The sequence below is a fragment of the Arvicola amphibius genome, chromosome 4 (genome assembly GCF_903992535.2).
Source record: "Arvicola amphibius chromosome 4, mArvAmp1.2, whole genome shotgun sequence".
In the NCBI taxonomy this organism is placed as follows: Eukaryota; Metazoa; Chordata; class Mammalia; order Rodentia; family Cricetidae; genus Arvicola; species Arvicola amphibius.
In genome coordinates this window covers 37481420-37553023 of record NC_052050.1, presented here as the reverse complement: position 1 = coordinate 37553023, position 71604 = coordinate 37481420, and the positions used below count along the sequence as shown (strand labels likewise).

General features: G+C 44.6%; 2 protein-coding genes across 2 annotated transcripts; both read left to right on the top strand.

Annotated features, from left to right (window-relative positions):
* The first annotated feature begins 22797 nt into the window (after nucleotides 1-22797).
* On the top strand, nucleotides 22798-27151 carry LOC119811099 (protein Wfdc21-like). Its single transcript, XM_038324673.1, has 3 exons — nucleotides 22798-22907; nucleotides 25293-25393; nucleotides 27042-27151. Exons 1-2 carry the CDS (start codon nucleotides 22811-22813, stop codon nucleotides 25385-25387), a joined length of 192 nt encoding a protein of 63 aa, XP_038180601.1. The 5' UTR covers nucleotides 22798-22810; the 3' UTR covers nucleotides 25388-25393; nucleotides 27042-27151.
* Nucleotides 27152-28346: 1195 nt separating this feature from the next.
* Heatr6 (HEAT repeat containing 6) lies at nucleotides 28347-59010 on the top strand. Its single transcript, XM_038327591.1, has 20 exons — nucleotides 28347-28589; nucleotides 30449-30556; nucleotides 32412-32552; nucleotides 33329-33444; nucleotides 34556-34670; nucleotides 36456-36557; nucleotides 38027-38164; nucleotides 40085-40380; nucleotides 41039-41216; nucleotides 42925-43131; nucleotides 43512-43611; nucleotides 46231-46586; nucleotides 48408-48530; nucleotides 48957-49043; nucleotides 52519-52653; nucleotides 53438-53560; nucleotides 54131-54255; nucleotides 55556-55652; nucleotides 56120-56324; nucleotides 58063-59010. The coding sequence occupies exons 1-20, from the start codon at nucleotides 28371-28373 to the stop codon at nucleotides 58632-58634; spliced, it is 3543 nt and encodes a 1180-aa protein (XP_038183519.1). The 5' UTR covers nucleotides 28347-28370; the 3' UTR covers nucleotides 58635-59010.
* The last annotated feature ends 12594 nt before the right edge of the window (nucleotides 59011-71604 follow it).

Genomic DNA, 71604 nt, shown 5'->3' with positions numbered 1-71604 from the left:
TCGACAAAAGCATAAAGGCCAAATAAATGATCTAATAAGGACAGTAAAGTAACTCAAATAAAATAGGCCCAGGCGGTGGTGGCCTTTAATCCCAGCACTCGGGAGGCGGAGGAGAACAAAACTCTGAGTTCAAGGCCAGCCTGGTCTACAGAGTGAGCTCCAGGACAGCCAGGGCTACACAGAGAAACCCTGTCTCGAAAAACAAACAAACAACAAAACAAAACAAAAAACCAGTATCTAATACTACAAAAAAATACTTTTCTGAAACTAAATGCAGACATTTTGTTTGATGATTGAAGTTTGCTTGTGGGACTGGAGAGATGAAGAAATGACTCAGTGGTTAGGAGTACTGACTGCTCTCCTAGAGGACCCTGGTTCAATTCCCAGCACCCACATGATAGCTCATAACTGCCTGTAACTCTCATTTTAGGGGATCCAACACATTCACACAGACATACATGCAGGAAAAAAATGAAAATCTGGGGCCTGTGAGACGGTTCACAGGTTAAGATGCGTGCCACCAGCCATGATGACCGTTCAGTCCCTGAAGTACACATGATAGAACAGGAAAACTAACTCCTGCAGGTCGTCCTCAACCCCCACATACACACCCTAAAACACCCACATCCAAACACGCATGCCTCACAATCACCTGTAACTCCAGCCGTGAGGTGTCTAACACTCTGTTCTGGTTTCTAGGAAGCACCAACACCTGTCATATGTGCACACAGTCACACACATATACACATAAATAAATAAATCGTCAATAAAAAAATCAGCTCAATCAAAGGCAGCATCTCCAAATTCAACATAAAAAAAAAGAGAGAGAGAAGCCGGGCAGTGGTGGCGCACGCCTTTAATCCCAGCACTCGGGAGGCAGAGGCAGGCGGATCTCTGAGTTCGAGGCCAGCCTGGTCTACAAGAGCTAGCTCCAGGACAGGCTCTAGAAACTACAGGGAAACCCTGTCTCAAAAAAAAAAAAGAGAGAGAGAGAGAGAAAAGACCCTCAGGATGATGAGCCTTCTGCGGTAAAGCCACTGTCAGCCATCCGTCAGTGAACCTTCAGAATTCATGTTCCCAAGTTTCAGAAAGTTGCACTGTGTTAACTCCCAAAACGTGCGTAAGGACATACTCTGGGCAGGCTCCTGTACATTAGCGTGTTCATGCCGATGAGTGTCTTAGTTCTCGGTCCTCCCATCGTCCAGTTGGTGAAACCCAGGGGACCCCCCCCCCCACGATCATGCTCACATTGAACAATTTGCTAGAAGAACTCACAGAACTCAGAAAAGTCACTATATCCATGCTCATGGCTTTTATCCTTAACTGCAACCAGCTACACATAAAATCTGGCAAAGAGAAGAGGCGCCTCGGCAAAGCGTCAAAAGGCTCCCGGCAGAGAGAGCCGAGCCATCGATCACAAGGACATCTTCTGCTTCTGCCAGTGATAAGGTATGGTGATATCCGTGGAGTGCCAGCCTGGGAGGCTCACCCTAGCGGATTCCATTCTCAGCAGGAGGCCATCTCTGCCTGTTCCTTAGAATCACCTGGAAGTTTTTAAAGAACACCCATACCCATGTCCTTGAGTCCCATTCATTAAATTAGCCCCCTGGATGTTTCCAGCTGTGTAGCATGCTTAATGGCATAAAATTCACATCCTTACAAAGTGCACAGGTTTGTGTGCATCCACGGCGTGGGCCAGCCAGCAGCACTCTCTTACAGTTTGACAACTCCAACATCTATAACGGTTTAGGGAGACATCTGCTATGACGGTTTAGGGAGACATCCTCCACGACGGTTTAGGGAGACACCCTCCACGACGGTTTAGGGAGACACCCTCCACGACGGTTTAGGGAGACACCCTCCACTCTTTCCTTCTTTGTTCCCGGCATGAACCTGATTTTCATCCTGAAGCATTTTCCTACTCTGGACATTTCACATAAGTGGAATCTGTTCTTTTAAGTCTGGCATCTCCCAGAGTTTTCACAGTTCGTCTGCGACACCACTTCCACCAGACTCGACTCTTTATGGGAATGAATAATGGTCCATTGTCTGCTTTTGCCATACGGTGTCTGGGCCTTCATCAGTCAGCGGGTACTCAGAGGGTTTCTACTCTGTGACCTCTACAAGCGACTCTCACCAACACTCATGCAGCAAAGTTTGTCTGCATGTGCTTTTGATTCAACTGCTCCATGTGTAACAGCGCTGCCTGACTTCCTGAAGGATTTCCAGTGTTTTACAGAATCTACTCCGTTACCTGCCCACTAGCAGTGGATGAGGCTTCTAGGTTCTCCACAGTTTAAATCTGTATGTGTTGGTTACCAAGCTACTAATTAACTGTGTGACACATGAAAGGAGCTCAGAAGACAACTTTCAGGAGCCAGGGACAAACTCAGGTTGTCAGGTTTGGTGACAAGCACCTTTGCTTTTCACAATGATGGTACCTGGCCCCATGACATCATGCAAGCTAGGAAGCCACTCTATCAGTGAGCTGAGCCCCCGCCTTTTGTCTTTTTTTTTAAACTTTTTATTTTGAGACAAAGTCTCACTGAATTGCATTCCTGCCTCAGTCTCCCTGAGTGCTGGGATCATAGGAATGTACCACACACCTGGGGAAGCCAAGCACCTTTTTGTGTGATTATGTGACTATTAGCCGTTTAAAGAAATATCTTCTGTGGAGAAACATCTTTCATATCCCTTGCCCTTTTGAAACTGGGTTGTTTTCTTTTTGTTGCTGAATCACAAGAATTCTTTACCTATTCAGAATCTGTTCTTTTTTTTTCTTTTTTTCTTTTTTGAGAGCCACCTGTCTTTGCCTCGCAAGTGTTGGGATTAAAGATGTGTGTTACCACACCCGGCCTAATCCATTTTTAAATATATAATTTATAAAGATTTTCTTCCGTTGCGTGAACATCTCATTTTCTTGTTAGTGCCCTTTGATGCATGAAAGTCTTTAATTTTGATGTAATCATTTAACTTATTTATTTTTTATTTTATCTGGTTTTTACACGTGAGGCTCAAAGGCTACTTCAAATGCAGCAGCAGGTCAGAGCTGAAGTTTTTCGGAAAAAAATTTCTGGACCATATTGGGCTTAATAAGGCTTTGGATGATAGAGTTCATCTGTTTGTTCTGTTATATAGGTTTTCAGTTACCTAGATCTTCAGCCATCTAACATGGTGATATAGTAAACCTACCACATAGAACCAGATAGAACCTTCCAGTCCAACGAAACGGAAAAAGCCTCTGAAAGGACAGTGAGAAGGACTAAGTAGAAACAAAAGACCATTGCTTCAGATCAGCTCTTCAGGGACAGAGTGGGAAATAAGGGGCGGAAGAAACTAGCCTTAGTTTATTTTATTGGTATTACATTAAAATACAAGAAGTGAATACAGTTCCATGTTAGGGTACTTTCCTAGCCTGCATAAGATCTTGTGTTTGATATCCATCATTGGAAAAAGAAATAGCAACAATGAGGGGTTACACACAGGAAACAGATGACCTAAACTAGGCATAGTGGAATTCACCTCCCTCCCAGCTCTCAGGAGACTGAGGGAAGAGAATCTGGAAGATGCTTAGTGATGTTTCTCCGGGCAGCAAGGCTGGTGAGAGCAAGTGCTAGCCATTCATTCAGCCTGAGATATTTTGGGTTGTGGTCTTACTTCTCAACCATAAATGTGTATTTGGAGATGAAAACAGGAAAGGTTATTTTAAAAAAGAAGTTCCCACACTGAAAACTGTCAAGAACGGTTACATGCAATAGAAATAGTAATAAAGGACGAGAAAGACCTTTGATGGTAAACAACCTCGTATTGTCTAAGAGCTATGATTTAAAGTGCTGTTTATGACGGAGCAAGGTGAAGGGGTGCCAGCCTGGAAGCTCAGTACTTGGGAGACCCGGGAGAGAGCACTGCCCCAAGCTCAAGGCCGGTTAACCTGGACGTCTGTGAGTTCTGCAGTGAGGCCTTATCTTAAAAGAGTTCCTCCCTGACCTGGGTGTGGTGAAGCATCTGTACACTTAGCACTTTTAGAGGACGAGGCAGGAAGAATGAGAGTTTGGGCCTAGCCTGGTTTACATAGCAAGACTGTGTCTTAGAAAAATTAAAAGAAAAAGAGAGCTCATTACTGAATTACCCACAAGTGACTCCAGTGTGTCCTAGTTTGAGCTTTTGTGCTTCACCCAACTGCTCCCCAGTCCCGCCTCTCAGCCCCGCCCCCAAACATGTACTGTTGAGCAGAAGAACGTTCTTGTGAAGCTGTACCTGTGGCTTTAAGAGGTCCATTGCTTTACAACATAAAACAAATTGTTTTAATCAACTGACTGAAAATTTAGAAACGCCTTCCTTCTGACCTGCCTCCAGTATGATAACTCAGCTGATCATGGTGGCTCACACCTTTAATCCTAGCTCTTGTAAGGAAGAGGCAGGCGGATCTCTGTGGAGTTCAAGACCAGCGTAGTCTACAGAGTGAGTTCCAGAGAAACCCTGTGTCGAAAAATAGATAGATAGATAGATAGATAGATAGATAGATAGATAGATAGATGATAGATAGATGATAGATGATAGATAGATAGATTGATTGATAGATTGATAGGTGAATAGATAACTCTTCTAATCCATGAACATGGTGTATACCTCCATTTTTAAGATCACTTAAAGTTTTATAATGTATTTATTTGTATTTTATGTGCATTGGTGTTCTGCCTGCCTATAATATGTCTGTGTAAGGGTCTCGGACCCCTGGAACAGGCGTTAAACATAGTTTCGAGCTGCCATGTGGGTGCTGGGAATTGAGCCCAGGTGCTCTGGAAGAACAGTCGGTGCTCTTAACCACTGAGCTATCTCTCCAGCCTCCACCTAATATTTTTGTAATATGTAATTTTCAGCACATAGTTAGCTAGATTTATCCTTAAGTAGTTAATGTGTTTCAATCCAGAATAAGTATATTTAATTTTTAATTTAATGAGTTATAAGGCGTAGACACTTTTAACTCAATCCTCTCCTTTTTCCAGGCACCTGTTGAGGCAGTGCTAAGAACATAGGGATGTAGGAAGGAAAAGGACCCATCAGGATGGACTATGACTGCCCATTCCCTAGCCGTGTACTATTTCCATAGTTCCACCCCTCCCCTAAAGACCTCGCTTCATGGTGCCCAACGCTATGCCCACTTTGCTTACTAATTCTAGACCAATAGACATTTATGCTTCACGGATAATTAGCCACCAAATGATTCCCACAAACTAAATGTTTCCAAGCACCCATGACTGACTCCTTGGAAATGTTTCTTCTAGTGCCTTTGTTCAAATGCTTGTACACCCAAAAATATGCCAGAAATTTTGATGAAACCCCCAAATAAGGGATATAGTTTAATGTATCAATACTTGGCAATAATGGTAAATACACACACACACACACACACACACACACACACACACACACACACTGGTTTTTCTTTTTTCGTTTGTTTTTTGTTTTGGTTTTTCAAGACAGAGATTCTCTGTGTAACAGTCCTAGCTGTTCTGGAGCTCGTTTTGTAGACCACGCTAGCCTAGAACTCACTGAGATCCACCTGCCTCTGCCTCCCAAATGCTGAGATTAAATGTGTGCACCACTACTGCCTGGCTATATTTACTGTTTTAGATTACATGCTTTTTAAAACTTCAGCTGTGTTTATGAAGTATGCACTTCTTTTTAGGAGTGTTTCAAATTGTTTCTTCATGGTAAGGAACCACTTCCAAAGAAGAAAAAGAATGAAAACATATTTGGTGGCCTCTTTGTGCTAGGCCTTTCAAAAGCATTATTTTGTTCCATCTTAAAGACTTTTTATGACGTAAATATTCATAACACCCCAATTTACAGGGGGGAAACAAGAAACGGACCATCTGCCACTTCGCTGGGGTTGCTCTCAACTGCTTTCTTGAGTCTGATACCGGGAGGACACTGTCAGTACAAAAACAATCTTAAACTAATTCATTCAGAGTTTGAGCAACTATAAACTAAACAAATCAACGAAAAAAGAAAACAATTAACAAATCTCCTCAACCAAAGCAGGCCCCGAGAACACCAGCCAATAATACTATACGGCAGTATTTCTAAGACGGGGAAGAGCCGGATAGAAACAACGCCTAAACTACAATTGCAATGGTTAATCGGTTACAGTCTCCAGCAAGTGCTGAAGTTAAACCACACACCAGTAAACTGCAGTTTCCAATAGGCTAAGTATAGGCGCTTGATCCGAATAAAGGGCTTCATTCAAATTGTACCTAGCGGCCCAGGTCTCTCAACTGATCCTGAAGATTAGTGTAATGGCCCCTCCTCCTGAGGAAACAGAATCTGGCGTTTGGCTCAAGAGCAAAGGTAGGCATGGTGGTGGTGGTGGTGGTGGTGGTGGTGGTGGTGGTGGTGGTGGTGGTGGTGGTGGTGGTGGTGGTGGTGGTGGTGGTGGTGGTGGTGGTGGTGGGGTCCATTGCGCCATCTGCTGGCTGTTACTGGGCATAACGAGGGACTACCTGTAAACCTCACCTTTCTTCCCTTAATCTTCACACCTTTTCTAAATAAATACTACCCTTATTTCAAACGCAGAGAAATTGGGCCTCAGAGACATGGCACATGTGTCCTAAATCAAAAAGTTTATGAATGCCTAGCTGATGTCTTTGCTTCCTGAACCAAAACTCTTTCCTGCAAACCATGCTACCTCCCCAAATGCAGCAGCCATGAGAAGTCAGTGTCTTCCTCTTTCTACACTTCCCTCTAAGCTGTACAGAACAAAGCAAAAGACCCAGCTTCTCCGAGCAGCGACCACAAATGGGAGTGGCCGTGGCTGCCCCTACGGATTCTTTCACAGCAAAGCTCCGCTTTGGGGCCCATTTTTCCGCTCACATTCACTGTTGCTCTTCCCTGTCTAGAGCCTTCTAATTGAAGTTACTAGAAGCTGTGCCTAGCCTAGAGGATCAGAGGATGAGATTTTCACCTGTTGGCCATTGACTGCAGGGTATTTAAGCCTCCATGGTGCTATTAAAGAGGGGCTTTTGTACGAGCGATTGGAGGTCCGTGTGTTGGTCTGTCTCTGCGTGTGTTTCCTCAACCTCCAGCCCCTTGCCCGAAGCTCGCGAACTGGATTCTAGAGCATAGAGCGCAGACCGGGGGGGGGGGGGGGGGGGGGGGGGGGGGGAGCGCAGTGCGCAGCAATTCACTTTTTCCAGCTCTGAGCAAAGACAGAGAAATTCTTCTCAGTGTATTATCTTCCTGGATGGCTGGGTATTCTCCCCCCTCTTCCCTAGCCAGGGCCCTAAAGCTACTATACCCATGAGCCTCCTGACATGGGCAGTGGGGACAGCTATTCCTGGGCTGTCGTCATTGTTCTAGTGTGTGGGTAAACATGGCCGCTGGCCCCACACACTTAGCAGGTGTGAGGAGGTTTCCTTTTAAATCTCCCTTTGGAATTTTGGCTCGAAAGTTCTGCCCATTCTTTCTTAGCTCTTTGCTTTCATGTAAGTGGTTTATGCCCTCAGGGCCTAGTTCTATACTTTTTGGGTCAACAATACCTATTTGCGGGCTGGAGCAAGGAGCCCTCTCTCCAGAGCAGAAACTGAACATTTGGAGAACCCGGAATTCAGTTCCCAGCACCCACCTAGAGCAGTTCACAATCACTTGTAACTCCAGGTCCAGGGGATCTGCTGCCCCCTACTGGTCTCCGTGAGAGCCTGCATTCACAAGCACAGACCTGGACACAGAGGCATGCGCAATTAAAAGTTTTGAAAAACAATAAATCTCTTTTTATAGGCTACTCATTTTATAGGGAATCTCATGACAAATGGGTGAACCTCGATGTGAACCATTCATCGGGAAATGGCACAATACTGTTTTGGAAAATGGTAGGGAACCCCCACGGGGAAATGAAAGTGAGAGTTGCCTCTATCAGCAGACACCCTTCCTTAAGAGGGAGCATAACTCATATGTGGAGAGAACCCACCATGTTTAGTGTGCTGTGAAGCTCAAATGAAATCCCAGCAAGCCAGCAGTTTTCTCCTCTTGCTACAGGTTTGGATAGCATCTGTTCCAAAGATTCACGTCCCCAGTGTGACGGTATTGGCATGGGAAAGGGAACCCATGGACTTGAGGTAGGCCATTGGAGTACCACCCTCATAATATCTGCCTCATGGGCAGGCTGAATCTTGCAAGGGTGGGTTAGAATTATCTAGAATGGGTTCTTATAAATGCCTCAATTCCCCCTTCCTGAATTCCCAGGTGATCGCTCCCTCCTACACAGCACCAGGATGCCATCCACTGGTTGATGTAGTGAGGTGTTCACCAGTAGCTGATTAGATCACACCTAATCCTAGAACATTTGCTTCAGAAACTATAAGCCAAATAAATCTTTTTTTAAAAGAGAGCCATTCAGATTCAGGTATTCTGTTATAGCAACAGAAAACAGACTAAGACAAGGCTCACTGACAGTCCTCCATGCAAACCAACAGCACCGACCCTGGACACAGTTATGAGTTTTAATACCTTTTAAAACTGCCTCATAGAACCTTTTATAATGTAAGAACTGTTGGGAAACCCGCACGGTACACTATCCCAATGACCCCTTGACATTGTTAAAAGGCAGGTGATTTTACTGTCTACAGAGGTTTGAGAAACAGTGTGAAGTTGCTCTGTCCTATTCGTTGTTTATAAGGGATACACAGCCTCATGTAATAAACAACTTTCCCAGAAAGACAGGAGTCATCGTAGGAAGACTCTGCAAGATTGTTTGTTTGAGACAGGCTCTCATTCTGTAGCCCAGGCTGGCCCAGAACTCACTAAGCAGCCCAAGCTAGTCTCAAAGTTGAAACAATCCTTCTTCCTCCACTTCCCAGGACGATTGGCATGCGCCACCACACTTGCTCACCACCGCGTTCTAAGATTATACTTCTACTAAGCATTTTCTGAATTTTTTTCTTTTGGGAGGTGGGGAGGGTGAGGCAAGATTTCATGCAGCCCAAGCTAGCCTCAAACTTATTAACTTTACTATGTAGCTGAGGATGACCTTGAACTTTTGATCCTCCAGCTTCCACCTCCCACGTGACCTGTCATATGCCACACCTACCTATATGATCTATCTAAATTCAGGCCTTAAGGAAGGATTCCGATTACTGTAACCCATCGACAACTGCCTCCTTCTCATACCTTTTGTTTTTCCCACAAGAATAATTCAATCATAATACAGTATCTGTATACTATAATGTATAATTATATTGTGACATATGTAAAAGTTTTATCTAGGACAAAGACATTATAATGCCAAGTACAATTCTGCTAAGCTACAGACATTGGATACAGTGAAGCAAATGATGTCCCATGTAAACATTACAGAACTACTAGTTGCAGGTTGGCCAAGACTGTGGTTCCCCTTTCATGTGGTTACTAAAAATGCAACAGAAATCTAGCTGAGTCCGGGTGAATCCCCTTGCCCTTCCCAAAGGAAAGAGCTAACTCAGAGCCACCATTCTCAAATATGAGAGCCTCTAGGGGTGGTTAACATTGTAATTTCTCAATGAATACATATTTATCCATACTCACCAGAGGTAAGTCAGAATCTACAGAAAAACAAGATCTTAAAGCTGTAATGCCACCAGCAGCAGAGAGCCATCCTTAACTTACTGGGCCATGTGATTCTTATGTTCTTTCCGGTTGCACAGAACAATCATGTGTGGTTGCAGGTTATGATTTTCTTAGGTTTTTTTACTAGTATGTATTGAACTATTTTCTCATACCTGCAGCATACATTGGCATTATTTACAAACTATTTTTAAACGTAGGTGTAAGCACACATTCGCAGACACACACACACAAGCTTATATTAGTGTGTTTTAATTTTCCACCACAGATAAGTTTTTCTGATATTTTCTCTTTATTTACACCAGGAACTCAGTGAACGTTTCCATGAAGAGTCAGAGAGCTAAGACGTTAAGTTGTGTAAACCATAGGTTTCCTTTGCTACCCCGGAGGATTTATAAATGAACCACTTTGCTCCAGTAGCTCCACCCTCTTCCTTGCTAGCTGGAAGCACTTCCTCTTTCCTGGGGACAAAGGCTTGCTCATATCCTGCATCTTCTCTGTGCCTTGACTCTTGCTCAAACTTTTGTGCTTCCCAAGTTTTAAAAACCCTTTCTTTCTCAATAAGGAAATTATTGAAGTCTAATTCAACCAAGGCTAATCTGAAATTTCCTGTTGAGCCCTGGCCCTTTATTCCAGACTATGGCACCCCCCCCACTAAGCAGCTGCCACTGACTAGGGGAACAGCTAGAAGTATGGAAGAATAAGAACAAAAAACCCAGGGCTGGAGAAATGGCTTAGTGGTTAAGAGTGGTTCAAACCAGAGGTCATGAATTCAATTCCCAGCAACCACATGGTGGCTCACAACCATCTGTCATGAGATCTGGTGCCCTCTTCTGGTGTATAGGCATACATGCAGGCAGAACACACTATGTAATAAATAAATAAAATTTTTTTTTTAAAGTCTCCCTGGACTCGCACTGTGAATGCTACCAAACGAGGCTCACTTTGTCCCCACTACACAAACCACTGAAATGAAGGGATCTACAAAAGAGAAATGATGAGATTGCCCAAGGATGACGACAGGTGAGAGATCTCATTTCCTTGAAGATAAGAGTTTTGAAATGGTTGAGGAGAGATGGGGGAGAGATGCTTAGCGCTTAGGATGTAATCAAAGCTTCCAGTGTGTAGAAGGGAACGGCGGGCTGTATCCCGCCACCAGGCTAGCTTTACCCAAAATAATTACACAGAAACTGTATTCATTTAAATACTGCCCGGCCCCTGGCCCATTATCTGTAGCTTCTTATTGGTTGATTCTCATATCTCCCTTTAACCCATATTTAGTAATCCGTGTAGCACCACGAGGTGTGGCTTACCAGGAGAGATCTTAACCTGCGTCCATCTCAGAGAGGAGAAGCATGGCGACTCACTATGGCAACTGCCTGAAGCGTCTCCCCACTCCTGCTACCCAGAATTCTGTTCTGTCTACTCCACCTACCTAATTTTCTGTCTCTTAAAGGGCCTAGGCAGTTTTCTTTATTAATTAACCAATGAAAGTAACATAGACAGATAACTCTCCTCCATCACCAGTGTGTGTCATTAACCTCCACCATGACCCCACATCAGGTGACCTCTATCGCTTTGAAATAGCAGCTGGCCCCATAGGAGCTGGGGTGCGAGGAAAGCCATGGTCCACCACTACCCCACCTCCTCTTTAGACATATTCCTGTCACCCAGAAGGAGGAGACTAACCTGAAGTTGAAAAGCAGGGATGATGTATGTTTGACATGCTCTGGCTTCTACTTCCACGTCTCTTTAACTGTGTAAAGGACTCCCCATTTCCAACCAGGAAACGGGAAATCACAGACACAGTAGAAGGGCGGCATCTGAGCACTGCAGAGCCGCAGCAGAGAGCTCGTCTCTTCTGCCTCAAACTTTCTTTCTCCATGGTCTGGAAAGCTCTAGAATCGTAGACGACAAGTCTATTCCCTGAATGTCTTATCAGTCTAGAGAATAAGTGTGTGCAGGGCGCAGACACCATTTTAGCCTGAATTCAGAAAACTTGGGTCTCATCCCTTTAGACCTAGGAGTCCCGGAGCCAGGCCACTGGGTGAGGTGGGGGACTTGAGGTTGGCCTGGTTTCCCAACACCATGACGATACCCATCTCTCTACTGATAGACAAAGTGCCCACTTCTCCTGCAGGCCACCAGGATAAACTTCTTTTTTTTTTCTGCCATGTGGGTGCTGGAAAAGATAAACTTATTGTGTTTGCTCTCTGATGCTGGGCATGAAGCATTGTCCTAGCCTGCACCCCCAAAAGACTGGTTGGCACATCCTTTAACTTGGCTTTCTCTCTCCTGGATAATGAAAAGGCTCAGTCCTAACATTTGACCCTCTAAGTATAAGCAACAGGATCAGGCAAATACTAAAGCAAGGGAAGCCGTTTCTTCAAGAGGACACATTGTGGCACAAGGGCCACTCCTTGGCCCCCTGCCCCTGTTTCTCACGTGCAGCCCTTGGCACCCACTGTCAGGAAGGGAATCAGGCACTTCTACTGTTGAGATGGCACAGGGACAGTGGCCTTGACCCCTCGACTCCAGTGTCTTCACCTGCCTCAAGTTCACAGCTGTAGTGACATAAAGCAGCTTTAGCCTTTGTAAATAATTGACAGGGACAAGAAAAAGCAATGTCAACAGTCATCAAAGAAATGCAAACCAAAACTGAGAGACATCACGTCATCTACTCCAGTTAGAATGACTAGCATACAAAACCCAAAACAGCAAAGACTAGTAAGACTGTAGAGACAGGGGAACTCCCATAGGGGAAATCGTGGCAGGAATGTAAATTAGTACAGCTATTACAGAAAACAGCATGAGGGTTCCTCAAAAACATGAAACGAGACAGCCATCTGATTCAGCGATCCCCACTGCTGGGTAGATACATGAAGGAAATGAAATCATTATATTAAAGGCATACCTACATTCCCTGTTACAGCATTTCCACAATGGATAAGATGTGGAATCCACCAAGGTGTCCACGGGTGGACGGACAGATAAATGGAATGGCGTATATATTGGTGAGCGGTAGAATAGTATTTAGTCATGAAAAGAATGAGGTACTATCATTTGCAACAACGTGGAGAAAGCCAAAAGACACTGTGTTAAGTGAAGTAAGCCAGGCTTAGAAAGACAAACACTGTGTGTCCTCACTCATTTATAGCAAGGAAAATGCTAACGGAAGCAGAGTTTTTCCTTTGTCCTGGCAGCTCAGTCCCAAGTAAACACACAAAAGCTTATATTAATTACAAAATGTTGGACCTATTGTTCAGGTTTATTATTAACTAGCTCTTTTAACTTATGTTAACCCGTTTCTATTACTCTACCTTTTGCCACATGGCCCGTGGCTTTGCCTGTCCTCTAGCACATCTTGTTCCTCTGACGCTGGCTCACAGGTCTCAGCTCCACCTTCTTTCTCCCTGTGTCTCCATTGGTTTTCCTGCCCAGTCTCATTCTGTCTGGCTATAGGCCAAGTCGGCTTTATTATCAACCAGGGAGAGGAATGCATATTCATACAGACAGAAGGATTGTAACGTTGATAGCATGGAAGTGGTTGTCAGAGACCACATAGGAAACATTACACAAGAGAAGGAGTTTGGATAATGGTTACCAAAAGACAGTGGAGGAAATGAGCCCTTGGTTCCCTAGCACACTAGCTCATTCTGCAGTCTACATCAATTTCTTATCTATCTCAAATAACTATAAAAGATTGAAGGCCCCCAAAACAGAGAATAATCAATTTTTGAGGTGACACGAATGGTGGTTACCCTGATTTGATCACTACATGTTGTATATGCAAACTGAATTATCACACAATACTCATAGGTATTAATACACCATACGTGTTAATCTACAACTTTATTTTTTATTTTTTTTTTATTTTTTTGGTTTTTCGAGACAGGGTTTCTCTAATCTACAACTTTAAATTTGATGCAAAAGTTAAAAAAAATGGAAGTCAAAAGACTAGATCTGTCTATAATTTCATATCTTTGAAATAATCACCATTCATAGTTTGGTAGACATTATACACATTTTTTCTACAGTACACCAGCAATTATGTACCTCTCTATATATCCTATTTCATATTCCATTATAATATATGATGCATACTGTTTATGAGGAGGCCCATTGCCTAATTGCTACCATGCTTCCAGAGACATGTCTCTGAGATTTATCTGTGTTCATGGAGGCTTTTCTGTCTTGAGGAATCTATGCAGGCTGCTGCCAAGGGACCTGGGACTGGAATCATATATCAAGAAGGAACACAGTCCTGTCTGCTGTGCAGCCTGAGAATCAGGTAGAAGCATTAATCCCCGCTCTTGTTATATAAGACAGATGTGTTCACTGTAGAAAATTCAGAAAAGGTATTATCCACAGTCTTCTCACATAGAAAGCCACATTGGCATCCTAATAGAAAGCTTGCACACACACACACACACACACACACACACACACACACACACCCTATCCTGTGTATCCATGGCTGGACACAGCCCCACCTGCTTGATGTCAAAACCAACATCATAGCATGATGTCAGAACACCCATGAAGACACAGATGGATAGTACCTTGCTTAGACGTCTTTATACATTTAAAAAGCTGGGAATATTCTTAGTAGAAAAAGTTTAGATAGCATTAGTTATCAGCTTATTCTCAACAACAGCGGGGAAGAAGAGGGTCGTAAGAAAGTTAGCCCAAACCTTGCTCCCTGACTGATGTGAAACGCTACGGCCTTTCATTCATTCCACTACCATCCCACCATTCATACTGCCACCTGGTGGATACACTGTGTCTCTGTACCTCTCCACCCCTCGCTTTTTCTTGAAAGCCTAGGATGGGTTGCTGCCCCTGTAAATCTTGAAGGTGCATCAGAATGACCTGGGAATTGAGACTGAATGTGCAATCCAAGAACAGTTTGCAAACACTGTTATCTCAGGCTTACAGGTCAAGCATAGATCTGTGGGTGGCGGGGACAGAATGCAAGGGAATCCTACTGATGAAGGGGGCACCTACTTGATCCACCCAAAGCAGTCACTTAATTCTGTGAGTGTAATACCCAGCTTGCATCTTCCACGCTGCTATCCTGATAGAGTATGAAGGTCTTGAAGGGGTCACCGTGCAGCAAGGGCATGCATAAGGTTCCCAGCTGAGGGGAGTCTCATTAAACCCCTAGACCAGTGCACCCCAAACCCAGGGTTCCTGCTTCAGTAGGTCTGATGTGGAATCCAAGAATCTTCATTTCTTCCAATGGGTCTGTGCAACAGATAGATATTGGTGGCCCATGAGTCTTACCGCTGGCTAACTGCAAAGCGTTTGTCAGCCCTGCCCTTCCCTCTGAACTTTGCTGCTTCATTCTTTGCTGAAATCCTAGAGGGTCACAAATATTCCCTCTCTTGTGTGGCAAAACAGTTATAATGACATAAGCCCCATTCCCACCTACCCATCCACCCCTGCCTCCCTAGCCTGAAAGTGCTATGGTTTTTGACAAATGTCCATCCAAAGACCCACGTGATAAAGGCATGGCCCTTAGCCTCTAGCATATTCAGAGATGGGGGAGCCTTTTGGAGGTGCCATACAATTAGAGAAAGTTAGGGCATTGAAGACATGAGCTTGAAGCAGATATTGGGGCCACTCAGGGCAACTCCCTTTCTTTCCACCTACTGCCTGCCCTGAGGTAGACAGTTTCCTCTCCACAGGGTCTAATTGTGATGCACAGTTTTGCTCCAGGCGCCATAAGAAATGGAGCTGTCTAACTAAGCATGGAAACTTGCAAAACCACGAGCCAGAATAAACCTTGCCTCTTCGTAAGTTTACCTTAGATACGTGCCATCACAATCACAGAAAATGGTCTAACAGACAGGCACAAAGTTACAACAGAATTACAGCACAGGATAGTGCTATTTAAACGTAATAAGAATGTGGTGTTCCTCAATGGCTGCCCCACCATGGTTACTCAGAAATGAAATCTCTAAACCACCTGTGCCCCTAGGAGTGCAGTGTGGAGGCACTGTTAGCATCTCATGTAGTTCAACCACGTGAGCAATTCTAGGCATACTGGACATTGAAACAAAGAGGACTCCAGTCCTTATTCCTAGGCTAAGCCCTGTGCTCTGCCGTACTGAGATTTGGATCTAATGCCAGGTGAATGGATGAGGAGCTATTCAAGTTACACAGAGGTAAAGTGTCGATATGCAGGTTCACAGAGGAGAGGTGTGGAGGAGAAAGCTTACAGATGGAAAGACAGGTGATTAAGAAGCTGGATCGGGGCTAGGGAAACGACTCAGTGGGAAAGTTCTTGCTGCACAAATGTGATGGCGTGAGTTCAAATCCCTCATCTACACTAAAAGGCAGGTGTGACCATCCTTGTGCCTATAAATTGAGAGCACTATATGGGGTGGAGACAGGAGGATCATGGGGTTTGTTGGCTGCAAGCATAGCTCTACTTCAGTGAGAGACCCTGTCTCAAGGGAGTAGGGCAGAGAGTGACAGAGTGGGCCATCTGCTGTCCTCTTTGGCCTGTTTACATGAGCACACGGGTGTGTGTACCTGCACACACACATGCACACACCGATGCACATATAGCCCGCAAACATGACGAGGAGGAGGAGGAGGGAGAGGAGGGGGCAACAGCTGTGTAAAACCAGACTAGGCAAGGCCATGTGTGAAATGGAACTAGCCCTTGAGAATTTTTAATAACAGGGATGATAATAACATATTTAACATTAATAGCATACTAACATTAACAACAAGGATAGAGCTGGGAGATACACACACGCACAATGTGTGTGTGTGTAAAATACAGCACGTACCAAGTGCCCAGTGTGTGCCAATTCCCTTTCTCCCCACTCCACTTCTCTCTGTCACTCAGAGTAGTTTCCATTCTTTGATAGTTTTAATTATGAGGCAGTGACTATTTTCCTCCACTTGGCATGCTGGTATGAAAGTATGGCATTACTCAATGCTAAGAAAGATCTTTCATTCAGAAACATCAGATACATATCAGGGTTAGGCCTCAAATGCCTGTCTTGACCTAGGTGGCAGATGCCAGCCTGGCTCAGTAGGAGGGAATGTGTCATCCTCTCTCTGTCTCAGACCATCTGTGACGTATCAAAGGAGACTTCACACAGCAACATGATGCTGGAGTTAAAGAATGTGTCCTCAGTTGCACGAGTGTCTGCTAGGCTGGAGCTGGGGTCAAGTGCAGACAGTCTAGTCTGGTCTGGCCTGGCAGACCCTTATACTGTCTAGATCTGGTTCAGATGAGAAGGTGTAGGCGAGAGAAAACATGTCTCTCATTCTCCCAGGGGGCGGACCTTACACTGTGGTCCCTGCCAGGTCTCACGCTCTAGTTTCAGAGTCTAAGGGGGCAGGAGAGCTGGTATTTGGAACAGTTTGGTTCTCACTAATCATTAGTTGGCAACAATCCCTTTCTCTTGCAAGCATTCTCATCAAGAACAAAGGCACTTTGGGTGGTAGGTGGTGACAGTCCCCTCTAGTCAATGTTGTGCTCTTTATTGCCTGTGACATTGTTTTATCTTGTCCCAAGGAATGACTCTTTATCAGAAATTGTTCACATGCTATACTTCTTGACCTTCGTATAGGAACCATGAACCCATGCGTGATCACAGAGTTAATAGCAATGCTAGATTAAACCCTGAGTCTCTTCATGGCTTAATTATAATGTCAAGTGGAATAAGACACGAACAGGTTCTGGCTCATTTTTATTCATTCACTCTGTAGTCTTTCCTTAGTCCCTCACACAGCGTTGCACAAGTTGCCCAAAGTGGCCTGCTCCAGAGACGAGAAAGACAAAACAACAATCCCTCTTGTAGATGTTCATAGTACTGACGGCTGACAGTTCAAAGGATGCGGTGCCAAGAATACGAATACATACATACTACACAAACACGTGTGTGTGTGTGTGTGTGTGTGTGTGTGTGTTTCTCATATGCCCAATAAAAAATGGCCTCTGACTGGGGCAGCAGGGAAAGCAGCCCAGAAATGCCATCAGCAACCTGAGGAGTTCCCTTCCCACTCAGAGACTTTCACCCAAATAGAGCCAGATCTCTGGCTCTACAGGAAAGAACTTCAGGATGAGGCAGAAGAGGGCAAGGTTAGTGAGTTTAAGTACTTAGACAGGAAGATGGACAGGGAAAGGGTGGTACAGGACAAAGACGTGAGTGTGGGCTTCTCAAGGCAAGAGTCACACTTAGCTGTCTTGGCAACACCTATTTATATGGTTTGTGATTTCTAAACTACATTAGTCAAAGAATGTCATTTATAAAAAGGTTAAGTATTGTTTTTAACCAAGTAAATTTTTAAAAAGTATTTTATGTGTATGGATGTTTGGCCTGTACGTATGTGTGAGTACTATGTGTGTGCCTGGTAGTCGCAGAGGCCAAAAGGAGACAATAGATTCCTTGGGAACTGGGGTTACAGACAGTTGTGATCCACTATGTGGGTGCTGGGACTCGAACCAAGGTCCTCTTAACCACCTCTCCAGCTCCCAATGTTAAAGTAAATCTATGTTCAAACAAAATTATAAGATGGCTTGTGGGGTGTGTTGTTTAGATTCAGAGATGAAAAGGAAGGGCCACAAACACTCTAGCCCTAAGTAAGCAGAATTTGTTTTTTTTAAACATCCTTGACAACAGGAGACGCAAACTCGCTCCCAAGGTGAGCGGCTCCTTTCCCTTCCTGTGACCCTTCTGTCTGTCTCCATTTTCTTGTCTTCTTCACCCCATTTCACAGACGAGACCGCCAAGGCTGGCGGCTTTACCTGTACCGTTACTTGGAAAGATGTCTGACTGGAACCACACTGATGGAATTCTCCCCTTCAGTGTCCTAGGATGACTTCTCCCAGGGTTTGAGGCAGGGGAAGGGGAAGGGAAGGAAGGGGGTTAGAGGAGCGTGAAGACAGAGTTGAAGTGACGGTGGAGCAGACCTGGCTCCGACACTGCTCAGCCAAATTCTCCTGTTGGGCAATCAACACGTGACTGACAAACCACCTTACCGCCTGTTGGAGCATTAAGCACAGGAATGTCTGCAAGAATGTCGGTGTAAAGCTGGGTGACGGTGGCCACGCCTTTAATCCCAGCATTTAGGAGGCAGAGACAGATGGAGTTCTGTGATTTCAAGGCCAGCCTGGTCTACAGAGTGAGTTCCAGGACAGCCAGGGCTATACAGAGAAACCTTGTCTCAAAAAAAAAAAAAAAAATTAAAAAAGAATGTCGGTGGAGAAGCTTAGCCTGAAATAACTCAAGGGTTCAGCAAAAGCAGACGAATAGTCACGCCCTTGGCTCACGTCTGAGTGTGCCTCTCCTCAAGCACCGGTCTTGTTGACTTCTTGGTCTCCACAAGAGAAAATTAAATTCCTGAGGCACTATAGATTTACAAAGTTTAAGTATCTATTTAGTTGGCAGCCTAAAACGAGTCAGCACAAGTTAAATATAGCAAGGGCATTTGTGCACCGAGAGCCGAGACGGTGGGGAACCCAGTTTCTTTTTGCAGGTGGAGAACCCAGTCACTCGTGCAAAATGCAAATGGAGTCACCCCTGGTAGTCCTGGGAAAGCAAGGTGACTTTTGGTTTCGACTTATTATTTCTGTAAATAAAATACTCTCTGTCTCAGCTGGGTTTTCTGTTGCTGTGATGAAACACCATGTCCATAAACAGCTCACGGAGGAAAAGGTTTATTTCAGCTACAGCTCTCAGGTTATACTCCATTGCTGAAGCAAGTCAGGGCAGGAAATCAAACAGGGCGGGGACCTGGAGGCAGGAGCTGATGCAGAGGCCATGGAGGGGTGCTGCTTACTGGCTTCTTCCCCAGACTTGCTCAGCCTCCTTTCTTAAAGTACCCAGGACCACCAGCCCAGGGATGCCATCCCCCACAATGGGTTGGGCCCTCCCCTGTGACTCACTAATTCTAAAAATGTCCTACAGACTTGTCAACAGGCCAATCTTGTGGGAGTGGTTTCTCATTTGAGGCCCCCCTCTTCCAAAATGACTCAAGCCTGTGTCAAGTTGACACTGTCTTTGTTCTCAGTCAGCAGGGTTTCTAGAAAGTTGCTTTCATCACAGGCTATTTGCTGGTTTCTAGCTCCTTCCCTTAAAGAGGAAGCTTCCTTAAGAATAAGTTCTAGGGCTGGAGGGATGGCTCAGAGGTTAAGAGCACCGGCTGTTCTTCCAGAGGTCCTGAGTTCAATTACCAGCAACCACATGGTGGCTCACAACCATCTGTACTGAGATCTGGCGCCCTCCTCTGGCGTGCAGGCATACATGGAGGCAGAATGTTGTGTACATAATAAATAAATAAATCTTTAAAAAAAAAAAAAGAATAAGTTCTAGCTGGCCCTGGTGGCACATGCTTTTAATCCCAGCACTTGGGAGGCAGAGACAGGCAGATCTCTGTGAGTTCAAGGTCAGCCCAGTCTACAAAGCAAGTTCTAGGACAGCCAGAACTGTTAGACAGAGAAACCCTGTCTCGAAAACACAAACAAACAAAAAAAATAATAAGTTCCCTACTGGTTGCCTCTAGAGTCCCTGCACTGAATGCTAGCTGCGTCTTTTTCACTAACACAAATTCTTCTCCACATTCACACTTTCAGTGGCAACACGGTGGGATTCCAGTGGGGTTTACTGAGCTCCGGTGCTGTCATTTTAGAGAGCACACCTTTATGGAATATCTGGCTCGGCAAATTCAAGATCCCAGGATGGGTTCTAGGTTGGCCCACCTTCCACTTCTTGTCCCCCCCCCCACCTCTACCATTCACCATTCTTATTCTTCTCTCTAACTTTATCATTTGGTTAGAAAATAAAATAACCACCCCACCCCCAATAATCACTAAGGACAATAAACACCTGTCAAGGAGCATTGAACACAAACCCACCTTAGCTGTCAAGACCCTCCCAGGAGAGACATGCAAGGCAGAGACAGTAGTAATTAAGTATTACGCTTTAACAGAGTTCAATAAGAACTATGCCAAGTCTAAAGACCAGGTTACTCTCCCCAGGGTTGGGCCTAGGAAAGTTCTGGAGGTGACATTTGACCTAGGGTGATTGACTGATAGATAAGGACTTGACTTTTGATAGACAAGAATGCCCACATTCAGAGAAGAAACGAAAAGGAATTCCATGTCCTAGGCACAGTCGAGGTGGGCAGGTTAAAAGTTACTGTACTGACCCATGTGCACGGAACAGAGCAACCAGGGGCGCCTGGATGGCAGAGACAATGGGAGCCAAGAGAAGAGATGGGGAGACAGCATGGAACACATCATTCAAACTTGGAAGTCCCCACCTCATCTGAGGATCCGTCAGGATCCAACAAGCATTAGACTACCAGGAAAAAAACCAAAATGAGGCTATATAAAAAGAAATGAGAATGATTTCAATATATCATTGACATTTGTGCAATTTTATTTCAGGCCTCGGGATTGTAAAAATATGGAATCACACGGAAAGGAGCTGTGTAATCATTCAGTGTTGAAGAGCTCTGAAATCTCTCCTGGGCGTTATGGATTGAGCACGAAATGTCCCCATCATGGGCTTAGGTGTTTGAACCAATTGACCCCTAACTGGTGCTGCCTGGGGAGAATTCAGAAGCTAGAGAAGCTAGAACTTGACTGTGGGACATGGGGTGCTGGGGACAGGGCTTGAGTGATTTTTGGGGGGTGTGTGTGTGTGTGTGTGTGTCTGTCTGTTTGTCTGTGTCTGTGTCTGCATCTGTCTGCCCTCTCTCTCCTCATCTGCAAAGCTGTGAGAAGTCCCAGTTGCACACTCCACCATGCCTCCTCCACCACAACAATACCCTCAAACAGCGGACGGTGTAGCGGAGCAAAACCTTCCTCCTTCCAGTTGCCTTAGCCAGGTATTCTATCACAGAGACGAGACGTCAGCGATGTGTCAGGCATTAGACCTATTGCAGAAACTGTGTGCCAGCAGATCTTCCTTTAGGCTAGACAGAGTGGGGTCAAAGCAGCTAGCAAAAATACTTTCTGCATGGCCCATAACTCTGCCTTTTAACCCCCTTGGGAGAGCTAGCTTGTATGGAATCAGCTGTTTATCCAAAGGACCTTTGACTTGTGACAGTTGAAAGGAAGGGATTCTTCTGGAGCCCAGAAATAGGAACCAGGGTCCTTGTGAAATATCAAGTGTTCTCTTCCTCCCTCTTCCCCCTCCCGTGTGTGTGCATATGCGTGTGCATGTGCATGTATGTGTGTCCCTAGGAACTGAACTCAGGGCCTCATTCCCTCTACCATTAAGTTATAGTCCCAGCCCAAGTACTTGACTCTCTAACGTGAAATTAGCCATCTTTCCAGGAACCTACCAAGAGACAACAAACTGACCCTGCTACCCATCACTGCTCACCCCCACCCCCGGCTTCCATCTCATTTCATGTTAAGGTATTTTATGAGACACAGTATTCATGGTCAAACATTACATGTGCTCCTCCCTCACCACTAGGGGAAAAAAGAGGGTATAACCCCTGGCACCCAAACAGGGGTAGCCTGAGGTACACAATCAGTCATCTAGATTGGTAGGCATGTCTACAAGGAGGAGGTAATGAAAGTTCACATTTAGGCTGGTTGTCACTATCACCCCATTCCAAGTCCCACAGCAGCCTGAGAGGCATCCTGGGGTGGGGAGGTTAGCATGGATATTGCCAGCTAGGGTTCCCCAAAACCAAGGCTCCAAGCAGCAGAGACAATCGCATCAAGGCAGAGGAAAACTGCGGTAGGTGACTGTACCCACTAGCTCTCCCACTGCCTCTTCCTGTCCTCAGTTTACTCCCTGTCCTAGAGCAGCGAGGGGAGGGGTGGAAAAGCAGATGAGGTCTTTCCTACGACACCCAGCTTCTGGATTGTAATTCCCTAATTACACATTCCTTATCCCAGCATGCTCCATGCTCAGACTTGGCCTCTAATACTTTGTTGAAAATGAATGAGAGCCCCTCAGGTCCCCCAACTTTCCAGCTTCAGGAGTCCTGTTTGTGGGACAGAGGAGAGTGTTCTTGGCACAGAGCCTGGCTTGGGTAACATGGCACCACCCAGGACACACGTGGTTTGTTTCCAGCAATGTTAGTTTCCGGGCGGGCGGTGATTTGGGTTCCATGGTGTGCACACCCACCCCTGACTTTGCATTCTAGCTCAGTGGGTGGGAAGGTTTAAATTCTAGCAGTTCTCAGCTCTGCTGCATGTTGGCTGAAATCCTCCGCCGGCAGCATGAAGCTGGGGGCCTTCCTTCTCTTGGTGTCCCTCGTCACCCTCAGCCTGGAGGTTCAGGAGCTTCAGGCTGCAGTGAGACCATTGCATCTCTTAGGTAAGTTCGGGCAAAGGTAGCATTGCTCTGCCTTAAATGAAGGTGCCAAAGTAGGCCATCCAGAACCACTGCGCATGCGCGCAGGAAGTGGGGCGGAGAGGGAGGAAAGAAAGCTCTCTTTAGGGTCCTCCTTTACGGTCACCTCTTAGTTCCCTAGAACAGACTCCCTTTTCTGCCTCTTCCTTCTCTCCCCCCATAGCTGGGTCACCTATGTGAACTCTCCGCTCCCGCTTGCTCAGCAGCCTTTCTCCATCTTCCACATCTCCCTCTCCACCAGCTTCTTCCTGTCTACAGAAGACATTTTCCTCATTATGTCAATCTCCCTTACCAACGATATTCTCAAAAAGATTTGTTGCCATAGGTTTTTGTTGTTATTTGTTTGTTTGTTGTTTGTTTGAGACAGTCTCAGATCGTAGCCCAAGCTGGCCAGGAACTTTCTGTGTAGCCCAGGCTGACCTCAAACTTAAAGCAATCTTCCTTCTTGGTCCTGCTATGCTGGATACAAGCATGATTCACCTCACCTCCTTTGGCCTCTCAAAGGAGTAGTCTTAATTCTCTGCCCGTTCTTCCCTTAGCCCTTTGGGAACAGCAGCCTCAAATTCTGCCCCATTAAACTCCTGACACATTCATCTCGGGTCCTCTGGATGAGTCTCCTGACTCTTCTCAGGAGTAAAGTCTCATCTTGGCAGCCCTGACACTGCATCTTCCCCCGCAACCCCTCACCCCCACCCCGATCATGCAGCCTGCTCTTTCCTGGTTTATCTTTTACTGAAATGTATCGCTCCAAAATGTCTTCAGATCCAGCTTAGTCCTCTCTTCTTCCCTACTCCATCAACTTCCTGTTTTTGAAACATTGCATCTTTTCTGGCCCTTGCCCTCCCATCTCCTCAATGTGTTCAGCCCTGATTACTCCAAGGCTCTGTCATTGCAATAGCTTCCCACAAAAGCTCTCCCCGTCCATCTCTTCCTTCTTCCATGTGTTGACTAGTTGAATCCTGGTTCTGTCTATACTTTCACAGCAGATAATCTTCTCAAGTGACACCTCATTCTCTTGGCCTGTCATATGGAACCCCAAATCCTGCTTGCCCTCTGCAGTGCTTGCTTCTGCTTTACTTCCAGCCGCTCCCAAACCTGCCCAGTCCTCCCCACTCCCCTTGCCATTGCTCCTGGCTCCCCATATTCCAGGGAACACAGAGAGGCAAATTAGGTATGTCTAAGGGACACGACCTGAGGAGTCCTTCTAGAACCATGGAAGTGCTTCGGTAGGTCCTGCGCTCTAGGGAACACACAACCCCGCAGAAGCCCTGCCCTGTGACATTTTCCCCTTGGGAATTTTTGCATCTTTACTCAGCTTTCCCCCATTACTCTTCCTTGAGAATATTCCTGCACTTCAAGGCTTGCTTTTTCTAATGAACAAGAAATATTGTTGTGGGCTGGAGAGATGGCTCAGCGGTTAAGAGCATTGCCTGCTCTTCCAAAGGTCCTGAGTTCAATTCCCAGAAACCACTTGGTGGCTCACAACCATTTGTAATGAGGTCTGGTGCCCTCTTCTGGCCTTCGGGGACACACACAGACAGAATATTGTATACATAATAAATAAATAAATTTTTTAAAAAAGAAATAATGTCGTTTCTCCTCTGAGCCCTTTGAGTCCTCCGGTTTCCCCTTGCAGGACACTTGTGACAGACTGCTTTGTTTTCAGGACCTTAAATGTCAGTCTTACTTGCACTGGAAGGTGCCAAGTGGTCTTATATAGAGAAAAAGCTTTATATATAGAAAAAGCGCAACATGAATACTTAATGATTGACCACACTTCTGTGAATAGGGTCAAGGGGTCTTCAACTTTCTCATCTCAGAGGAGCAACAGCACCAGAAACAGTTGGGGACCATGCTGTAAAGCGGAGCTAGGGAGACTGACCTCGTAGTCAAAATCTCCCCTGTTCTGCTCCATGTCCTATGGTGTGGGGATGTGTTGTCATTTACGCCACCGTCTTCCTTCCTTTCCACAAATACGACCCCTCTATCCACGTCTCTAGAGTGGGCTTGCTTTAATGAGATTATGTGTGTGCCTTGTTTTTAACAGAACTAAATGGTGACAGTTTACAAATTATACTCTGCCTTGAGCGAAAGGAAACTAGTGAAATCTACTCCTTAAGCGAGGACTGTCATCCCCAGAACTTGAGCCTAAAGCACAGTGGTTTTCACCATCTGTTTGTGAGAGGGTAAATTCACTGTGTGGTCCAGGCTGGTCCTATTTGTCTGTTTGTGAGAGGGTAAATTCACTGTGTGGTCCAGGCTGGCCATTAGCTGATGAGCTGCCTGCCTCGGCTGCGATTTCCGGTTTATCCCACCTGCCTGGCTTTCAGATGATCTCTTCTGATTTAGGTGCCTGCACTGAGCTCTGCAGAGGTGACTGGGACTGTGCACAAGGGGACCAGTGTGTCAGCACTGGGTGCGGTCATGTCTGTGCTACAAGTTAAGACCAGGTAAAACCATCTGACCCTTACTGTTACCACACATCTCGCCTAGACCAGGCAGGTTAGACATTTGACCCCATGGGACTTTCCAGAAGTTGGTAGGATAGAATCCCACGTGTCTCCCTAGAGTATTTCCCCTTTTTCCTCCATAAAGAAGATGCACCTACCACAGGATGATGCTTTCCAAACCTTTAGAATAATTTCCCCACCCAGTCTACCCAGGAGAAAAATCAGACAAGATGCGAACAAGAAGATAAAATCACCCATTATTCATCACCCCAAAAATGATGTCTGTTTATGACTGTGATACATAGTTAACTGTGCTCAAATATAAAAAAAATTATTTAAAAACAACAAGAATCTTGTAGCTTTTTGATTCTTTAGCTTTTCAATTTAAAAATAGTTGACCAACAATTTTAATATCAGTACTTATCTCAGTCGCGTCCCACCATCTTTGCCTTCTCTGTGGCCCTTTGTATATGCTCTTCTGCCAACAATCTTTGTAAATGTAAGCTTACGACATTTATTTTATAATATTAATATGACTGTATGACTATTAAAATATGCACACCCTTATTAATTCCTTTGGGATACAACCTGACATATATAATCAATGTCCAAAGAATAATCATAGTAAGCCTTTGATGCGCATTGCCATATTGACCTAAGCAGATGCTTTTTCTGTAAAATATTTAATGGGATTCATAATACTGTATAAGTTTCCCTTTTTAATTTTTAGTACTTATTAACTGAAAAAAAAAGAGTAATAAAGCCGGGCGGTGGTGGCGCACACCTTTAATCCCAGCACTCGGGAGGCAGAGGTAGGCGGATCTCTGTGAGTTCGAGACCAGCCTGGTCTACAAGAGCTAGTTCCAGGACAGGCTCTAAAGCTACAGAGAAACCCTGTCTCGAAAAACAAAAAAACAAAACAAAACAAAAAGGAGTAATAAAAAACTACTATATGGTATGTCTAAGGGATAGGGCTTGAAAAGACAGGCTAGAGTTGTGGGAGTGCTTCTGTAGGTTAAACTGTATTAGTATATTTAGCATATACTCTCAACACCAAACTGTTCGGATCAACAGTCTGGTAGAGCTCCTGCTGCCAAGACTGGCGATCTGAGTTTGATCCCTAGAATCCACATGGTGGAAGGAAAGAACTGGCCTCAAAATCTGTCCTCTGTCCTCTTAGGCCATGACACGCACATAACTGCACATACACAAACACAAACATCCACACAAATAAATTAAATCAAAACAAACCTAAACTGCTCGTGCTCAGAACACTGTATTTGTCCCACCCACCTGTAGTGCTTGCTGGCGTCTATACAGTGCTATGGGTTTCCAGAATCAGGAACTGCTGTTTCTCTTTGCATTCTAGGTAGCTGCTTAACTCCCCCCCCCCAAAAAAAACAGCAGATCTCAAGAACATTCGAAACAGGTTTCTCTGTGTAGCTTTGGAGCCTGTCCTGGGACTCGCTCTGTAGGCCAGGCTGACCTCAAACTCACAGAGATCCGCCTGTCTCTGCCTCCTGAGTGCTTGGAATAAAGGCATGTGCCACCTTTGCCTGGCAACAAGTATAATTTTTATATCTATATTTCCAACAAAGAATTGTCTCAAGGGTCATCTTCTCTAATAATTGCACCTCTCTTTCTACAGCTTCTACCTTGAAAAAAATATGCCTGTTTGGAACTCCATGCCCAAGAAAGCAGTTGAAAATGGAGGCCACGGATGAAGATTACAAGGAGCACAGTGGGGGAGGGACAAGGAGGTGTTTCTCTTAATAAATCATTATTGTAAAAGTCTCCACGTTGCTTGCATTATTTGGAGGTTGTTGTGGTTTGACTATGACATATCTCCTACAGACTCATATGTTGAGGACAGTTGGTTCATAGTTGATGGCACTGTTTAGGAAGCAGGGCATTTCTAAAGGAGGTATATCACTGGGGTATTTTATTCTGGGCCTGCCTTGCTTCTTGCCACTTCCTGGTTGCTTTAGGTGAGCAGCCTCAACCAAACACACTTGTCGACAAGATAATTCTAGTTTACTACAGAGCAAAGCAGGAGACCCAGCCCTTAAACCTCTGAAATAGGGAGCCAAAAATAAATTTTCCCTTTTTTTAATCTGTCCCTCTCGGGTATCTAATCCTAACAGCAGGAAAAACTTCTAATACCAATGTGTTGAGTTCTGATAACATCTATCCTTGTGGATGGCAATGTGGGTCCATCAAGAAAATGAACATCCCTATTCTGTGGTCATCACCAACCGAAGGAAAAACTATATACAGAGTTCCCAGGGAGGCCTTTGAGGTCTGCTTGCAGTGACTTGAGCTACATGATAGCAGCCCCTACACACCAACCTCCTACCTGAAACTGCGGAAGTTCACAGCTTAGCCGTGTACTCTATAATACCAAGGTCATTCCGTCTTGAATAACACTTTATGTGGGTCACCCATGTCGTTAAACCCAGACTGTTCACACAGTCTCTTCATACCTCTATTGTGGTAAGAACGGGGGCCCTACATCCTTCTAGCTCATTGCCATGTTTGAACAGGTCTTGAGGACTGCTTCAGACACGACCGGTGTTGAGCAAGAAGAACCGCTGCTATAACAGTCAGTTTATCTCACTGGGTAGGGGGGAAAGGAGGTCACGGATTCTGGTAGGGATGTAAGTAAGAGTACAAGGATGTCACACTGCCATCTACAAAAGTGCTCTCCAGCTTCAGCCAGAATCTTGAAACTCTAGGAATGTCAGCCCTGACCAGGAACGAACTTTCTGAAAGGATGGGGGGGAGAGAAGGGGAGGCGAAGTTTTCAAGCCTTATTTCTGCCTCTTTTTACAAGATAACAGGCTGATGGAATGATCCCCTCATCATCACAATTGCAACCTGTAGTGCAAAAAAGACTTTCCGGAACTAGAGCTCGCAGCGAGGCCCTGCCCCCAAGCGGTGCCCCGGAAGTATTTCCCAGCTGGCTCACGTAGGAATAATGGCGGCGGTGCAGGTCGCCTCGTCGCTTCCTTGTGGGCAGCCGCGAGATGCCCCGCGGGAGCTGTCGCCCGAGCAGGACGATGGGTTCCGCCGCTTGTCAGCCAGGCTCCGCGCGCTGCAGCCGGATGACAGCACCGTGTCCCGCATGGAGATCCACCTGCTCTTCGACCAGCTCATCTCCGAGAACTACAGTGAGGGCGGCGGCGTGACCCCCGAGGTAGGCGTCGCGCCTCACCCTTCCTAGACCACGGCAGGTTCCTTCCTCTGGACCCTCCGGGTGTCACCGGTCCACCGAGTGCCTTAGTTCCAGGCTGGCCTTCTCCCTTGGTCTGTGCCGTATTCTCTGCCCTCCATCTGAAGGGTTGCAAGCTAGCATCTTTCAAAGGCGGCTGCTCTGACGCCCTAGGCTGCCATCCCTGGCGAACGATTCCAGGGATGTCGAGAATAATTTTAGTTGGTTTCGTTGATGAACACACTGAAGCTCACAGAGATCCAGCGTCACGGCTTTGGTTAGTGGAAGAGCTCGAATTGGAGCCTACGTTTGCCCTAGTGCCTGTGTTTTCTATTTTGTTTCCGCACTAGCGCCTCCTCCTTTGCCTCACTTCTGCTGTCAGAGTTATCTTACTCATACACAACACATCAGACCTTGTATATCATTAATTCCCTGAATCCTTGAGCCAGCCCTACCATGGCCCCCAAACACCTCCAACTTGAGAGCTCTCGACGGTGACTTTATTCGACTCTTCTCCCACAGTCCCAGTCCCAGTCCGTTCGACTCTACCCTGAAATACACACAGGGCGCACATGCTGTTCCTTTCCTTTATCCTGGGGCCTGTCGGATTAAAATCCATCAGAATCTGTCTCAAACATGTTCCTGAGTTTGCTCTCCTTTTTATTCTCATTGTCTGTGATTTAGGTAAACTAATTCTTGCCTAGACTATTCCCCTGGTTTCTCACTGGTCTTCTCCAGACTAACCCCTTTCCAGACTGTTCTTTGCCAGAATCTACTATTTAGTTAAAAAAAAAATAAAAAAAGCAAACAAGAAAACCCATAAAAGTGTAAAACTAGTCAGACATTTTCAGTGTACATTGGCAAATGGCAGAAGCAAGTTGCTTAATAAAACAGTCAGTATGTGAAGCTCAAGGAAGGAGGAGATTTTTTAAATAACTGCATTTATATAGAAAGGGAAAATCCAGACGAGCTCAGCACGGCTAAGGGAGCGGAGTGGAATGAAGAGTGAAGTTAGGGGGATTTTTATTTATACACTTTGGTATTTTGTGCAGCAGCGACAAGGTGTGCTTTTCCCCTTTTCTCTTGGACCCTGGGTGCAGTCATCTGGAACGTGTTGCTGTTCAAGACCTGAGGGCTTTTCGGTCTCCAAGGCTCCCCAACCTCCATCACCATCATTTGGCTTTTTGATTGCTTGTCTGTCTGGCAAAGTTCTGCTCATTCTTCAGATCATTCCAGATTCTGCTTAAAATTCACCTTTAGGAGCCCTCTCTACCGGGTTTCTGTGGAACTCTTTCTGTTCTTAATTTACTTTGTGTTTCTTCCTATTTCCCTCACTAGACTGTCAGTTCTCTGTGGTTCAGGGAAATGGTTGGTCAGCCTTTTAGCCTGGCTCAGAGCCTTTTTACTTAGCAAGCGTCATTAGATGGTGTCATTTGTGGCTAGCGTCTTCTTTTTTTGTTGTTGTAATTTTTCTAATTTTATGTAAGTCATGTAAGTGTATTTCTGATTTGCCCCACAGCATTGAATGTCTGGCTCACTTGGTACTTTTAGCTGTAGTACGTGTGCTTTTCCATGCTGGAAGCCCTTCTTTTGTTATTTAATTGTACTATATGGTAAAAAGTTCCTTCCCTTCTTTTTGTTACTTCCTAATTTTTGTTATTTCATTCCCCCAACCCTTTTTTCTGCCTCAGCTTTCACTGGGATATTTTCCCTCACTGGGTATGGAACATTCATTATACTTTTCCCATTTGCCTGTGTTTGGGATGCTCACTTGGCTAACCGGTGCTGTGTTTGGGGTACTCACTCAGCTAACCAGTGCATTTATCTTTTTTTTTTTTTTTTAGGACGTCAGTGCTGTTCTTGTGCGGGCTTGTCAATTGGTGCCTCTTAGTCAGAATCACCTTGTCAGCAAAGTGTCCCAGCTGATCCACCATTTACTTTACAGACTGCAGGTAAGCATGTGTGTCACTTCAGGGTCTCAGACTATGAATGCAGATATGGTAGGCTCAGCTCCTTGTTCTGTTTGGAGACAGGATCTTAGCTCAGGTTGGCTGAGAAAGACCTTGCGCTTCTGATCTTTTTGTTCATGTTTATGAACAAACATCTGTTGGGATTACAGATGTTTGCTACCATGCCCAGGTCGGTTGTCTGATCTTTTGAAAAGCTTCAAATAAACAAAATGCCTTGAACTCGGAGTTCAGCTCAGTGGTAGAGTCTTGCCTTGAGGGCATGGCACACATGAGGCCATGGTTCAATCCCAGCATCAGTACCTCCAAAAAAGCCAATGCTTAATAAGAGTATATCATTAAGACCAAGCAGAACTCTGGCTGAATATATTTTCTGAGAAATTCTAGACATTTGCTTATGAGAATGTTCTCTTATGTTTGGTTCACTAAACCAACATCATTCATGCCAACATAGATTTTTTTTTTCATGGAAAATAGAATTGATCGAATTATATCCCAGAACACAGTCACATGATTCCCTATGTCTTTCCTACCAATATTATTTGCTTTTCCTGAAACTATTTTTTTTTGAAATCTATATAAAACCCCACAAGTATCTTGGGAACAGAGAGCCCCAGGATAAAAATTCCACAGTTATTTCTGTCAAGATCTGTTCTGCAGTTCTCCATCTGTAAAACTTCTAAGTGAATGCATGAGTAGATGAGTGTACGAATATCAGTTAGCATTGTCTCAACCAGAATCCTTCAGACTGCAAGAGAGAGGGCATCCAAATAAAAGCAGAACCCTGCTGCTGGGCAAGGGGATGGATGCTGGCGTGTAACCAGCTGCGTGTGTTAGATGCTGGCGTGTAACCAGCTGCGTGTGTTAGATGCTGGCGTGTGACCAGCAGCGTGTGTTAGATGCTGGCGTGTGACCAGCTGCGTGTGTTAGATGCTGGCGTGTAACCAGCTGCGTGTGTTAGATGCTGGCGTGTAACCAGCTGCGTGTGTTAGATGCTGGCGTGTGACCAGCAGCGTGTGTTAGATGCTGGCGTGTGACCAGCTGCGTGTGTTAGGTGCTGGCGTGTGACCAGCTGCGTGTGTTAGGTGCTGGCGTGTGACCAGCTGCATGTGTTAGGTGCTGGCGTGTGACTGGCTGTGTGTGTTAGATGCTGGTGTGTAACCAGCTGCGTGTGTTAGATGCTGGTGTGTGACCAGCTGCTTGTGTTAGATGCTGGTGTGTAACCAGCTGCATATATTGCAGGTTTAGACTGTCACAGACAGATGTGGGATGGCTTCTGAATTTTCCCTATTGTCATGTGCTTCATCTCTGTGTCACTGGCAATTGGAGAACTTCCCAACACCTGTGGCGTCAAGAGCCCATAACCAACTTTCTAACATTTGATGACACTAACTATGGACTTGAATGTCCATAAATTGGGTTTTCGTCAGCCCACTTTTTCTTGAGAAAATTATAAACTCTAGGGGACAGGGATTTGTCATATCTTCTTGGTGTATTCCTCACACCATGACAATACATAGTTAGCAGATGTGTTTGTTTGATGCGTATTAGTTGAATGGTTACTATATACTAAGTCAGTTTAATTGAATTAAGACATTTCAGTGTATTGAATTTTGTATCTGTATTTATAGTTGTCAGTTTCTAATTAGTTCCAGGAAAAGTTACAAGGACTACCAGGTTCTACTTTGCAGATATCAAAGGGACAGAAGTGATCAAGACCCTATAGCAGGGAGATGGTCTCCCCTATCTTGATCAAACTTAGAGCCAATGCTTTGGTACAAAAAAGATGAACGTGTGCTCTCTTCCATTAGATCATCTCTGTTTTTTCCTTTCTTGTTAGGTGGTTGTAGACGAGCAGAACTTGGATTTCCTGTTGACCTATACAATCTCAGCTCTTCAGCAGTGTAGCTCTTGGACACACATGGAAATTCTCCAAGCCCTGGCTGCTCTGGTTTACTGCAATGGTTCAAAATGTCAAAAGGTAGTGTCTTAGGTGGTGTTCTGTGGCCGTGATAAACAGCACAACCAAAAGCAACTAAAGGAAGAAAGTGTTTATTTCATTTTACAACTTATAGCCCATCATCCAAAGAAGCTGGGGCAGGAACTGTAGCAGAAACCACCGGGAGATGCTGCTTACTAGCTTGCTTCCTCTGGCTTGCTCAGCTGTCTTTTTTTATACAGTGCAGGTCCAACTGCGAAGGGATGGCACCACCCATAGTGGGCTGGAGCCTACTACATCAGTTAGCAGTTAAAGGAACTCCCCACAAACACTTCTCCAGACCACCTGATGGAGACAGTTCCTCAGTTGAGGTCCCCTCTTCCCAGGTGACTCTTTTACATCAGGTATTTTAAACTATTACGTCTTTTCTTTGAAAGACTAGTAACACAGACTTGAGAGCCAAAATACCTATTTTCAAGTATCCATCCTGCCACAATTGCATGTATAGCCTTCCTGGATCCCTCATTTGTTCATGGTAAGATACTGCCCTGAGGATGGATCAGTGCCTGGCTGTAACTGTTGGCCATTATTATCATCGGCACCTGCGTCCACGTACCCAAGACTAAAGAGCCCCAGCAATTACCTAGTCATGATTCTTACTGCTGATTCCTGGCACATGTTGGGGTAGCCGTTGAAGGATTTACCTAGTGGTTAATTTTTTGATATTTAACTGTTCTTTAGTTAGGAAAATATTGTCTAACAGGTACAATCTTCCTAGAAGCTGTTCTTATACCCACACTGTTGATATTTTGTTTCAGTATCTCCCAGACCTGCTAGGCAAGAGCGGCCTCTTGATGAAGTTGAGTGACTCAGTTCACTCTGATCCTGAGGTCAGGAGAGCTGCAGTTCATTGTATGGCAAACTTGTGTCTCAGGTATGTGGATCCGACCTGGTTTCCCAACAGTAGAAGGTAGGACTCTCCTGGGCCTTTCGTAGATTGTAGAAAAATAACCTAGCTTAAGCTATGCCTGGTGATGCATGACTTTGATCCCAGTACTCAGGAGGCTGAGGCAAGAAGATCCTTAGCTTGAAGCTATTGTACATAGCAAGTTCCAGACCAGCTTAGGCAATAGGTCAGACTGTCTTAATAAACAAAAAGAGAGAACCTAATTTACATTTTTCATGCTTTTTAGCAGGGTTATCTTGTATTGTCTGTTTTTAATTAAAGAAAACCTATCAAGAAATGAAGGGAGAAATGCATGCTAGAAGTGATAGGTGTGTAATATGTCAATCAGTTTTATTTTCTGTTGGTGTAAATTTTAGTCATATTCTTTTAGAAAGAATATTTATGTGAATTTAGGCTCTTGTGAGAGTTTCTATTAAGTCCATATTCTTTAAGAAGATGGAGCTGGCAGGCGGTGGTTGGCACACACCTTTAATCCCAACACTCGGGAGGCAGAGGCAGAAGAATATCTGTGAGTTCGAGGCCAACCTGGTCTGTAAGAGCTAGTTCTAGGACAAGCTCCAAAGCTACAGAGAAACTCTGTGTCAGGAAAAAAAAAAAAAAAAAAAAAAAAAAAAAAAAAAAAAAAAAAAAACCCACAACAACAAAAAAAACAAGAAAAGAAAAAGAAAAAAAAAAGATGGAGCTGATACTGTAGTATGTAGTAACAGACGGGCAGCACAACCTTGGCTTTGTCTCTGGGTAGCTCTGTCTGTCCGGTGCCTGGGAAAGCAGACTCGGTCGTGTTCTCACTCCGCAGGATCTGTCTGCGGTATTTCCCTCCTCTGACTGAATGGCAGAACCAAGAGGATATTGTTTCTTCTCCACACCTCCTCCACTACGCTGCTGTGACGTAGCTCTCTTCCACCTTCATGTGTGTTCAAGCCTGTGTTAGTCCAGCAGGACCTAATCAGCCAAAGTGCCGTTTCTAGAGCACAGTAGCATTCAGCGGTGTGTGCTAGACTTAGCAGTCTGCGTTGCTGTCGTTGACTCTCACCTATCTATGAGGAGACTGTGGATGTTCTCTCTGCTTGTGTTTTAGTGTCCCAGGACAGCCGTACCTGGAGGAGTCCTACCAGAATGTCTGCTTCCAAGCTTTCTTGACCATTTTACAGTCTCCAAAATCGTCTGATATGGATGATATAACATTTTGCATGGTAGGTGGGGCTGCTGTTAACATCCAAACGGAGACTAGAGGATTTGACTGCTCTATTAGAGTCATCTGGAAAGACAGAGCCACAGGGATGTGTAAATGGTGTCTGTAAGTCACCAGCACTGAGGCCACACCTTTAAATTTAAATAAGGAACCATTTTGCTTGCTTTGGTTTGCTCTGAGTGTTGTTTTGACAACTTAAAAAGCCATATTCTTTTTCCTCCTTAATCTAAAAACGATACAATGATTATGAATGATTTTAGAGTAAAAAGGAAGAAAATTGTTCAATAATATCATTTTTAATGACAAATATGATGATATATGAACATATTTTAATCCAGAAGCATGTATTTTAAACATTATAGATCTAAGGTAGTGAAAGTTAATTTTGGTACCTGACTGAGATATGACTGCTAGAAATAATTCATCCTGTGGGCCCTCAGCTTTTTGAATGAGCATGTTTATCATTTGATGCCCTGTTTTACAACCTTCCCATTTTTTAAGTTTTAATGACTCTTAGACAACTTCCCTGTACATATTTACATGCGTCGTGGTTTCTGGTGGCTACCGATGGAATAATTTGGGCATATTATTTAACTTCCTGGTGCCTCCATGTTCTGCCCTAAAGTTGGCTTGATAAAACCATATTGTGGGGCTTTTATGTGGTGCACAAGATAAAGCATTTAAAATGCGTGACAGAATCATGTCAGTGTTGTTGACTTTCACGTTTAGCCGGAGTTAGCTTATGTAATTATCACAGCCATAATTCATGAAAGTCGACTTCTCCCACTATTTCAACAAGTCTGCAGTTCACCACTTCCCCTGTGGGGGATTTCTGAAGGACAGAGTCCTAGAAATGAGTGTACTTGATCAGAACTGCCCTCCCACCCGTGCCTTGGCCTTTAGGAGCCACTCAGGATGTTTATTAAACAGTTCATTGCAGAGCTTTTCACATCTTCTCTCTGCTCCTTTAAAAAAAAAAATCTTTTTTTTTTTTTTTATTGTTTGTTTGGTTTTTGTGATAAGGTTTCTCTGTGTAACAGTTCTGGCTGTCCTGGAACTTATTCTGTAGACCAGGCTGGCTTCAAACTCACAGAGATCTGCCTTCCTCTGCCTCCTGAGTGCTGATATTAAGAGCACGCACCACCACTGCCCAGCTAAAAACTTTTTTTTTTTTTTCGAGACAGGGTTTCTCTGTAGTTTTGAAGCCTGTCCTGGAACTAGCTCTTGTAGACCAGGCTGGTCTCGAACTTACAGAGATCCACCTGCCTCTGCCTCCCGAGTGCTGGGATTAAAGGCGTGCGCCACCACTGCCCGGCCCAGCTAAAAACTTTTAAGTGCACTTTATGTAATGTGTATGTGAGCATGTGGGCTTGCCACAGCACTTGTGTGGAGCTCAGAGGACATGTTGGAGACGTTGGTTCTCTCATTCCACCAAGTGGGGCCTGGGAACTGAACTCAGGTCGTCAGCTTTGGCGGCAGGCGACCATGCCTGCTGAGCTGTCCCACAGGCCCTCTGCGCCCTTTCTGCAGTCTCAGCCACCCGCTGTCTTGCTCAGTTACGCTTGCTGACTTAGAAGTGTGCACATAAGAGGGCTCTTCTCGACAGATGCCCAGGGCGCTCATCAGCCCTGGCCTCTGGTCCCTGTCTCTGCTGTGTATGCTGCATAAAGTGTTCCTTCGTCTAGAAGAAGGCTCTTCTCTTCCGTTCTAACAGTTACAGAGTTGGTCCCTGAGGAACCAGGTCTTATTCTGCCTTCTAACTGCACCTCTGCCACCCCACCCTCAGTTGTTACAGAACGCACTGAAAGGCGTACAGTCCCTTGTTAACGGCGGGAAGATGAGAATGACGGAAACTGAGCACCTGGGCGCGCTCCTCGCTGTGCTGAAGGTGAGGCAAGTCTTCAGTTTCACACCCCAAGTGTGGGCTCTCCTGTATCCTCTCCCCTCTCTGGCTAGCTCTCTGTAGCTTAGAAGGTCTCATGTGGATTATAAGAGCAAAGTAAATTATTCGTATTCAAGTGTACTCAATTCAAATTAAGAGCAGAGGACAACCACAATCAATATATCAAAGTTTTAAGAATTACTTTGGAATCTTAGAAAAGAATCAGTAGTGAGATATGATCTGTAGGTGATTTAATTACAGATTATCTTGAACCCACCTTCCCCTTTTTGTACTTAAGGAGCAGTAGGCTGCCATTGCTGGCTCCTGAGCCTGCACACAATTGGAAAATCGGGTCACCCTCTGAGACCCAGAGCCCTTCAGTTCATCCAGGAAGAATCAGAGACACAGTGTTCACGTCAGGTCAAAGCCATCTGGGACAGTCTAGTTTTGTGACCAATATTTTAATTACTTTCTCTTAATCCCTAAATAGAGAGGAACAAATATGGAAATAGATGAATAAATAAAAAGAGTAAATTAGGGGCTGGAGAGATGGCTCGGTGGTTAAGAGCACTGGTTCCTTTTACAGAGGACCCGGCACATACTTGGTGGCTCACAACCATCCACAGCTCCAGTTCCGTGGGATCCAGTCCCCTCTTCTGACCACCGCAGGCACCTGGTACACATGGCACACATACAGGCAGGCAAAACACTCACGCACATAAATAAACCTTAAAAAAATGATTGGATTTAAAAAAAAAATAATAAATTAGTTTAAACAATTTGTGACCAATAAAATAACAGGATAGAAGTGATTTGATAAATAAAAATTACAGATACACTAAAGCTAAACCTAATGGTGTGACCAGTGCAGCAAATCCAGCTGCATTCTTGCCCATCCCAGTACTTACTTGCCACGCCCGGTCTCTGAAATCAGATGAAATTATGAGCATTGGAGGGACATGGACATAGATGAGATTAAGTACTTCTCTGAGCACTAACCTTAAGGTATCATCTCCTTTGCCTCTTTTTTTTTTTTTTGGTTTTTCGAGACAAGTTTCTCTGTAGCTTTGGAGCCTGTCCTGGAACTAACTCCTGTAGACCAGGCTGGCCTTGAGCTCCCAGAGATCTACCTGCCTCTGCTTACTGAGTGCTGGGACTAAAGGCGTGTACCACCACCATTTTTATTCTGTAATAGTTTTGTAGTTTTTTTTTTAATGTATACAGTGTTCTTCCCGCATGTATGCCTGTATGTCAGAGGAGGGCACCAGATCTCATTACAGATGGTTGTGAGCCACCATGTGATTGCTGGGAATTGAACTCAGAACCTCTGAAGAGCAACCAGTGCTCTTAACCTCTGAGCCATCTCTCCAGCCCTCTGTAATAGTTTTTAAACATTGGTCTGTGCTTCAGTGGGAACGAGCTGATTCCATTTATGATTTATATGGCATTTGTTTCTCCTCACCTTTCCCTGTCAGAAAGCCATGTTTCACGGACTTCCTGGATTAAACATAGAGATGCCCACAGTGCTATACCCAACTCCACTTCCTCAGTATGACGGACGATCACCTGTTAAACCACAGCAACCAGAGCCCAGTGCTGCTCGATTATCTGTGGTACATTTCTGTCCATTGAGATTTCAGCTGTGGATTGTTCGTGTGCTTACTGTGTGTGTGTGTGTGTGTGTGTGTGTGTGTGTGCCACTAGGAATTTGTTTTCAAGTTAGTGTAGTTAATACAGAAATAGAAAATTGATCTGATTGCTGAGAATGCCAGTTAGATACCTTGTACTTCTGAGAGGTCTAGGCATTGTGACCACTACAAACAAGCATTTGCTTTACATCAGTGCTATGAAGACTCCTTTCTAGGCCTCTCAAAGCCAAGAAGGATCAGTACACTTCTTTTGTAAAGGGCTGGCTATCACAGGTAACGTAGTGCAAAGCAACCAGGAATTCTCTATGGAAGCAGATGGGCTGCATTTCACTAAAGCTTAATAGAAACCGGCTACAGGGTGGGCTGCAGTTAGCCTTGGGTCATAATATGACAGTCATTCTTTAGAGCCATTAAAGCCCATGATGCTCCTGTCACATTTCCCAGCTTTTCTAGACAGCTGTCTTTTCCCTCAGTTCTCGTGGAGACTCTGGAGCATTCAAACAGGTGACCAAGATTTATTTCTAGAAATGTGACAGCAGACAAAGAGTGCGTAAATTGGAAATTCCTTTATTTATTTATATATTCAACATTTATACATGGACTACACTAAGATGTAGATGGAAGTTTCTGTTCCTCCTGGTCCTGCAGCCATTCTGTCCCAAAGAAACACACAGAAGCTTATATTAATTATAAACTGTTTGGCCTATAACTGTTAGGCTTATTATTAATTAGCTCTTGCAACTTAAATTAACCCATAATTCTTATTTATGTTTAGCTATGTGGCTTGGTACCTTTTCTCAGTAAGGCATTCTAATCTTGCTTCCTCTGCGTCTGGCTGATGACTGGCTTTCTGTCTTTCCTCTTCCTAGTCTGGTTTCCCCACCTATACCTCCTGCCTGGCTACTGGCCAATCAGTGTTTTATTAAATCAGTACAGGTGACAAATCTTTACAGTGTTCAAGAGCATTCTCCCACAGCACTAAGACATTGGAGGAAGCATGAAAAGTTTAGGCACTAGGGCCTGGAGAGATGGCTCACTAGGTAAAGAATCAGTTGCACAAACATAAGGACTTGAGTTCATATCCTTGTCACCAATATTTTAAAAAACAAAACAAAACTGGTGTATAAGTGAGGTTTGCTTAAGATGTGATAGCTAAATGGAGACTCCAGAATGAATAACAAGGTGGAGGGACGGGAATCAGAGCTGCATAGTCACGGAGTAAGTGCACATGTGGCTCCTGTTGTTGCAGGTGTGTGGAGGGTCTCACACAGTGTTACAGCATCTGTGGTTTATGTGTAAGTGACGCAGAATTCGTAGAAAAATGACATGGTCAGATTTGTGGCTGAGAAGAACCACAGATTTTTGCAGAGAAAGTGTAGGTCAGGACCATTTTAAGCAATAGATGAGGGTGCTTCTGCCTAGAGGGTGACAGGGGCTGTGCTCCGTTCCATAGGCTTTCGAGCTCTGGCAGAAGCTCTGGAGAAGGCCAGCTTCTCTACAGCCATGCCTGGTGCTTCCAGGTGAGGGAGTGATACTCAGAAGTGGTTCCAGAGTCACTTGGAGAAGCCCAGGCTATGCAGTTGCTGTGTCCAGGAACCTTATTCCTTGTTTCTAGTTCAGGACTATGTCATGCATTGTGCTTGTGTTCTTTTTTCTCCTTTCTTCAAACTGCATGTTAGGGACATCTCCAATCACTTTCAAATGAGAAAGTACCAATGATGTCAGTTAAAAAGTAGCTTTGGAATGACTCATAATATATATGTATATGTGTGTATGTGTGAATATATATAAGTATGTACGTATGTATGTGTATGTATATATATACATGTGGGTGTGGGTGTGTGTGTGTGTGTATATATATATTGTCTTTGCTCCTAAAATTAGAATAAAAAGAAAAAGCACAAAGTAAAACCAAAGAAAGCCCAACAAGGAGAGGAGGAGGAGGAAGAATCCAGTGGTGAAGTTGAAGCGACCCCAGGCCTCAGCAGGGGCAGGGTGAACACGTGTGGTGAGAACACCTGGCGTTTCTCCCTCCGGGGCGCCCAGAGTTTGCCTGTGGATGGAGACAGAGCTGCAGGAAGAGAACAGGTCTGGCCCTTCGCCTCCTCCAGCTGGAAACGAGCCAGCAGCAGTGAGTCAGACTACTCCGATTCGGAAGGAGGCATGCAGGGGAAAATGAGGTAGTAGTACTTTGTTATAATGTTCTACCTGGTATTTGTAGTTGCGTGTAACTTAAGAACCTGCCTGCCGTGTGGTGTTGACCTTAAAGGTCAACTTCACTTTGACCCGTGGCCACCTGCTGGATCTGCTTTCATGACTCTTTGCCTCTCTCTGGCCTTTTCGTCTTGTTAGCCACTAGTCCTCTTCAAAGTGAGTTCACAAGTCATAGGTGCTGGGAGGCTTTTCCTGCACCTCCACTCTGACCTAGACTCCCTGTTACATGACCCTGCAGTTCACCTTTGCCCTAGTGTCATGTGAAGTATGTTACAGTTCTTCCTTGAACCATCTGTCACTTCCACTAAAAAGCGTGTCAAGGGCAGGGGCTTTGTGTGTGTGTCCCCACCTCAAGTGCTGTGGCCCACATGAGGTCATTCGGCGATTCCATTGAGCAGATGAGTGGACACTCTGTGCTGTTTCTTGTCTCACTCTGGTTCAGCCTTAATATTAATAGCTTGTAGCAAAATAACCTAATGTGTTTGATCATACTTTGAAAGGGATGGTAACATCCTTAGGGATACTCAGGATGCTTAATTTCTCAAATCATTTGAACTGGTTGGAATAAATAGCCTTTCCATTTACATTTATAAAACTTATTAACCTTTCTTCTCACTATGAAAGGTCCTACCAAGCCAAGGTTCGCCAAGGAGCATTAGCTTGTTTTCTTTCTACTATCAAATCCATAGAAAAAAAAGTTCTGTATGGCTACTGGTCGGCCTTTGTTCCTGACACGCCTGAGCTTGGAAGCCCACAGTCTGTGTCCTTAATGACGCTCACATTAAAGGACCCATCTCCAAAGGTAAGACAGTTTTATGTCGTTCCCCCTTTGCCCTATTGGTCTCTGAATACTGCTCTCACTCACACCATCCCGGCTCCTGACTTAAGAACCTTGCTAGCAGGAAATGGCTGGGGACAGGCTTCTGTGGACTGCATATTAAGATTATGTCTTAGCCCAGGGTTTTGCTTGAAGTCAGAGCACACTGAGCTATCACTTCTGTGTCTCCCGTGAGCCCCACTGAAGCTGTGGCGTTAGAAACTGCTCAGGAGTGACTTGACTCTGTAGAGGCTTAACCCAGTGGCGTGTAGTGTGTCCGTGGTTGTAGAGGCCATCTAAAGCTTAGAAAAGTGCCTGTATTGTACTATTATACTGTATTGGTACTTAGAAAAGTGCCTGTATTGTTTTGTGAAAACCCAAGATAGTACTATACATAAAATAAGGTCCTAACAATTTTCCCATATCTTTTTAAAAAAAATAAAAGGTTTACATATTTTAATGAGAAAAAAAATCAATTTCAGAAAAAGAGAAAGCAATAGTTTGGCGGTCTGGATAGGATCAGCAACTACCCAGTGGCCGATGGAGTGTCGGCCTCGGTTTAGATAGATACATTCACTCCTCTCTGGAAACTAGCTCTCAAGCAAGGAAGGAAAGGAGTCTGCTCTCAGCCGTGCAGCAGTGAATATTAAAAAGTCACACTGAGGAGCACCAGGCTTTCCTTAGGTAACCCACTGAAAGTGAATATTTTAATTAGACCTATTACATATTTTACCTATTTTTAAGGTTTTTTTCTAAAAGGAGAATAATCTACAGTACATTAAAATACTCTGTAATCATTTGAGTAGTTAATTACATATAAGATGGGGCTGGAGCGATGGTTCAGTGGTTAAGAGCACTGACTGCTCTTCCAGAGGACCCAGGGTCGATTTACAGAACCCGCTTGTCAGCTCACAGTCACCTGTAACTGACTCTTCCTTAAATAAACAGCAATCCATGACTAAAATGTATTTTTCCCCTTTCCATCCATAACATTATGTTAGGGTCTGGGAGATGGCCCAGTGCTTACAGTGCTTGCTGTTCAAGCACGAAGACGTGAGTTCAGATCCCCAGCACCTGTAAAGAACTGGGTAGTGGAGACAGGTGGATCCCTAGGGCTTGCTGACCAGCCAGCCTCACCAAATCAGTAAACTCCAGGTTCAGTGAGAGGCCTTGTCTCAAAAATTAAAGTGGAGAGCAACTGAGGAAGATACCTGGCATCAGCCTCCACACATGTGCATGCAGATGTGCACACCATAAACATATACAGCTTACATTCGTTATCAGATACACCTGAGTGTTTCTAAACATTGAATTACCGTTGCTAATATACACAAAAACACACTCAGATGCTTCAGAGTAGAATGTAAGTGGGTACTCTTGAGAGCTGTTGAATTCTCTGTTCATCGGCCTGATGCTTAGATACATAGGTCTCTGATCTAATCATTCCCACACTTAGGACTTTCAGGTCCGTGTGCTGTGGTAGTGGTAGAACTTAGAGCTCTGCCTCACTGTTGTCCCATGGTGACCTTACCTGTGCTCAGGTGGCTACCTTGTAGCTGCCCTCAGTACCTGATGCAGCCTTGCCCTTATCTAAAAAGATGGCTCTGAACACTTGGAGAATTGAGTCTGTGGAAAGAAGGGGGCCTGGATCCCGACTTCTGACTGACCGGTGTGAATCATCTTGATATTCCAGACGCGTGCCTGTGCCTTGCAAGTTTTGTCTGCCATCTTGGAAGGCTCGAAACAGTTTCTTTCTGTTGCTGAAGACACCACTGACCACAAAATGGCTTTCACTCCTTTCTCCGTAACAATTGCATCCAGCATTAGAGAGTTGCACAGATGTCTTCTGTTAGCTTTGGTGGCAGAGTCATCGTCCCAGACCCTTACCCAGATAATTAAGGTAAGTCCCAAGTTACCTTCAGCTTGAGAGAGGCTTCAGTTTGTATGTCTTACATCACCTGAAAGTATAAGTAATTTATATTAAAGACACTTGTTTGGAAGTCTGTACTTAATCTTACTGTAGACATTTAAAAGACTGGTTTTCTTTTAGTAAATAAACCTTTAAAACTGGGTGACAGAGGGCTGATGGGATGGCTCTGTGGGTAAAGGCTCTTGCCAGCAAGCCAAGTTTGACCTCCAGAATTCATGTGGTGGGAGGCAAGAACAGATTCCCACAGTCGCCTTCTGACTTCCACGTACACATACATACCCACAAAAATAAAGATAAAAAAAATATGTGTGTGCGTGTGTGTGTGAATGTCTGTTTATGTTCCGTTACAGTGCCTTGCAAATCTAGTATCAAATGCCCCCTACAACCGCCTGAAACTCAGCTTGCTGACCAAAGTCTGGAACCACATAAAACCTTACATCCGCCACAAAGGTTAGTAGTGCTAACTGCTTCTTTGTCTTTCAAATGTACACTATCAATGTTTAAAAGAAAGAGAAGTAAGTATTGAGAGCACCTCTTCAGCTCTAAGATGTTTGCTTAGTCTCAGCTTGTCAAGGGTGTCAACTATTAACTGTTTGGGGGGAAGGGAAGGAGCTGGAGAACCAGCTGAGTTGAGTGCTGCTTGATGTCTCTGGACAGTGAGCAAACTGTATCTTAGAGTGATAGTGATGGATAGATGGACGGAATGGTGGGTGGGTGGGTGGGTAGGTGGAAGGATGGGTGGATGGATGGATGGATGGATGGATGGATGGATGGGTGGGTGGGTGGGTGGGTGGGTGGATAGATGGATAGAAGGGTAGATGGATGGAAAGAAGGAAGGGTGGATAGGTAGGTGGATAGACAGAATGGACGGACAGGTGGACAGGTGGATAGATGGATAGGTGGGTGATACCATGTATTGAGGAGAAAACAAAACCCTAACTTCTGTAACGCGATCCATGTGGTTCACATAAGGTGTTTTGAAGTTGGTTCACATCTCCTTGACTGCAGAGTTACTGCTTGTGTATCTTGGCTTTTCCCACACATGTGTATGGGCTGATAGCACCTGCCTTTAGAATGTTCCCACACATAAGTATGAGCTGTCAGCACCTGCCTTTAGAATGTTCCTCTTTGTTTGCAAGATTTCAGATCAGGCTCCCTCTTACATCTAAGTTTTCAGTCAGAGTTGCAGAGCTTTTTCTGGAATGTGCAGTATTTTCTGGAACACTATGGGAGAGACACTGGCCCTGGAATCAGTCTGAGGATCTACAGCCCCCTCTTCTTCCATCCTCACAGCTATGGTCCTTCCAGAACCCCATTTCCTCATAACAGGAAGACTTGCACCTATTCTGTAAGGTTGGCATGAGAGGCCAAGTTCAGCCCACGGGTCTGTAAATCAGGACACAGAAAGATCAGTCCTGCCTTGAGGCCTCTCATCACAGTGATGGCAGAAGGTACAAGTTAGAGCCCAAGGCTCCTGGTGCAGGCAGCTGCTTGTCTAATAGTGCCTGTTTTTCTTTAGTTGCATCTTCAGCCCCAGGAGGTGGACACATCTCAACAGTCCCTTTCAAATATTTAACTTCGTACTTGAATGTTTTCATTGTTAAAATGTTCAAATTCTAAAATGCTTCGGAGTGAATCTAACAAAATGTGTAACAGGTTCATGTGGATAGGGTTCAGTGTCGGTTCTCCCAAACTTGATCCCAATGAAAAGCACAGCAGGTCATTTTGTATAGCAATGGCAAATAGGTTCTCACATTTATCAGGCAAGACCTGGAATAGAAAACAGTACTGATAGAGAAGTTAGGCTGGAGGTCGAACTCAGTGGAACACTTGCCTAGAGGGAGCAAGACCCCAGGTGTGTCAGCACCTCAAAACCTACTATAAAACCACAGTAAAGACAGTGTCGAATATAGGTCAGAAGAGAGTAGAAAGCCTGGAAACGTACCCACATCCATCACCATTAACTGATACAGCAAAATAACCAAAATAACTCTCCAATAAATGGTGCTAGGGCTGCTAGACAACCAGATGCAAAAAAAAAAAAAAAAAAAAAAAAAAAAAAAAACTGAACTCAAATGCAGACCTTCTAGCTTTCCCCTCATTTGCTATGTATGTGTGGTGTGAGTGCATGTGTATATGGACTTTTTTGGGGGGGGGCACACATGTGAAGGCCCTAGATTGGCATCAGGCATGTTCTTCAGTCTGTCCACTTCATTGAGAACATTTTTCAGTTGCACCAGATCTCTGGATAGAAATATTGTTCCTGGGTTCCCATCTCTGGTCTTCTGAGCACTGGAATTACGTGTGGGCCGCCACACCCACTCAGCATGTATATAGGTTTTGGGGATCTGAACTCCAGTCCTCATGCTGATGGGCAGTTGCTTCAATCAGTGAGATACCCCCAACCCTGTTTTATGTTTTTAATAGCTTTTTTCTTTTAAATTCTGTGATAATTCATGTTCATGGATTAATAATATTTTGTTACTATATGTACCACTATAGTGTTTCTATTTGTTTTGTTTTTGAAATGAGGTCTCCCGATGTAGCCCAGGTTGGCCTCAAATGTCCTCCTCCCCTAGCTTCCAGAGTGCTAGCGTTGAAAAGACACACTGGTTTTATTTTTGTGATTGTGGGTAAGTATATGCATGTGTATGCAGATACCTAGGAGGCCAGAGGAGGGCACTAAATCCCCAGGAACTGGAGTTACAGGCAGTTGGAAGCCAACCTCTAGTCCTCTGCAATAGCAGCAAGTACTTTTACCAACTGAACCATCTCTCCCACCCTCAAGTGCTAGGAATTCATATATACAACTCCATGCCTGGGTTCTGTGGTCTTCTTAAATCAAGAAACCTCACCACCTATTTTGATTGTTTTTCCTAGTATTCATATTTGGATACTCCTTGTCAGTTGTCTGGTAGAATAATATTCTTGATTTGTCATGTTGGTTTTTTTCATGATATTGTCCCTAATTAAAGAAGAACCTAGACTTATTAATTGCTAGCAGGGTTAACTACAGCACTTACGACATTTATGTCAGTGATTTGTGATGCTCTGGCTTTCTTTGGGCAGATGTGAATGTTCGCGTGTCGAGCCTCACACTCTTGGGAGCTATAGTGTCCACTCATGCACCTTTGCCGGAAGTCCAGCTGCTCCTGCAGCAGCCCTGCTCCTCTGGGCTCAGCAGCAGCAGTTCAGCAACTCCCCACCTCAGCACTCCTGACTGCTGGAAGAAAGTCCCTGCAGGACCCTCTCTGGAGGAAGCATCAGTCAGCTCGCCAAAGGTGTCTTCAGAGCCCTGCTGGCTCATCCGACTTTGCATCTCCACTGTGGTGCTGCCCAAGGAGGATTCCTGCTCAGGTAGTGATGCTGGCTCTTCCCTGGGAAGCACCTATGAACCATCCCCCATGCGGCTGGAGGCTCTGCAGGTAGGATGCGCCGTGTCTTCCTGTCTGTAGAAAGGGACCTTTCCTTCTCAGGAGAGTGACTGAGGGGCAGGTGCATGAAGTGGCCACCCCTTTAGGTGTGGCTTTTGCTCTGTTGTTTTGTTAGGGCAGTCCTTGTAAATGTTGGGTGTATCTCTGTTCTTTTGTTCCAGACCACTGTAGTCACTTCAAGTATTGTGTGACAGGTGGACACCTTTAAGTTTGCCTTCTACAACTTAAAGTTAGTTCTCTATAAATTTTTTGTTGTCATCTTGTATCTATTTATTGAAACAAAATTATTGCTCTTTGGAAGGAAGAAAATACCCCTTTCAGAGTGTGTTGGTCTGTGTATTTAATTTGAATGCTTAGGAAGCAGAGGCAGATTTCTGAGAGTTCAAGGCCAGTTGAGTTTACATAGCAAGTTCCAGACCACACAGGTTTACATAGTAAGAACTCATCGCAAAGTAAATAAATAACAAAAATTTTGAAAAGAAAAAAAAAATGCCCCTGTACTCAGATGTAGTCTAAAACACAAGGTTATGTATAGCCAGGGCTCTCTAGAGCAGAGTTTCTCAACCTGTAGGTCGTGACCCTTTTGGGGGCCACATATCAGATATCCTGCATATCAGATATTTACATTACAATTCATTAACAGTAGCAAAATTGCAATTATGAAGTAGCAGCTTAGAAGGAACAGAACTGATAGAATGAACATGTATATCCATTTCATATATGTGTGTGTGTGTGTGTGTGTGTGTGTGTGTGTGTGTGTGTGTGTGATTTATTAGAATGGCTTACAGACTGTGGGCCAGCTAGCCCCAAAATGGCTGTCTACCAACAGAAGATCCAAGAATCCAGTGGTTGTTCAGCCCATAAGGATGGATGTCTGAACTGGTCTTCAGCATAAACCAGAATCCCAAAAAAGTAGGCTCTGATTCTAGTGGAGGAATGGACCTGCTAGTAAAAGTGAGAGCAAGCCAGCAAAGAGCAAAGCTTCCTTCTTCCATGTCCTTTATATAGACTGCCAGCAGAAGGTGGGGCCCTGATGTGGGATCCCCTCCATATACTGTGAATACCATTGGTTAATAAAGAAACTGGCTTGGCCTGATAGAGCAGAGTAGAGCTAGGTGGGAAAAACTAAACTGAATGCTGGGAAAGAATACAGACTCAGGAGAAGCCATGTAGCCCCACTGGAAATAGACACCAGAACTTTACCCAGTAAGCCACAGCCTTGTGGCGATACACAGATTAATGGAGATAGGTTAATTTAAGATATGAGTTAGCCAGAAATACACTTAAGTTATTGGCCAAACAGTTTTGCAAATAATATGGTTTCTGTGTGATTATTTTGGGAGTCTGAGCAGCCGGGAACAAACAGCCTCCTACAACATGGCCCAGATTAAAGGTGGATTTTCCCCAAAAGATCCAGATTAAAAGTGGGTCTCCCCACTTCAAATAATTTAATTAAGAAAAAATAATCCCTCACAGGCATGCCCAGCCACTTGGGTTTTAGTGACCGCCAAGAGTAGCCATCACAGCTCAAGTTCTCCTGGTTGTCTGAGGACACTGAGGACCCTTTACCCTCAGCCTTGGTCCTTTCAGCTATAAATTCCATAAAAATATCCCTCAAAGGATTGCCCTGAGGCTTGAGTGAGACATTGCAAACTGATGCCAGCCATAGCTAGATTATGGCTGCTTCTCACGTCTTTAGTGCCAGACTTAAGGTCCAAGTTAGGTGTGAGCGGCTGCCAAAATGTTGAAGCACTTCTGGATTCTGCAGCCTTACCTGCTTTCAGATGAGCTAATTGCCTGTTCTCTGTGTAGGTTTTGGCTCACCTGGCAAAGGGCTATTTTTCAATGGCTCAGTTGTACTTGATGGAGCTTGGCGAGGTGATCTGTAAGTGCATGGGTGAAGCAAACCCGTCCATTCAGCTCCATGGTGTGAAGGTAATTACATTACAAGGGACACATCTTCTTCTGTGGTTTCTCGGGTTCCAGGCAAGGAGGGGATATATTCCTATCCTGGTTCTTATGCTCAGGGACAGCTAACACCGTCGGTGTCAGTTTTTACTCCTTCAAAGAATACCTCTGCCATAGTTGCTGAGAAGAGAAAACAAAACAGTTAGAAATTACCTTTTCTAAGTTCTGTTCACACCTTTAGCCCCAGCATGAGGGAGGCAGAGGCAGGTGGATCTCCAAGTTTGAGGCCAGCCAGGGCTACATAGTGAGACCCTGTCTCAAAAAACCAAACAAACAAAAAAAGAGAGAGAAGGAAAAAGAAACTATTTTTCCTGTCGATTTGAGGTTTCTCCAAACTGAAGGCATGGTATTTGTGGCCTCCACAGTGACAGCTTATTTCTTGTGTCTTGGCAGCTTCTGGAAGAACTGGGTACAGGCTTGATACAGCAGTACAAGCCCGATTCCAGCACAGCTCCTGAGCAGAGAGTGCCCATCAGTGTGGTAAGCACACCTCCGTTCCCAGTGTTCTCTCCACATGCTCTAGTGCGCTTTTTAGTTTGAGGCTCAGTAATAAAGTGGAGCAGATGATACCATTTCTTCCAGTGTCAAAAACCTTGGTGCTTGCTGCCCAAGGATGCAAACCCAACAACCCGAGTATGATCCCTGGAATCCACATAAAGAACCAATTCCTCTCACATCCACATGTGCACCTTGACAGATGTGTCCACATACGTCATACATGTGCACACTACTAATAATTCTAAAAAGTAAAATTTAGAAAAAACCCGTGGTGTTCCTATTGTAGAATAGTGTTGTTGTAGGAGGAGGGCCCGCTTGTTCGTCCCGGCCGCCCGGTTATCTTAGCCCTGAAATAACCACACAGAAACTGTATTAATTAAAACACTGCTTGGCCCATTTGCTCTAGCTTCTTATTGGCTAACTCTCACATCTTGATGTAACCCATTTCTATTAATTGGTATATCGCCACGTGGCAGTGGCTTACCGGAGATTCTAACCAGCATCCATCTCAGGCGGAGGATCCATGGCTTCTCTTTCTCTGCCCATCTTCCTCCCAGCCTCCAGTTCTGTCCTTTACTTAAGTTCTGCCCTATTAGGCCAAGGCAGTTTCTTTATTCATTAACCAATGAAAGCAACACATTAACAGAAGGACCTCCTACACCAGAATAGCACAACAGAACTTTTAAAAATTTTTTTATTAAAGTTGCTTATTATTACTGGATATACCCGTGCCACATGTGGCGGTTAGAAGATAATTTGTGAAGTTGGTTCTCTCTTTTCACCTTTATGTGGGTTGCAGAGATTAAACACAGGTCACCAGGCTTGTACAGCAAGTATCTTTATACCTGCTGGGCCATCTCACCAGACCCAGGACTTCTTATTCCTATTGAACTGTAACCTGCTACCTGTTGATGAAGACTCGTAGACACCCAGTACTCTCAACTCCTGTGGGATTAACTTGTACAGGCTCCAAGAACTAAAGATACTGTGTGTGTGATGTTTATATTTCCATACTTGGCTTATTTCACTTAATATAATTATCTTCATTCATGTTGCAGTCAGTGACAGAATTGCATTCCTTTTTGAAGCTGAATCTCGTGTGTGTGTGTGTGTGTGTGTGTGTGTATCACATTTTCTTTATTTTACCAGTTGATGGACACTTAGGTTGTTTCCATATCTTGGCTATTGTGAAGTATACTTCAGTATACATGTGCACTCTAATGTTTCTTTAAAAGGAACCCAATGTGTAATCTAGCATAACATGAAACTACCTGAATAGGGTGCAGTTCAGTATGTAGCACGATTATTTATACAACCAACCAGCAATGATACATCCAGTGTTTGCTTGTAGAAAGCTTAATTTGGTTATTCTGCCTGCTCAAGAGACAAACTAGGATTGTGGGGAAAGGCAGGGAGTGTGACTGAGAAGGCAGGGAACCGGGTCTGGGAAGCGTCATTCAGTGGGCGTGTGTTTATGAGCTTAGGTTGCTACTGTGAACAGGAATAACAATTCTTAATTCACAAACCAATTCTTTTTAAAGAGGCTTAAAATGGGAAGATGCTGGTGCCCAGTGAATAGAATTTCTTTAATCTGCTCACTTCTCGCTGTATGGTTCCTACTAAAAGTTGAACAAAAGGGAAGGGGAGAGAGTGAGCACTCACTGGTAAAGGGCTTGTTCAATCCCCAGCACCCATGTCAAAAAAAGTTGCTGGGTATGGTGGCAGGTGCTCATCCCGGTGCTGGGAAGGAAGGCCAAGAGAATCACTGGGGCTCACTGGCTAGACAGTGTCACCTAACTGGGACACTGCAAGCCAATAAAAAACTATCTCAAAGGAGGTGACCAGTGTTCCTAAAGATGACAGCTAGGTTTGTCCTTCCTCTGTGTGTGGTGTGGTGTGTGTGTGTGTGTGTGTGTGTGTGTGTGTGTGTGTGTGTATTAAAAAGGGAAATCTATGATCAGGCTGCTTCTCTCACCCCCTACTCTGCCATTTCTCTGGATGAGAAATATAATCCCGCCAAAATGTTCTCTACTTGGTGCCAAAACCCAAATGAACTCAGCATTGGTGAAGCTTTCTCCCCGTGACCTCCTCACCCTGCCTTCTCTTTGCTGTTTACACATCCATCATCTTTGCCGTGAATTAAATACCCAAACTCCTTTCCAAGACAACAACTCGAGCTTTCATGGAATCACGTGCAAGGAGATGGAGTGAGTTTGGACATCAGATAGAACTTGGATGGGAATCCAGATTTCTCCACTTGCTAAACAAGTTGCTGTGGACAAGCCTCTTTTTTTAAATAATTTTTTGGATTTATTTTATGTATATGAGTACTGTGTCTGCATGTATGCCTGCATATACTAGAAGAGGGCATCAGATCCCATTACAGATAGTTATGAGCCACCATGCGGTTGCTGGGAATTGAACTCAAGACCTCTGGAAGAGCAGCCAGTGATATTAACCTTCTTTCCCGTCTCTGTGGGCAAGCCTCTTAACTGCTCACAACTTTATTATTGCCTCCCCTAGAGAGAAGACAGACTTTCTGTATTACCTGGCATTAGTCAAGCAAAAGAGTAGCCCTAAGCACATAGCATCTTTAGACAATGAACATTTGTTCTCGGTAGTCTCTGCTGGTCAGGAATTGGAATGGCTGGGCCATGTCAACTTGACTCCCACCTGAGGGCTTGGGGATGAGTATTCAAAGTGCCTACAGCAGAGCCTGCTTCTCAAGTTGAGAGCTAGCCTGTCCTGGTGCCAGGATCTTAGCACAGTGTCACATCTTACTGTAGACTTCAAGGTAGATAGATGTCTTTGCCCGTGTGGTTGAGGAGGCGCTAAAGCTTACACAGATCAAGTCTCCAGGCAGTGCTACAGACAGGAAGGGGTAGGAAGCAGCTCCAGCTCTCCCCTGATCCTGTTGACTGGTGTGCACAGCCTTCTGTGCCCCAACTGGGCCACATTGAAAGAGCCCAGCAAGATGGCAGCGCATCCGGATTCTCAGTGACCTTGCTGCTGACTAGCATGTTACAATGTATTTTGTGCCTGTTTTCTTGGTAGAAATTGTGGTAGTGGTATAGACTTCACTTAGTTGTGCTGAGGATTAAAATGGGTTGATGTACGACAGTCGCTTAGAATAATGTCTGGCCTATGATAAAACCTCCACAAAACAGCTCCTTCTGCTGTTTTTTTCCACCATTATTATCACCATCATCATCACCACCCTCATCATCAGCACCATCATCATCATCACTGTTGCCGTACCTTGATTACACTGTTGCCCTACTGGGTCTGGCTAGTTATTTCAGAAGTTGTTTCCGTCACTGTGGAAGATGCCCAGTGAAAACACCGGTAAAAAGCTACTACAGAAAACGTTTCCTCTCCAAGGCTACACCTGATGGGCATGGCTTCAACGGGTTCCTGTGGGTGCTGTGCTGTGGTTCTAACTGTGCCTCTGTTCTAGGTGGTGATGTTCTGGACTATGATGTTGAATGGTCCTTTGCCCCGCGCGCTGCAGAGTTCAGAGCACCCGACTCTGCAAGCGAGCGCCTGTGATGCCCTGTCCTCCATCTTGCCAGAGGCCTTCAGCAGTCTGCCGGTAACCCAGCCTCATGTCCTCACTCTTGGACCATATCCTGGGCAGCAGGGCTCCAGTGTGATTCTGTTTTGAAATCTTTCAACCTCTTCTCTAGAAAAGGAACTATTTTCTGTTGAGTTTGCCATGAGAGCATTGCCGTCCACTCCCCCAGGAAAGCCTTGCTTCTGCCGTAGAAGGCAGGTGTGGGTGTGAGCAACACAGCTGTGATGAGACTTCTGAAGGAAGCACTGGTGTCCTGAGTTAAAAGTCTTGGCTCCGCACCCTTGCCATTCCACCCCAGCTCTTTGACTCCCTTGAATTTCTCTAAAGCTTTGTATAATCCACTTCACAGAGGAGTCACGTGAGAATCAGCCGTGTGTGGAAATACTTAGGTTAAGGTCTCCACATGGGGTATTCGCTTAGCCTGTCACCTCCCAATCCCACCGCTGTAGGTGAGGATTTCATGTCTGATTTGGGGTACACAAGAATGTCATTCTGCTCCTGTTCTTAATCCCTCAGTGGCTTTTGATCTGTTCTTAGCTATGTAAATTAACTTTTCTAAAGGAGGCGGCTCCTTCTAAAAGAGCCAAGGATAAAAATGACCTTGTTACATAGTTGTTACACATACATGTAATGTGATGAGATGCTGTGTGTACCTTGCTCAAAATCGTGCCTCAGATACCTGCCCCAGTGTCCAGGCACCTGCCCTGTGGTCAGCTGAGGGTCACAGTGCTCAGTTGCTTGTGGCAGACTTTGGCTCGCAGTGTTTCCATCCGACTTCTCCTTTTGTGAACCTTCTTTGCAGAATGACAGGCAGATTTTGTGCATTACAATGTTGCTCGGCCTGAACGACAGCAAGAACCATTTAGTGAAAGCTGCGACCTCCAGGGCCCTTGGCGTCTATGTGCTTTTCCCCTGCCTCAGACAGGTGAGAGTGAGCCTGGCTTGCTCCTGTTTCTTTAGCACCTTTACCACCAGTGGATTTGTGGGTATATAGCTTCCGCGTTGAGTGGTGAAGGAAGCCCGCTGTGTAATCAGATTCCTTAATTGCCGTTACAACGTGCAGTACCCGTGCTTCATTTGTTAATTATTTGACACACTGCCTGGGACTGTAGTGTACAGCAGATGTTTAATTAATGAGTGATTAACTAAAGATGAAAAAGAGGCCATTACCCACATGGGAGTAATGATTGAGAAAGCTGATGCCCATTTTTCTAAGAAGGCAGTGAAGTTTTCCTTTATTCGTTATGTGACGTTCATCCGTAGGAAGGGTGTGTAGTGCAGACAATGTGTTTGGGCAATGCTTTCACTATGAGAACATTGTTGCAGGGGGTGGAGATCAACCCAAGCACGGAACACACAGGTAACTCACAGGTTCATGTCAATTCCAAAAAATTTGGTTTCTCAATCAAAAGTATGATAAAGGCTCACAGCTTTCTGTGAGTTCAGCGGCGGCAGCGTGCGCTCCCCGAGTGATACAGCCCGGTTTGTTGTACAGGACGTCGTGTTTGTCGCAGACACAGCAAATGCTATACTGACGTCACTTCAAGATAAGTCACTAAACGTGCGTGCCAAAGCAGCCTGGTCCCTGGGCAACCTGACAGACACTCTCATCATCAACATGTAAGTGACTCAGCTTGCTTTCCAAGGGTGGCACTGTTTCAGAGCTCTGAAAGGGGTCTTTCCTCCTTCCTATGAAAGAATTAGCAAGAGTTCCCCCATATCATACCGGCAGCTTTACTACTTTGTTTTAATATTCCTTTAAGCAATAAATCTAGTTGGTTCTTACTGTGTATTCAGATACATATGATTCTATAAAAATTCTATAATTTTAATTAATATTAAAAAATACCATGTGCTAACATAAGCGTATACCCACATTGTAGAAAATATCACAGTAGAAATCTGAAACCTTAGTAACAGATACCCTGCTCTTTGGACACAAAGATCTTTTGTTTATTTGTTTATTAAATATTTTTACATATAATATATAATTATATTTCCCTTAATACAACTTCTCCTAGATTTCCCCTACCTCCCTATCCACCCAACTTCATGCTTGTTCTCTCTCTCTCTCTCTCTCTCTCTCTCTCTCTCTCTCTCTCTCTCAACAAAGATCAAAAAAACCCAATAAGAAAGAAATTACCCACAAAAACTCCATGGAGTCTGTTTTCTGTCACCAGCTACTCCTGAGCGTAGAGCCTGCCCAGGGGTGTAGCTGATACCCAGTGGCACGCTACTGGAGAAAGCAGTTTGTATTTTTTAAGGAATAGAGTGGCAGGTCAAAAGAACTGGAAGAGCATAAGGGGCATGTAGCGTAAAATATGCGTCCTTCGTGCAACACCCGCCACTTCCCTAGGGTGGCTGCTGCTGTACTTTGTGTCACTGGTTCTGCATAAGAAGCATGTGTAGCACACAGACATTCCCTGCACTGGATGTTTAATAAACACGTCATACACAGAGTCCACCACAGGGCGCATCCTAATCCATCCTCTTCTTGAATGGTTGTTTTACTTAGGCTTGTGGGCGTCCATATGCAGTGAATATTTCCAGGCATAAAATGTCCATCTTGAGATGTTCCCTGTGGTTACATTCTTAAATGGAGAACTGCCATTGAAACCTAGGTGTGATGGCATGTACCTATAATCCCAGCACTCAGGAGGCTGCAGCGGGGAATCACAGATTTGAAGTCAACCTAAGTTTCATACCAAGTTCCAGGCCAGCCTAAGCCCTTTAATGAGTCCCTGTCTCAAAAACAAAGAAACAAACAAAAAGATGTGTGAGTTCTCAGTATAACCTGAACAGGTCTGTCAGGCTGTTTTCCTGACATTTTTACCCTCGTATACTTGGTGACTGGATCTTTGTGTGCACACATTTAAGTGGTATTTTCTTTTTACACCACCATGTGCCTTGGGTGGGACAGGGACACGCCAGATCCAAGTTTTCAGGATGAGTTCTCTGGGCTCCTGCTCTTGAAAATGTTGCAGTCTGCGATACAAGCCTCCACGGACAAAGACAAGGTACACACAAGACGTTAAGGGTGCACACTTGCAACTGCGCTGCTCCAGCAGGGTGGTCTGATGGTCCTAAACCATCCTGTGTCCACAGGCCCTCAGGGGAGTGCTGCCCACTCCATGCTTGTACAGTTTATTCTACTGCCTTCTGTCTCATTGTCTTACTGCATGATATGTTCATGCTTATCTGTTATTTGAAAAGAAAGAACGAGAGAATAAATCCTTAAATGGAATGGATAAATAAAAAAGATAAAGAGCTTGCATGTGCCTATTACATGGTCCATTTAAAAAGCATGGGCTCGGACATGGGGTCAGGTAAGCATGCACAGTTCTGAGGACTCACACCCTCATAGGGTTCATGTCTCATTTATTCTCTTGCTTTAAGACATGGAGGGTCTTTCTTAGAGTAGAATTTATATTGTCTGAAACATCTCCAGCAAAATAACTCTGAGGCCTTTCATGTTTTTTTCTAGGTCAAAAGCAACGCAGTCCGGGCCCTTGGGAATTTGCTTCATTTTCTACAACCGTCTCACATAGAGAGACCCAGGTTTGCTGAAATCATTGAGGAGTCTATCCAGGCTCTGATTTCTACCGTTGTAAATGAGGCTGCCATGAAAGTCCGATGGAATGCTTGCTACGCGATGGGAAATGTTTTTAAAAACCCTGCTCTTCCGCTTGGTAAGATGTTTTCCCTCTCTCCGCCTGTCCAGAGTTCTTCGGAAAGTGTGTACCAGTCTGTGCTGTTGTTTAAAAATGATGGTTTTTATCACAGGATTAGAAAATGACAGGGATCAAGAGTTTAGTGGAATGATGAACTACATCATTAGGTGTGTGTGTTTGATGAGGTGTTTTATTGCCATTTTTAAAGTATATTTACAAAGGTCTTTTTTATAATCTGAGAAAATACTTCATATGTTAAACAACTAAAGTAGGCTATTATCTCGTTTCTACAATGTCATCTCATTAAGTACTTAGGAGAAAAGATGGGAAGGAAATTGTCCAAATCCACATGTCACCACTGGCACAGAGGGCACAGGTTCAAATTTTACAAGTTCTAGGTTCAGAACTAGAAGCTCAGGGCTTCTTTCTCCTTCATACTGTCCTGAATACCATGAGCCTTACTTGACGAGTCATCTTGGGCTAATAGTTTCTTCTGTGCACAGACCCTAGGCACTGGGGATGCCAGCACTGGCCCTAATCTCTGCCTCTGACAGGACTAGAGAGCTAAGGGTGTGTCCCTGGGGAAGGGACAACCACGAGGGCCAGCAGAGTAGGCAGAATGTGAGGGGCTGTTCAGGCAGAGCAGAACCTGGGAGACAGTGGAGAAGTTGCCTGGGGGCTGCAGAGCTAAGAGGACGCATGTAAGAATAGAGCAGGAACACAGGACACTGAGATCTGAGGCCCTTGTGGGTGGCACTGGCATTCACGGAATGGAGAGAGTCTGGTTTATTTAGGGGGGAGAGCAGCAAAGAAGGGGACAGACTGAAAGAACTGCCATCCATCTTGAGGAGTGAGACAGTCAAGCCAGAGTGGCTAGCAGCACCTCTGAGGGGGTGGAAAGCATGCTATTGGGGGAGGGGCTGGGGGCACAGAAATGGGGAAAAGACCATGCTAGCTTCATAGTCTTGACATTAGAAGTGTTCTTATGTCTTAACACTAAATGCACAATGTGCTGCAGCTAGTCAGTGCCTGGTGCTATCTGGGGAGGGAATACTCCTTTTGCCAGCAGGAAGAGGGCTGTTTCATACAGTGCGCAGCCCTGCTCTGCCAGGAGCAGTTTGGGTGCAGTTCCATCCATGCTTTTCCCACCAAGCTTTTCCCCTTTGGACAGATAAAATCCTATTTGGGTAGCAGAGGCTTTGATCATGCTTCAGGCTTGTCTAGGGAAAGCAGGAGACCAGAGATCAGTATTTGATCCCTTCCCTGGGATCCCACAGGTTGACTTTCCTATGAGGAGCCTTAGTCTCTGTTCTAGTGCTGTGAAGAGACATGATGCCCACCACAACTCTTATAAAGAAAAACATTGAGTCGGGGGCTGGCTTACAGTTTCAGAGGTTTAGTCCCTTATCAAGGCAGGATTATGGTGGCTCTTGTGGCGCTGTGGCAGTAACTGAGAGCTACATCCTGATCCACAAGCAGAGAGAGGCTGGGCCTGACATGGGCTTTGGGAATCTCAAAGCCCATCCCAAATGACACACTTTGTCTAACAAGGCCACGCCTCCTAATCCTCTCAAACAGTGCTACTCCCTGAAGACTAAGGATATATGAGCCAGTGGGGCCATTCTTCCTCAGACCACCATATGGGGCCACGATGAGAGTGGAGTAAACACAAAATGCATGCTTCTCCACCGCTCTCCTGCTCACCCTGTCTAACTCTAAGCCTTCACGAGTTTCAGTGACTGTGAATTCTTCCTAGGGTCAGCCGCATGGACCTCCCAGGCCTACAAGGCCCTGACGTCAGTTGTGATGTCATGCAAGAACTTCAAAGTGCGCATCAGATCTGCAGCAGCCCTTTCCATCCCAGGCAAGAGAGCGCAGTACGGGTCCCTAGAAGAGTTTGCTCAGATCTGGAAGGCATTGGTCACTGCCTTGCAGAAGAGTGGGGACACCACAGACTTTCTGGAATTCAAGTACTGTGCCAGCCTACGGACCCACATCTGCCAGGCGCTGCTTCACCTCTTGAGTCTAGCCAGTGCCTCCGACCTCCCCTGCATTCTAGAAACTCTTGAACTGAATGGGGATATGGTCCAGTCCTACGTCCTGCAGTTCTTAAAATCAGGAGCAGAGGGAGATGATCCTGGAGCAGTCCACACCCCACAGGAGAGAGACCAGATGGTCAGAGTGGCCCTGACGCACATACACAGTGTGCAGACACTGGCTGGAGACACAGCCAAGAGGGTCATTGTGGCCTTCTTAGAAGACATCCTGGCTGTTCACTGTGACTCCTCAGGAGGACAAGTGGCTCTCCTTGGGTCATCAGATCAGTGACTTTTCCACCCTCAGTTCACATGTAACAAATGGGAATCAGAGACTGAGCTTGTGCATTAGATACACGGAGTGTAATTCTAGGGCAGGAACATCCGGTCCACATCTATTTAGAATGGATTAGTGGCTATTTAACTTTTTCTCAAAGGACTCAGCCACTTTGGAGAGTGGTTCCATTACAGCCAAGATATGAGGAGTCAGGGTACATGTAGTGTGGACCCAAACAACTGGAGGTCGCTGTGGAATAATTCTGTCCACTGTGAATATATATTACTCTCATTGGTTAATAAAGAACTGAATGGCCGGTAGTCAGGCAGGAAGTATAGGCAGGACAGCCAAACTAAGAATGCTGGGAGGAAAAAGGGCAGAGCCAGAGGAGTCACCAGCCAGCCACCTAGGAGGCCAGACATGTAGAAAATGAGGTAACAAGCCACATGGCAATAGATTGCTAGAAATGGGTTAATTTAAATTGTAAGAACTAGTTACTAGTAAGCCTGAGCTATTGGTCAAGCATTTATAATTAATATAAGCTTCAGTGTGTTTATTTGGGAGCTGCTGATGGGATAGAAACTTCCGTCTACAAATGGTGCCCAAATGTTAGGCAAGAATGTCCACATAAATGGGCAGTGGTGGCGCATGCCTTTAATCTCAGCACTCGGGAGGCAGAGACAGGCAGATCTCTGTGAGTTTGAAGCCAGCCTGGTCTACAGAGTGAGTTCCAGGACAGGCTCCAAAGCTACACAGAAACCCTGTCTCAAAAAAGCAAAAACAAACAAACAAAATTCTACATAAAACCTGAGAAAGCTTTGAAAAAGGTTTCTAAAACAGCCAAGAGCAGCTTCCTAGTCTCATGTCTCGCATGCTGGCCGCAGTACAGGGACATTTCTCCTGGCTGCTGCCTGTGGACTTGAACTGCCAGCGCACCATGGCATAAGCTGCATGGCGTTCCCGCATTCTCTCATACTGGCCACTATACAGAAAAGTGCTCATGCCGCCAGGAAAAAGACAGATACACAGTAAAGACAGATTCAGACGAGGAAAAAAACTCTGATTGGGTTACAGTGTGTTTTAAAATATATGTAGGCTTGGGAGAGAAAAGAGAAGGTGTGGTAGGTGTTGGCGCTCCCAGCACTCAGGAGGCAGAGGCAGGAGGATCTCTGTGAGTTTGAAGCCAGCCTGGTCTACAGAGCTAGTTCCAGGTCAGCTAGGGCTGTTACACAGAGAAACCCCGTCTTGAAAAGAAAAAAGAAAAAGAAACATATAGTATTAAAATAATTGTAAAGTCCTTAAAAAGGGAGTAAAGTAGTATAAAAGAGACAGCCACAAACTGCACAGTCTGGATCCTACGTTACTGCGTTGTCTTTACATTTTTTGGCTGCTAGGAGACATTGGATTATGAAAACTACTGGATTAAGCCAAGCTATATATTTTTTAAATGTCTTGACTTAAAAAGAAGTAAAAAAACATGATACTTTGGAGAGGACGTTTTACTTTATTTCTACAGGAAATGAGAGGCTGGGGGTTCATTCTAACTTGGTATGGATCAGGCTTGATTGGGGAAGACCCCTCTGAAATCCTGGTTACAGACACAAAGAAATAAACCTAGAAGAACATCAAGACACGTGATGCATATTCTACCTGCTCAAACAGAAAACAATTTCATCTTTGGCGGACTTATATACAGTGCACAGTCTGTACTTGTATTAATGCAGATATATATGTTACCTTTAAAAGTTTACGTATTTTCAAACCAAAGGGACCAGACATCAATAAAAACAGATGGCCCAGGTGATCCAGCATCCAGAACAGCTTCAAGACTGCTGCCTGAAATGATCCAGCCTCACAGAATACTCTAGAGAAGACTTACCAATTATCCTGATTTTCTCAAGGTTCCCCTAAAGATTACCAGTGCCCCCAAACAACAGGAAGTAGTTTAGAGAACAACACCCACGTTCCCAAAAGATGGGTTATGGATATCTATTATCATTTGAAGGGGGGTTGGCTATAATTGTTATTGGTAATGGTCAGGAAAAAAGCTGAACAAAGGAGATTAGATTCAAAGATCTCTTTCTGAAAATAAAAAGGGGGGATATAGAAGTTATAAGATAAAAAGGCAGATTATTGAATCTACTTTTAATAGAAAAGTAACTACTAGTCTTAAATATTTTACATTGGTATGCATTTTTGTATATTGATACAAGTTTGATTTTAATTTTGTTATACTATATGTATATTTTTACTCTTGTTTGTAGTGTTATGTCTGTGCAGCTCATTTAAAAATACTGTATAATTAAATATAACTAGTCATCTATAATAGTCAAACTTATAGTCATGTTAAATGTTTTTATGGTCATGAACATATGTATTTAAATAGATAGATGGTCTTCAAAGACCTAAAGAATGTGGTATTTATTATGTTTAATAACCTAAGGCTTTTCATGACAATGAGACACGTCTGCTCCTGACAGCACCAGTCTACTTCAGAGAAGATGATGGGCATTGAAGCAACTCTGTATAGAGTTTACTTCCTTTTGACAAAAGCTAGCCATTTAGGCAAAAAAAAAATTTAAAAGACACAGAGATTTAGTTCTGGCAATAATTTAATTATTGAAACTTAAGCTAGATATGGTTGCACATTTCTGTAACCCCCGCACTCTGGAGGCTGAGGTAGAAGAATGGCGAGCTTGAGGCCAACCTGGGCTATATAGCAAGACCCTGTCTCCAAAAACTAAAGTGATGCTGGCTGTGGTGTCCACAGCTGAGACCCCCCCTCCCCCCGCATGAGGAGGCTAAGGCAGGAGGGCCAGGTCTTTAGGTCCCGTGAGAACCTGTCTCAACAAATAAAAATACCCGACAGAGACTGGGGAGACGGCTCACGGGTAAAAGCGCTTGTGCAAGCATGAGAACTCAAGTCTGAATCCCTAGAAACCACCAGAAAGCCAGGTGGGCATGATGTTAGCAGAGACAGGATCCCCATAGCAAGCTCTGGGTTCAGCTGAGAGACCCTGCCTCAGTGAATATGGTGGAGCCCAATCGAGGAAGAGTCCTGATATCCACCCCAGGTGCATACACGCACGCACGCACACACGCACGTGAGGAATACGACAGAAACCAAACTTGTTATTTAGCTTAAAATACATACTTAAGAAGGGCATACACACATTTTTTTTCTGTGCCCCTAAATTGCTTTTTTTTTTCTTCTGTCACAGTGGTTCAGACTGCTGTGTAGACAGTGGTTGGGGAACATAGCACTCACACTGACTAAAGTCTTCACGTTCCATCGGTAGAGGGCTAGCCTCTCTAAAGGGTCCCCCTTCAGGTGAGGTGCCTACATAGACCATCCTGTGACCTTGCATTTCTGCAGGGGTGATTCTGAAATGGATTGCCGCAGAGGGCTCCAGGGTTCAAGTTAAATCTGCCCTGGCCTTCCATGACTCTTCCACATTCTTGGGACTCCCTTCTTTCTCCCCATGCATTCTTGCAATGGCTTCTTTAACATATTTTCATATGAGCGAGAGACTGTGCTTTCTCTGGTTCTTTGAGTTTTTGCCAATGTATATCTGGCAAAAATATTTGTGAAACAGGATCTTACCGGTTCGTCTGATGATCTGCTCCTAGCTTGAATGAAATTTCACATTTCTTTGTGACGCTTTGGTTTCTGGGTCTATGGAATGGGTATCAGTGTTCACCTAAAGGGGACAATGTAGAATCGCCTCTAGATATTTCAGGTGTCTGGGTCCCCACTTCTGTCTTCAGGGGACAGATTCTCACTCGGGCATCCTGGGCCTGTAGCACAAGGGAATGCCTTTCCCAGGCCAGCCACCTGGTACAGGAGCAGTGAGTATAGCCTGCTGCCGCACAGGCTACACTGATAGAATTTTCTGTAATACAGAAACAGCAGAGTAGTGGATTCCAGATTCCAGTGTAGCCCAGTGCTTGGCTGCCCTATGTAAGGTGCTGGGATTGATCCCCAAGACCGCAAATGACACGGGTAATCCTGTCACCTTGCCATGTGGAGCAGGTCTGTGAGGGGAGGTCCAGGGAGAATTAACTCAAGCCCCTCCCACAGAGAGGATAGCCTCTTCCCGGAGGACCCAGGTACAGAGAGCTGAGGGGAAATGAGTTCCACTGCCCTGCCTACTAGGTGTCTGACTGGTGAATGAGTGTCTTCTCCTCTTCCCTCTCCCACTCACTCCCTCTCCTCCTCCTTGTTCTTCCTGGCTCCTGCCACTCCTTGCTGGCATCAGAGTCCAGCTTCTTCAGCCTCCCAACATGAACTAAATAATTCAATAATTAAAAACATTCGTTGCTCTTCCAGAGTTCCCCAGTTTGATTCCCAGGACCCACATACCAGCTCACAACCATTTGTAACTCCAGACCCAGAGGACCCAAAGCTTTCCTGTGGCCTCTGCAAGCATCAGGCACACACTGACACAGAAAATAAAAATAAATCTTTATTTAAAAATAAAAGAGGTACAGTAGCCTTCATTCATTAGATTAATAGTGTGTGACATCGCTTCTCAGCCTCTCTTTGGCCCAGGGGACCTGCTGACTGCCCACTTGTGACAGTATTAGTGAGTGGGGAAGTAGATGTCCTGTGGGATCAAGTGGATGGAACTCTGTGGCACTCTGGGAAAGACTTCCTGGATTTTGATATTTCTGACCAGCCACACCTCCCCATCTCCCCAGTGTAAGAGCTCGGCGAGTAATCCAGATTGTTGGCACAGTGCAGTAGGCAGAAATCCTGGCTCCATGATTTCTGTCTGCCAGGTATTTAACCTCCCTACCCACCTCCGTCTGTAAGATGGGGAACAGGCGCTGGTCTCCTGAGGATGCTGTGATGGTGATTGGTCGATACAGGGGAAGCCCTGACAGATGCCTGCATCCCCCCACTTGCCAGCACTGGACAGAAACACTGTCAACACCTTGGGCCTTGTGTGACAAGCGCCAGGTCCCCCTCATTTCATAGCACTGGTAGGTAGCTCGACTGTCCAGAGCCTGGATCCAGCAGTGGAGATGCCACCACAAGACAGACCTCTGGCCTGCTCCAGGTCCCTCGAAAGGAAGGAAGGAACTTGAAGTAGAAGAGCCAGTCATGCCAGCCAGAGGTGGGAGGCCTTTCCCGCTCCAGTTCTGGATACGTCCCGTGTGCCAGTCTTCAGAAACCACAGCTGCGGCCTTAAATTACAAAAGGCGTGGGTCCTCTCAGGGACAGCTCTGCTGCATAACTACTGTGTCCTCAGGAAGTTACCTGACCACTTAGAAATAGAGTTGAGACGTTGGAGGAAACTTGGAGGAGGTGTTGAGGAGCAGGTCGTGTGTCATAGGTCTGACCAAGAGCAGGCACTCTGTAATAAACGGTGCCTCAGGCTCATTTTCTTTGCCTCCCTCCTTACACCTGAATATCTTCTGATGCCAGATTCTGGGAAAGAAAGTCTGCCTGAGTCCTCCAGTCCTCCCAGTCCTCTTGGTCCTCCCAGTCCTCTCAGTCCTCCCAGTCCTCCCGGTCCTCCAGTTCTCCAGTTCTCCAGTCCTCCAGTCCTCCCAGTCCTCCCGTCCTCCCAGTCCTCCAGTCCTCCCGGTCCTTTCGGTCCTCCCAGTCCTCCCGGTCCTCCAGTTCTCCAGTCCTCCAGTCCTCCCAGTCCTCCCAGTCCTCCCAGTCCTCCCAGTCCTCCAGTCCTCTCAGTCCTCCCAGTCCTCCCAGTCCTCCCAGTCCTCCCAGTCCTCCCATTCCTCTAGTCCTCCAGTCCTCCAGCTTAGCTAAAAGGAACTCAGCTCCAGTAGTTGGGGCTGAGTCTCCCATCATGAATGCTCATGTGTTTGCCAATTCTTTTCACACAGCAGAGGACGACCACATGGCTCTCAGTGACAGTGGCCATGCGCGGGGTGAGAGGAGGAGGAGGAGGGCAGTGGTGGGACCCATCTCTGGGGCAGACTCACGTGAGCTCCTGCTCGAGCCTAAGCCTGGCAGTGAGGCGTGACTGTGGGACTGCAGACAGTTCTATCAGTACGCATCATAGTGTGTCCAGTAGGAGAGACCGAACGCTCATCTTTGTGGATGGTAAAACGGTAAATGCAGCGTCCTTTTCCACTCAGAAACCCTCCGCAAATAAAGAGGAGGGGTGGAGATGACTTAGCAGTGCAGTGCTGTGTGTTCTTGTAGAGAACACGGGTTCCCGGCAGCCACATCTGACGTCCGCAGCCTCCTGTAACGCCAGCTCCAGGAGATGAAGCCAGTGCTCTCTTCCGGCTCTGCGGGCACTCACGCTTGCACACAAACACACACGTGCACGCACACACACACAACCCCCCCACACGTATTTTAAATTTTTTTAGTGGGAATCTATTTTTAATAAATGTAAAAATAGGAAGAATTAAAAGTCCATTAGCTGGGTGTAGTTGTGCACACTTTTTATCCCACCGAGGCAGGTGGATCTCTGTGAGTCTGAAACCAGTATGGTCTACAGAGTGAGTTCCAGGGCAGCCAGGACTGCATTGTGAGACCCTAACTCCAAAGTTAAAAGAAAAGGTATCCATTAACATAACAAAATGTTTTCATTTAATAGTGACCTTTCATTAAAATGCCAAGACCAAACAAGCCTGATTCAATACCACCAGCTGACATTGTGCAAGAATTAATGGCTAATGAGATTAAAACAAAATAAATTTTAAGAAACATTTTGCAAAAGATTCTAAATGATCATTTCTTGTATAAAGCCAGTGTGGGGTACAACATATACAGAAAACCAAGAAAATGGACTCAGAAAAATAACAGACTATAGAAGTGCTCACAAGACAGTTGGCTAAAAAGTAAATATGCCAAAATCTGCAGCCTTTCTATACAGCAGCAATAATCAATTTGATTTTTTTGTGTTAATGTTCACGGTGGCAACATGAATAATAAAATACCCAGGAATAAATATAATAAAAGTCCCTGCATGTATTTTATGATGGAAATAAAAAATGTTACTGAAGGTCATAAAAGAAGATACAAGAAGAGAAAAATACATCAGACTGAAGAACTCCATAGTATAAAAAAAATCTATAATTTGTATTTTATCAGGATCAAAATTAGATTTTGTATATGCATATGTTTGTGTGGTGTGTGTCTGTGTGTGTGAGAAAGAGCTATGTGTGGTGGTTGTGTATATGTGTGGTAGGTGTGTGTTTGTGTACATGTGCCCCCAGCGCTGTGAGGGATGGGTCACTGGGGCTTGCTGGCTGCCTGCCAGCCTAGCTCAGTTCAGCAGGAGACTCAGTCTCAAAGGAATAAGGCAGAGTGAGGGGAGAGCACCAGATCTCTCTCTCTGACCAGTGTCTACAGATGCAACAACCCAAAACTTACCACACATGTATACAACCACCACACACAGACACACACAGATACACCTACTACACACAACCACAGACACACCTACCACACACATATACAACCACCACACACACAGAAACACTCGCCTACCACATACACACATACAGACAACCTACCACACATACACACAGACACACCCATCACATACATAACCACCACACATACATACCTACCACATACACAGACACACGTAACACACACGTAACACACACACACACACACCTACCACATATATACACAACCACCACACATACATGTGTTAGGTGTGTCTGTGGATGTGGTAGGTATGTATGTGTGGTGGTTGTGTATATGTGTGGTAGGTGTGTGTTTGTGTTAGGTGTGTCTGTATGTGGTAGGTATGTATGTGTGGTGGTTGTGTATATATGTGGTAGGTGTGTGTGTTACGTGTGTCTGTGTATGTGGTAGGTATGTATGTGTGGTGGTTGTATACATGTGTGGTAAGTTTTGGGTTGTTGCATCTGTAGACACTGGTCAAAGAGAGACATCTGGTGCTCTCCCCTCACTCTGCCTTATTCCTTTGAGACTGAGTCTCCTGCTGAACTGAGCTAGGCTGGCAGCCAGCAAGCCCCAGTGACCCATCCCTCACAGCGATGGGGTCACATGTACTTGATCATGCTGCTGGGGATCTGAACTCAGATCCTCAAGCTTGCATAGCAAGTGCTTGTACTCACTGAGCCATCTCCCCAGCCACCCAAATTAGATTTTTTCTCTCATTTTGTTTTGTACGAATGTGGATGCTTTGCCTGCTTGTGTTGCCTGTGCACAGTACTGCAGTACCTGAAGCAGCCAGAAGAGGGCATCAGATTTTCCCCCGCAGAAGTTACAAGAGGTTGTGAGAGCCGCCTGGTCGGGGTTGGGTACCTAATCTGGGCTCTGCAAGAGCACCAAATACTTTTAACGACTAAACTATCTCTCCAGCCCCAAGACCTGTATTCACCACCACCCCTCGCCACTAAATACCCATAACAATTATGATCCAAAATTAGGCTAAATATATTTTGAGTACATTAAAACAATTCACTGAAAAGGAATCACTGGTATCCAACAGAGGAAGCATAACCTATGTTTGATTACAATGGCAATTAAGTGACACTTACTGGCTGCTTTTTATTTTTCAAATACTCCCCAGACTCCTGCATGCTTTATACTAATGTATTAAAACACAGGCAACCTTGTTATAGGAAAGGATATATTTTGTACATATTTTTATTACTGAAGATGTTCGACTCTGGTTTTTTGTTTGTTTGTTTGTTTTGATTTGTTTTTGTTCCATCCGTTTAGCAAACTTTTTTTTTTTTTTTTAAGTACAAATAGCAGCCAGACAGTAGTGGCACGTGTCTTTAATTCCAGCACTCAGGAGGCAGAGGAGGCATATCTATGGGTTTGAGACCAGCCTGGTATACAGAGCGAGTTCCAGGACAGCCAGTCAGGACTACATAGAGAAACGCTGTCTCGAAAATAATTTTTTTAAGTACATGTAGCAAATATACATGGAATATATACAAATAGCTGGTGCCCTCTTGAGGAAGAGACCTGGTCAGTCGTCCTCATCAACTTAGACTATAAAACCCAATATGGACAAGTTCAACAGAACCGCCATATACAGGCTGCCCTAGCATGCTTTGCCAGGGCATAAATTTCATTCATTCATATACAAATGGAACAGTTGAATGCATGCAGTTTGGCGTAATGGCCAGCAGATGGAGACAGAGAACACAAAGTCATTGAGACCGCCCGAGCGTTGGGGGTAAGGATGGGTATGAGTATCAGGTTGCTCTCATTAGAAACAATGGCACGACCGAACTTTACATTGAAATCAACTGGAAAAACGTTAGTAACTTATGACAGTCCAGATTCTGAGTTTAGTGGTCTGAAGTATACATGACGTTGCCTTTACAAGGTTTTTGGGGTGTTTTGTTTTATCGACTATGTTATTGACTCTACTTCCAGCAAAGTCTAAGACTTCAGAACATGCAGCAATGGCGGGTCTCAAGTTGGTATGTTGCATTATCTTCTGGAAGATTTATGAAACCCTGACTATTGTAATCTTTATTCTCAAAAATCAGTGCATTCTAAGACATTAATATAGTAAACCTGAGTTAATAACATAATCAGGATAGGTCGGTGGCTCATGCTTTTAATCCCAGCACTCAGAAGGCAGAGGCAGGCAGATCTCTGAATTCAAAGCCAGTCAGTTCTTCATAACAAGTTCCAGCCCAGCCAGGGGTACATAGTGAGACCCTGTGCATAAATAAATAAATAAATACGTAAATAAATAAATAAGAATTTCATTTACAACAAAAAAATTAAAGAGAGAAAAAAACCAATATAGTTAGTACTAACCACATTCTCACATGCGGTTCCTGTATAGCACAGTGACTATGGGACTCATATGTTTACATGAAATTTTTCCCTGTGGTGCTGAGGATGGAAGTCAGGCTCTCACACATGCTGGGGAACTCTTATACCACTGAACTATCTACCCAGGCCTGACAATGTCCTATGGGAAATTTCTGATAAAGAAAAAGCCAGCAGCTTTATTTTTCCCCTAGACATGGAGGTGTGAGCAGTCTGGCCACCCCGGACCACCGTGTGTTACCCTAGTGCCAGAAGCTTTCCACCGCAGTGTTCAAGAGTCCTAAAGCCTCGGTTATCACCCTGTGATGGAGCATTGTGGGGAGCCAGACAGCTCAGCCCAGTGCACTCCCAGTCTTCATGGGCCCTGCTCCCCAGGGCTAGTCTTCACTACCTTGTACAGTGTGTGCATTATTTTTTTATTACAGTCATTATAACTTAACTTCCAAATAACATTGATTGCCTCCCACATTTTAAAAGTAACAAATCTTCCTTGCAGAAAAGACAAAATCAAAAGGATGGAGGTAAAAATGGCGTTACCATGCTGAGGCCAGCACTGCTCTTGTTTTGATACGTTTCCTTACAGGCTTTTTTGAGGATAAGTATACATATGTATTCCACACTGTACAATGTGGACTCGTAGTCCAAACTTGTGTGTACATGTGCATGTGAGCCTGTATGCACTGTGGATAATGAAGGTCCACAGATGGGGCTTCACAATGTATTATTTACAGTGGATGCTTTGCTTACTGGGTACTGAGCATTGGCGATTCTTCTACACCATGACTTTAAAGACTAGCCTGAGGTTCACTGCTCCTCTACATGGTCGTTTAACTGAATTCTTCTGGTGGGATGCTAGTTTCCAACCTCAGAGTGATTGACACACAAATCTGGTGTTTTTATTGTTTATGGGGAGATTTTTGGGTAGTGTTGTTTAATTTGTTTTTTTCTTAACTATCATGTAAAAACATTTGTTTGCCTGTTTATTTCACATATGTATGTGTATATATGTCTGTGTGTGCCTGCTGGTATGTGCAGGTATCTAAGGAGGCCAGAAGAGGGTGTTGGATCCCTGAAATTGAAATTACAGGCATGAGGAACTGGTGTGGGACAATGGTCTGTATTCTGTCAATTATATTTTAAATAAATGCTGATTGGCCAGTAGCCAGGCAGGAAGTATAGGAGGGACAACCAGACAGGAAGTAGAGGTAGCTCAATGAGAACAGGAGAATTTTGGGAAGAGGACGCAGTCCTGACCTGGCCACAGAGCAAGCAAGATGTAACTGCCTCATCGAAAAAGGTACCAAGCCACGTGGCTAACAGACAAGAATAATGGGCTCATATAAGTTATAAGAGTTAATAAGAAGCCTGAGCTAATGGGCCAATCAGTTTATAGTTAATGTAGATGTCTGTGTGATTTCTTTGGGACTTAACGACTGCAGGAACTGGGCAGGACAGAAAACTCAGTCAACAAAGAACTATCTGATTCAGGTGCTGGGAACCAAACCTGGGTCCTCTGCAAAAACAGCAAATGTTCTTAACTACTGAGCCACCTCTGCAGCCCCCTGCTTTGATTTTTATTGGGGGTGGGTGTTGTTTTGAGATGGGATATTAATATGCATGCAGGCTTGATTTAATTAAGTTCATAACCCTCCGGCCTTAGTCTCCCCAGTAAGGGGGTCACTGGCTGTATATCTAGTAGACATTTGGATCTTTCAGTACACTGGTCTGAAGTAGAAATGTAACTGAGTTTCCAACCACTTCACTGATTGTCCCTGTACCATTGGTCTAGTATTCAAGCCACCCTTCTGGAACACCCCTTGCTCCAGATAACATCCTTACCTTCCTGGAGCCTTTTCTGCTTGGTAGCAGCCACTGAGGTAGTCATCCCTGAACACTTGGTATTGACTTACAAAATTGCCCTTCCCAACTGAGGAGAAAACTGTAAGAAGTTTCTGTCCTGTGCAGTCCCACAGACATTCAGTCTCAAGGAAACACACAGAGGCTTATATTAATTATAAACTGTTTGGCTATTAGCTCAGGATTATTATTAACTAGCTCTTACAACTTAAGTTAACCCATAATTCATGCTTAGCCACATGGCTTGGTACCTTTTCTCAGTGAGGCATTCTCATCTTGCTTGCTCTGCATCTTGCTGGTGACTGACTCTCTGCCTTTCCTCTTCCCAGAATTCTCCTAGTCTGGCCAACTCACCTATACTTCCTGTATGGCTACTGACCAATCAGCGTTTTATTAAATCAATATGAGTGACAAATCTTTACAGGGTACAAGAGCATTATCCCATAGCATTTCCCTTTTTTTCTTTCCAAAACAAGAACTCTAAATTCAATTCCTTTGTTTAGCTTTTTTCCTGACTATTATCCATAACAACTTGTAATCAACATGCTAAACAAAGACAAACATCCATAATCCATTTTTTGTTAATGTGAGTTTAGTTTTCTAGGATACCTCCTGCCTATTAGAGGTGCTAATAATCTTATGGGGACACAAAGGAAGTTTAGGATTATGGTCAAGTCTTGACTGGAGTATTCTGTGAGGTTGGATCATCTCAGCCTTGAAACTGTTCTGGATGCAGAACTCAGAAGAAACTGCAACAAGGTGCTTTGAAATATTGAATCATCTGGGCTATACATTCCCATTGGAAAATTTTCAGGGGTCTTCCTTAAACCATATTTTTCTTAACTAAGAATGAATTCACAGCCTCTCATTTCCTGTGAAAACAAAAGCAAAACCTCTTCTCCAAAATATTATATCTTTTGAACATTTAATTTTGAAGTCAAGGTATTTTCAAAATATATGTTAATTAATTATAGATTAACCCAGCAGCATTTATAATTGAATGTCATTTAGCAGCTGTTGCTCCTTCCTCAGCAGTCAAACAATTCAAAGACGACACAATAACATATAGTATCTAGACTTTCTGTGTATTTTCCATGTTTACATGGCTTTTTCTTCTTATTCTATTTCTTTTATTTTTATTTTTTAATTATTGATTTTTTTTTTGAAACAGGGTTTCTCTGTATATCTTTGGCTGGCCTTGAACTCACAGAGACCTGCCTGTCTCTGCCTCCCAAATACTGGGATTAAAGGCGTACGCCACCACACCTGAATACTCTATTTCTTTCTTCTAAGGATTTTCTCTATCCTTTTTCTTTTCTCTCCCAAGCCTACATATATTTTTAAACACACTGTAAACCATGTAGA

Bases quoted from the DNA above. Each gene is read 5' to 3' on its own strand.
- LOC119811099 (XM_038324673.1), top strand. From the start codon at position 22,811: ATGAAGCTGGGGGCCTTCCTTCTCTTGGTGTCCCTCGTCACCCTCAGC. The intron at 22,908-25,292 runs GTAAGTTCGGGC...CTTCTGATTTAG, and splicing joins GAGACCATTGCATCTCTTAG to GTGCCTGCACTGAGCTCTGC.
- Heatr6 (XM_038327591.1), top strand. From the start codon at position 28,371: ATGGCGGCGGTGCAGGTCGCCTCGTCGCTTCCTTGTGGGCAGCCGCGA. The intron at 38,165-40,084 runs GTACATTTCTGT...TCCTAAAATTAG, and splicing joins GTGCTGCTCGATTATCTGTG to AATAAAAAGAAAAAGCACAA. The intron at 41,217-42,924 runs GTAAGACAGTTT...TTGATATTCCAG, and splicing joins TAAAGGACCCATCTCCAAAG to ACGCGTGCCTGTGCCTTGCA.